At 31.7% G+C, this 72,089-nt stretch overlaps 2 protein-coding genes across 5 annotated transcripts; one reads left to right on the top strand and one right to left on the bottom strand.

The window, feature by feature from the left end:
* Positions 1-34,427: 34,427 nt before the first annotated feature.
* LOC134695472 (retinoic acid receptor beta-like) lies at positions 34,428-62,449 on the bottom strand. Of its 4 annotated transcripts, none has more exons than XM_063556742.1 (9): positions 62,336-62,449; positions 51,801-51,938; positions 51,246-51,418; positions 47,135-47,291; positions 41,260-41,468; positions 40,299-40,469; positions 39,304-39,508; positions 37,899-38,057; positions 34,428-37,105 (listed from the first exon to the last, which is right to left on the bottom strand). In XM_063556742.1, exons 1-9 carry the CDS (start codon positions 62,424-62,426, stop codon positions 37,005-37,007), a joined length of 1,404 nt encoding a protein of 467 aa, XP_063412812.1. In that variant the 5' UTR covers positions 62,427-62,449; the 3' UTR covers positions 34,428-37,004. The 4 variants fall into 4 exon arrangements, with proteins under 4 accessions (XP_063412812.1, XP_063412811.1, XP_063412814.1 ...); XM_063556741.1 differs by lacking the exon at positions 62,336-62,449 and adding an exon at positions 57,522-58,266 and having other exon boundaries at positions 34,429-37,105; XM_063556744.1 differs by lacking the exon at positions 62,336-62,449 and adding an exon at positions 55,256-55,347 and having other exon boundaries at positions 34,430-37,105.
* Positions 62,450-64,744: 2,295 nt separating this feature from the next.
* On the top strand, positions 64,745-70,060 carry LOC134695064 (uncharacterized). Its single transcript, XM_063556239.1, has 2 exons — positions 64,745-66,566; positions 69,559-70,060. The coding sequence occupies exon 1, from the start codon at positions 64,883-64,885 to the stop codon at positions 66,557-66,559; it is 1,677 nt and encodes a 558-aa protein (XP_063412309.1). The 5' UTR covers positions 64,745-64,882; the 3' UTR covers positions 66,560-66,566; positions 69,559-70,060.
* Positions 70,061-72,089: the final 2,029 nt, after the last annotated feature.

Raw genomic sequence — 72,089 nt, 5'->3', positions numbered from 1 at the left:
TCGTCATTTTAAGGCTTTTATAGCTGACTAAACTATACGAGCTTTGTGCATTTGTGACGGCTGTATGGTGCCCTATAGGCTAAATGTCAATCCTGCAACATCTTTTCTCTTATATATTAAGAGAACGTATTTTATTTTTCGGACCTCAATGACATACAGGTGGGATAATTTCTTTTTTAAAACTTACCAGAATTCGTTATCAAATAGAATTAAATCACCTACGAGAGATAGCAGCTGCAATGTTTTCCTAAGTTCTTCATAACATGAACCTGTCAAATTCTCACAACTATCCAGCACAAACATCTTTAAAAAGAATACAAATTTATAATCCCCATTCTTATTCTCAATGTTACTTGTTATTTTGTTATGTACTGTTGCTTGCAATTAATTTTGTCTAATGTATCGTTGTTTGGAATTATTCAGAGATGAACTACCTTTTCAACTCGTATTTGTACTCATAATACACACTAAACCTTCTGACAGACATAAAAGTACAAAATCCATCTTTATATATTCTATAATTTCTGTTTGATATATTTTTAGGATGTCCTCAAATTCATTGATCCACACTTCACTGACTTCTTACATTTCATATTCCATCGAACTTGAAATGAAGAATAAAACCGAAACTGCAAAGTCGTGTTCCTATCTTGATAGTTTCTTTGATATCAAAATAAATGAATCACTTCAACAAAAATCTGTGAGTTTTGTTTTTCAATTGTCAATTCTAGAAATAGATAATTTGCTCTATGGTGTGGTGTTTACATATCTAAACAGTTCATTATGCTCGTATATGTTCCCACTATACGGACTTCACTAGAGTGGATTTGCTCTTGAAAAAAACTACCCCTAAACTAATGATTAAGAATGACTGAAACTGACACTTTTAGTTGACCGCATGTTTGTTATTCAACTCACTAGCCGTATACTTTTCCAAGGGATGAAATTGAATGTATCCTTTCGAATCATTTACGGACATCATTACGAGTTAGGTGACCCTTTTGCAATATGTGTTTCAGATATAACGACGGTTATGTTTCAACTGTGGTAACCAAGATCTCGTCCTCTTTTCTCTGAATTTCATATAACCGAAATAGTATCATACAAACATGGTCAACAAGGAGTAAAACAAAAACAGCAAATGGCCACCAATGGATCTTCCATACAGGGAAAACAATGTGCACCCGGAGGCGGATTGCAGTTGGCTCCTAGACAGAAATGTGGGGTAGGTGCCAAATGCTTCGAGGCAACACATGTTTAGTGAGATATCCACCCTCCTCCTATACCGCAAGTCCATGTATTGTTTAGTTTTGTTGAACACTATTTCAGGACACGTGAGAAGGTGAATATTGTCAATAGTTATGAAAAGTTCTCATTACTCTGGTGTAACAACAGTGATAATCATTACAATTAGAAAGGAGCTACCATTGAATTTGTACAGTGGAAAAGGGAAAGGGGGAGATAGAATGTATTTAGAACTTTTTTTTATCTTAGCCTTACATAAAAATCAATTGGTAGGTCCCTAAGAAATTAGCTTTCTTTGGATAATTCTAGGTAGGTTTCTGATAAATTATTAGGAAAATAAACACAAAAGTTTGACTTATTGTCAAACATATGGGGAATTAACAAATGATCAGTGATAAATCCCCATAACTCTGGCATTACTGAACTTAAATTCAACATCGAAAGTTAACTTGGTGAAGCTTTTTAAAATGATGTACATCAATTTCATGAGAATTTGATTAACTTTGCTAACTTTGAAGCTATAACTTTGCTGAGCATGATCACCAAAATGTTTATTCCATTTTTCTAAGCGAGTGTGTTAAAAAATAAACTCAATAAAACTATCAAAATTGAAAATTTGTATTTGTGTTCGATGCGTGTTTCGTCTACAAAAGACTCATCAGTGACTCTCAATTACAAAAAAAGTTGAAAAGTCCCAATAAAGAAAAAGTTGAAAAGCATTGAGGACCAAAAATTAAAATTTTGTAAAATACACCTAAGGCAACATATTCTAGGAAGCTTGCAAAAATGTAATTTTTTATAAACAATCAATTTATAATCAGGACCACATCAATGATAATTCATGTCAACACAAAAACGCGCCACAATTTCTGCTTTCTAGTGTACTTGTCTATGCTATATACTAATTCACAAAGAATAAACGGTCTCACTTAACCTTTAGGATAAGTCCATTTCAATAAATGCAAATAACACTGGATTAATGCGTAATTCAAAAGTCAAAAGCTAGAGGTTTAGGGCTTCAAAACACGGATGGGTCAACTACACATTATGAAATCAAATACTTCAGTTTTAATTACAACAATTTTTATCCTGACATTATTGCAGAACAGAAAACAATAAATGAATTAGTGATATCTTTTTTATATTCTTTTGTGAACATGAAGATAAATCCTTCACTAACAATCTATGTCTGAACGTCTATATTTAAACAAGCATACATGGAAAACAACATTCAAACCTTTAATTGCGGTGGATAAAAACCCGCAAGTTTTATACGTGTGTATGTAAAACAAATTTCTCTGTAGAGGGGTCTGATAACATTTTCAAAAAGACCAAAAAATAGGAAAAGTGTATTTTAACAAAATGCATTTAACTAACAGGTCGAACAACTGATGTTCTCAAACCCTGCTGAATGCACTTGACGATTGCCAAATAAATTGACCACGAGATGTAACATGGATCCTTGTTATTAATTTAATACCAAACAGAAACTTGACAATAAATTTGCGGAGACGTAAACATGAGATGCAAAACATTTGTACACCATTTCCGGATTATGTCAAATAATGTCTCTTCAGTGATGTTACGGATCGAAACAGTATTTAGAAGTTCATATAATTTACCTCAATTTATGATAGACTCTTGAATGTCTATAATATATATACACTACTTTATGGAATAAAAATATGCAGACTAAATAACATTTTCCAAAAGACATGAGCGCTTTGAATCGATCTTCAATCGGTCTAAATTAAAACACCGAAAGAGGTGGTTAAGTTTAAATCGATCTAAAGTAAACCGTCTTACTTTAAATGTGAACGCAGAGATCGATTTAAACTAGTACGATTGACCCGAAATTAGTATATGCGCATGTTCAGCGGCAAAACTATATCAGTGGTTCGTTGTTAACCCATATTTCTATGATAGCAGACTTTTTGGTATATATAACAGGAAGAAAACTTACGTAAGGACCTTTTACAATAATTTGCAAAGTGGTTTTTATGAACTCTCGTTTTGAAATGAAATATGTATATAAACTCTCGTTTAAATCAAATATGCGTCGTTTCTTTCTTCTTAATTATAATGTTTCTTTATTTCAAATACCCAAAGACTTTAGGAATTCACTATTTTACAACTAAATCCGATGGCAGTTAAAAATGCGAAAGATAATACATGTATCTTACACTCGAACTACAAAAGAAGCAATTATCGTTATTTTACTAAGTTTAGCCGGAGGACAATTATCTGATCATTTTTGCATAAGATTGGACAATTCTTTATATATTTAATAAGAACCTTTTATTATGTTTTAATTCCCTTACCTTTGAATTAATGTATGATTTGCAAACTGTTGCTCGGACAGTCTTTCTTTCCTAGTTTTCAAACTGTACACTTTGTATAAAATTTGTATATACTGTATACGGTCTTGCGTTTAAAGCAGACACAGTGTCTATTATTGACCAACAGACTTTAATGTAGAACGTACAGAAATGCATGGGGCTATATATACATGCAAGTAAATCAAACTGAAAACATGTTGTCTTCGACGTAGCACAACTTTGCAAATAGTTGTCTTCTTTTCTTATTTGTATTTTTTTTTCACTGAGGAACTGCTATTCATGTTGTGATTTCGTTTCAAAATTAAAGACAACTGCAACAGCACCAGTATCAAAATTTTAAATTGTGATTCAAAAGAAACAGTAATTTCAGCTATTTGTTTCTCGAGTATGTGTATCAGTGTATCAACGCATGAATTTGATAAATTATTTCTATTTATACGCAATGTTTACAATTTTACGGGTAAAACTGTCAGATCGATTGCGTTTTTGTATTGTAGTGTGAACACACTGGTTAAGATTAGTACGATATGTCTCTTATTCTTCGTCCATTTATCCCTTTCTGCATTCATTGTATAAAATAAATCTAATCAACGTGTGGTTCGTGTGATTTCAGTTCATTGTGTAAATTCCTATATTATGATTTCAAATTTTCTTGCTTTCTTCTGAATCTCGTATTGTGACGGCATGAAAAAAAAAGGCCCTGTATGATGACGTCACATTAGAAAAAAAAACAGACCATTTTTTAAGATCATTCGAAAAGAAAGAAAAAGTTTGGAAATCATTAGAGAAACTGATTCCACCACCAGATCCCATGGTATACGATATGTATCCACTCTCGACATTTAAATCATAAATATTTAAAACTCTATGATCATGCAGTTGTAGAACCTATCTACATCTCACCATTCATGAAATAGATGACAGACCACACCCACAAGAGAAATAACATTATAAGATTCATGCGACAAAATGTAAATGGTTTTCATGATAAAGATAAGTGGCATTATCTAACAAGTTCATGTAAGCACTAGGAATCGATTTTCTGTTAGGTTGATATGACAAACATAGTAATTATCGATGAGTATTATAGGCACCATACGGGGTGGCAACATTAACATAATATTATATATATGTTGTGTTATCGGGTATGAAAATGTCTTCATAAGCATTATATAAGAAACATTGACTCGGTGAGATTTATAACAGAAATAATAAGGCGTGTATATTTATTTATTTTCAATGGATAAGGTAACTCATTTCAATAAACATGGTTACTCTATCCGAGGAGTAAATGAATAACAATTAGCCAAAAAAATGCAACAGCAACGATAAAGTGTGTATTAGATGTAGCGTAATGATTGTTTCTCTTCTTTTGTGCTTGGACATATAATGCTCGTAAGTAACATTGACAACATTATTATGTCCTGAGGTATTGATATATCTTAACTTACTCGAAATATGTCAATAAATCAGATAATTTATTTACTGACGTCTATTTATATGTAAGAGAATGATGATCCCTTTCTTCATGGTTAAGTACTAGTGATAGTGAGTACTTATCATGAAGAAAGGGATTATCATTCTCTTACAAACTTAGAATATTGTAAAGTGCTCAAGTCGCAAATGATCTCTTGATTGGTTGTATTCAAGAATTTGTTTCATTGATGCATGACTTCATTTTGCAGTACTTCATTTATGGGCTAGTTTTAATGATGCAAGGACTTTCTTTTAATTTGAGAAATATTAGAAATAATGTGTTATAGACCAGATGTAAGGTGACACAGCAGTACAAAGTATATGTTTCTTGGTTGTGAGTATGTATGCAAATCTTATAATATTTGAGCAAGGAATTATCCTTTTTTGATTAGTTTCAATTAATATATAAATTTCAGTAACAAAAAATTTATTCCTCAGCCAATACTTCAGTCCCGCTTTTTAAAACTATTTTATTATGTCTGGTAAAAATGCTCTAAGTTTTTTTTTATCGGAATATTGGAAATAATCATTCTTTATTATTAAAGTTATTTATGTTCATTATGTGCACACATTAATTGAAGTTATTTATTTTCATTATGTGCATAAATTTTACTGCAGCAGTAAACTTCAACTTATTTTTATTTTTATTTGTTTAACAATACAACCTTTAGTCAAATCCAATCACTGTAATAAATCATTTCAATCTGGTAAATGTGCTTCATGGCAGTTGTATATTATTTATTAAACTCTTCTTTTTAAATTGCAAGTATGTCTGCACAATAGGATAATCCCTTACTAAGAACATGATTTACATTCATTCTTCAAAATAAAGACACACCAACTTTTACAATTTCATTGGTCGAGAGCAATATGCTATATTCTAATAATTCTTTCTGATAGATATAAAGGATATAATGTTTGTGATTTTTTTTTCAATATCACAAAAATAAGAGTGTTGAAATCGTATTATATTATCATACCAAATACGTAGGTGGGATTACTGATATAGTCATGTTCAGTGACTTTCCAAAATGATCAGATTCCACATTAACTGCTTTCAAGTTTAGATTTTCTTTTTACCGCTGACCTACAAATGTGACAACCTCTTTTCAAGGCTTCCTCATAACATTGATAGGCTAAGTCTTTATCACCGGAAATCTCATAGCACACTCCAAGTACTGTTATCGACGCAGATAAACATCTAGGAGAAATTGAATATCTATGTAACACTGTTAGATATAAATCACGTAAAGATTTTTGTCTGTTGCAAATATCACCAAGATGATGATAGCACAGAACATTAAGACAGTGGGACATTACAACAGGTGGTATGGTTAATCCATTCGTTTCTACCTCCATCTGTAGTTCCTCTGGAATTAATGATGAGTTCGCAATGTAGTAGACATAACTTACAGTAGCAATTTTCATCCTGTGATTCAATGTCATTGTAGAATGTATATTTTGTATGCAATAATTTCTGTGTACTTCACACTTGTCATCTTCTTCCGTCATCATATCAGGTGAGCATCTTGATAGAACATAATCCGTATGTCTAAGTGAAACATTAAACTGTCCTGTTACATAATAAAACGATGCGTATAACACCCAACCGGATACAGCATCGGTATTTGTGCCGTTTTGTAAAAGTCTATGATAGCATTTGCGCATGTTATACTTGTTGCCTATTGCGCTTGGTGATGGCAGTAGTTGTGCAACATATTTACTGTTTTCGGCATTATAATGTGAACATACATCTATAATAAATTGAGACGATTCAGACTTTAATAAATATTTAGTACATTCAATCCTGGTTTTCCAACTTGAAACAGAATTCAAAATGTTCAATCTCCTTATTTTGTAAAATAGGAAGTCCAACATAATGGATGGAAATTTACTATTTGCGCTTGCTAAACTGGAATTGCCAGACGAAAATAAACTAGTAATTAATCCATCAATCCCTCCAAATTTAATACTCTCAAGTACACCAAGTAGTATTTTTTTGTTTCTCGGATTGATCTTTCCTATGAACATGTTGTGTTCAGGTATAAAATAGTTCGGACAGTAGCATGTGTTTACCCATGACATTAATTTATCAAGACAGAGAGAAAAGCAATAATACAATTTTGATAGTTGAAAGGTGTCAATATCCAATTTCTCCGATACCCAAAATAAAGCCGTCTTCAGGAAGTATGAACACAATAACTCTTTTACATCACTATTTGTGTTTATGATATATTTTAATGTTAATTTAAGTAGACCGTAACATAAGAATTGAGTAAAATTAAACGAATGTACAAGTATTTTTTCTGCCACAGAGAAAGATATTCTCCATAAGAGTTCATTATCTGATAATGTCTTAGGTCCTATAGGTACTAACAAGCATCCGGTTTTCATGATCATGTCAATAACAAAATTCGTTGGCCATTGACATCGATGACGAGATGCCCATGGAATTGCGTTGTGAGGTAGATATTTACTGCGTACACAGAATGCAATATCTGTCAATTGTTGTTGGTCTGATATACACGGGCCATGCTCACGTGGATTTATAATGGAGTACTCTTGCTTAAGTAAATCTAGAAAGTGTGTTACTGAAAGATAAAATTGTGTACCGGTACATGTACCTAGTGGACAACGGTGGCAATTTTCTCGGGGGGATACCTCATTATCTGCTGCTACCTTTCTGAGTCTGGCAAACCCAGGATGATCAATATCTATTTCCATAGCAAACATACCACTATGTATTGGGTTTTTGGTGTTCCTGACATTCTTTTTTATTTTTATGTTATTAAGTACAAACATAATATCCATGTCACTTCCTGGTAAATCCAGACCTTCTGCCAGACTGCCACTTGATATTTGTGTCCGATTTTTGGAACATGACGAATTGTAGATACTATCGTGTATGATAAATAGTCGTTGTCGCGTTCGTATATCTATTTCCGTACCAATTACTTGTACTAGGCGTTCGTACAAACATCTCTCCCTCGGACTATTTTCGTAACAAAGCAGTTTACCTACAAAAAATATATATAATTAAATATTTATCAAAATACGTACAATGCCGTCCGTACATGGAGAGTAACATGTATCTTCCCGATAAATATAACACGCAATAAGTGTCAATATTGTAAACAGGTGTATCGTTACCATTAATTACTTAAAACCTTTACTAAATTTTTCCATGTATATAAAGATTTGGTTTTGAAGTTTGGTTTTTACGGAAAATGTTGTTAATCGTGGCCGGAAATTTTAAAATGATCCATGTAAACTTATCGGCCCTTTAAATAAACTTATTCTAACAGGTTTCCCATTCAACACTGTAATAAGATCATTGAATATTGTTTTCATTGGTATAAATATTGATTTTGTTATCAGTAAAGTAAAAGCAAACTAAATATTACTAGAGTATGTATTATACATATACACATTCATGGTTCTACAATCTGTTGATACCTGTAACTTGACATTGCACAAGGTCAGTTTTTTCTCTGACTGTTTATGACGTCTTTACACTATATCCATTGGATGTTGGATGTGTACGGATTGATAGTTTAGTCTTAGATGCATGATTTTTTTAATGAGTTGTTAGTTGCTTTGAACTAGCTGTCCGAAAACTGGGAGTACTCTCAGATCTGTTCCTAGTGTCTTTCTGATGTCGTGATGTACAAGTACCCGGTTACGTTCACTTGTATTTTTGTCCATCTGACGAGTTAAGCCTTTTTCAATTATTTTTATAGTTCTTTCTTATGTTGTACTGTTATACCACTGTCCCAGGTTAAGGGGAGTGTTGGGTTCCCGCTTACATGTTTAACCCCGCCATATTATTTATGTATGTGCCTGTCCAAAGTCAGGAGTCTATAATTCAGTGGTTGTCGTTTGTTTATGTGTTACATATTTGTTTTTTATTCATTTTTTTTATAAAAATAAGGCCGTTAGTTTCCTCGTTTGAATTGTTTTACATTGTCATATCGGGGCCTTTTTTAGCTGACTATGCAATATGGGCCATACGCTAACCTACAGTTGTTAATGTCTGTGTCAGTTTTGTCTCTTGTGGACTGTTGTCTCATTGGCAATCATACCACAATCATACCACATTTTTTTTATATGAAAACAAATATGGCCTCTGGCGTACATTATAAGCAAGATACATCATTTTACAACAAATGCAACAATCCTTGTCGTGTTGGCTATTGCGTTCTATTTTCGGCCTAAAATTCAACACTATTGCTTAAATATGTATATATTAAAAACATTTTGTCTTTGTATTTTTAGCTAAATGAATGTCAATAAAAATGAATGAATGAAGTATCTGCAAATTAACTATTCATTAGAAACTGAATAATTGAAAACACCTTTTGTTTACCGTATGCAAATATAGACTTATCTAAACTTTTGCATTATATTTTGTGGTTAAGCGCTGCTGGTAGAACCGATTTCTTATGAGGTTTCTGATCCTCAGTCATCAATTTTCTTGTGAATTATTGTGTGAACTTCTTCGTATATTTCTCGTACATTTCGTTCATCTCTGTTATGAATTTGACTTTGTCTTCATGTCCGTAATGTCGCAAAACAGTGTTAACGTTGTTTCCCGTATTTTTGACGTTGTGTGATAGTGACGTGAGAGAGAGAGATGTGTTGTCAGATGGATCAAGATGGCTGAATGTTTGTACTGTCGGAGTACACTCTGTGTATTTTGTATTTTATGTTACGTCTGTATAATACATGTCATACATGTAATGTGAATAAATCATCAGGACTGATATTTTCTACAAATATGGTGTTTACTTATAAATTATGAACGCTCGGAATTTCACGTTCACAACAATCTCTTTGGTACATTTTTGTCCTTTGTTGTTTCTTTTTTTTTTTGTAATTGTGTTCATCGGTACTCGTTTTTATTTTGGTCATGCTACCCCGTAGTGCTTTCTTCTTTTTTGTAATGATGTTCTCTGCTTGACGTTGTTCTATTTGATGATGGTGTTTTGTGTTTCTGTTTAGCTTGTAAATATACCGTTTCTACATTTTGATTATATGGCAACCCAGTTTACAACTGTCATTGCCTATAATATAAGAAATTGATATGAGAAAGTTATTTAAAATATTTTGGTTTGCCTACACCCTAACTAAATGTAAAAAAGTGGGTAGGCTCTTTCTTTGTTTATTCGACAGAGAGAAATTAAAGCGTCAGAAGGTTTTAGTCTCCATATCTATCTGATTAAAAACAACTTTATCACTATATACCAATAAAACATTTGGAGTAGGCAGCTATATTTTTGGTAGGCAGAGTCAGTGCAAACACATTGTTCGTTTTTATTGCCTTACCCATATTGCAGTCTGTACAGTATTCTAGATATTCATTGGAAGATTTATCAGGAAATCTAAGGTTAAGTATCCACTGTTCCTTGGTTTTCCTTCTTTCTAAACAAGCTTTATACATCCGTTCAAACTGACTGATTGTTAGTCCAAAAACGTCATTTGAGATCACCATTCCTCCCACGTAAGATTGGTAAAGTAATGGTGTAAACTTACGCTTTCCACGGTATGAAAAACGTTTAACACCGTATAATTCCCAGTACGTAGTTTTCTTCATGCCAAATAAATTTTCATCCTCAGAATTGTCTTGGTTTCTTGAGTGTCCGTTCATGATGTCTACAAGAAAGATACGATTTCATAGATTCATTTATAGATTAAATAATTGTATTCAAGTATTTCAAAGTTTTCAATATATGTTCCATATCTAAAATCATATACCGATTTTCAGGTAGCATACAGGCTGTTAGATATAAAATTGGGTTTTTACATAACTATCATTGCATTTATAGTAATACATTTTACATGATTGCGTATCTAGTATGTATTAAAAGAGGGACTAAAGATACCAGAGGGACAGCCTAACTAGTAATTTGAAAATAAACTGACAACGTCTGGCTAAAAATGAAAGGGGTGATCTCCGGAAGGGTAAGCAGATCCGGATCTACATGTGGCACCCGTCGTGTTGCTTATGTAATAACAAATCCGGTTAATAGGCTAAATAATTCGGTAAGACACATTTATGAAAGGGAAGGGGATTGTATTTACGACGTAAGGAACATATCCGATATCATTTGTGAAACGGATATTCCATAACGGTCAACCAACTCGTGATGGCGTCCGTAAAATTTACGAAAGGGTGGTTTCAACTTCACAATTTGGAACTCTTGGTTTAATAGCTTTATTAACGTGTCATTGTTTTAGTTTACAACGTTGTGTCCATTCATTCTGTTCATTATACGTGTGTACGTGTTATGATTTGAGGCACTATTGTACGGGTATAAGGAAAGGCTAACCATTTCAGTTTCTTTATTATGATTATACATGGCATGTTATTTTCAACAATGAACAGACCTCCATTTTCAAAATGTCAAACAATTCAAACGAAAGAAAAGTTTGTACAACCAATAGGTTGATGTCGCTGATAGCGTACATTTTGTCTCCAAAGGTATCACTATCCACGTAGTAAGCATTATTGTGCTGACATGATTGTCATTTACTGTTATAAAGTGTTGAATTGATTCAATCTCAATCTAAACGTTATTTTTTACAAATCTAATTCAATTTCTATCTGTAATACCACCCTTTTCGGTGAAAATATTTTACTTACAATGTGGAATTATGAATTTTTTGAACCTCAAATTATCCACATATATTCATAGTTGCCAATATTACAGAGTTGATGTGATGTCAATTTGATTGCCTATCTTACATAAAACATCAAACGTATCTTATATTACAAATATGCTAATAAAAGAGCACGTGACATTCTTAATGCTAACAAAAATTGACAAACAAACAGAGAGCACATGGCATTCTTATTGCTAATGAAAAAGGACAAACAAACAGAGAGCACGTGGCATTCTTAATGCTAATGAAAAAGGAATAACAATATAGAGCACATGGCATTCTCAAGTGGATATTATGTTTTACATAGCCTATACATATATACAACTAACATTCAAAAAGCATACAACTGTTGAGAAACCAACGTTATATGCATCGTAAAAATGACATCAGATACATGATTGACACCTTAACTAAAAGACTCAAGTATTCATATTTTATCAATGTGAAGACAGTTTACATATGTCTTTACCTTGACCTTGTGAAACATTATGTAAAGTTGTAACTGGAATATATCTATGAGTTCTGATATCTTTTACTACAATGAAATAAAGTTTTACATTACCTTAAATGGAGATACATTTACAGCTCAACCTCTGCTCACACACCAACTCGATGATTATACACTGCGTCAGGAAGATGAAAATGACAGAAAAAATACTTCTTCCACGAAATCTATAAAACTTGTTTTGGTGTATAATTTAACAAAGAGATGGACAGATGTTTATCATAAGTGATTTGCACTTGTTTCAATGTACAGAAAGGAAATCAAATAAAATTTAAAAAAAAAACAATTGTTCATAGAACAATTGAAGGTCTTTCCCCTCATAAAGATCTGTTCTGATATGAAAATATTAAAATTCGGTTTAAAATGTCATTTCTAGTGTCAAATAATAGCTTATTGTAGACTGATTCCGAAAATGTATGTTTTTTTTATAGAATTAATTTTAAATAATGGAGATAATTTGTTACATCCGGTTTGAAAAATGTTACTTCCGGTATTTTTAAAATGTTTACTTGACACTGATTCCAAAAATATATGGTTCTATATACTTTTATATTAAACAAGTACAAACAATAGCTACTACTGGTTTCACACAAGGTCACTTCCGGTTGGCTTCCAAGGTCAAATGGCTTGCAACCTTATGCAAAAAATCACATGGCTTTATTATGTATATATATGTGGGAATTTGCAAAAACTAGATCATCAAATTTACCTATGACCTTGAGCTCAATTTTACAGTAATGAATTAAGGACCTCAAATCAAAAGATCCTAGGTCTTAATTATATATGGTTAATGAGTTATATCTACATACGAGTATTTTAAAATTCAAGAGGGGAGAAAACTCTAAATTTGTTTTGTTTTGTTTTGGAAAATGTTAACGTTAGTATTCTTACGACCGATAAAAGACTTTGGGACGTCATTTTGGCTGTATTATAATTGGATCGTTTAATCTAATGCCTCGTGTAGAGATGATTTTGGCATGCTCTTATAGTATGACGAACCCTTGGAACAACACTTTAAGTCGGCCGGAGAGTTGGCTTCTTACAGAAAAAAATATCTGTTCATTTTCTGGTAATCCAAATTTCCAACATTTTCATCCCGAACGTCGTTTATTTCTCGTCCTGAACATGCAGAAAATGTTTAGCACTAGATGTAAATCATACATCTATCAATTTGATTGTGGTATTAGTTTCCATAATTGGAATGTATCTGTCGTCATCCGTTTAATTTTCTTGTGAGAGTTGCAGTTTAAGTTATAATGTGACTGCATGATTCATTTTCTTGTGATTAACAATTATACTTAACTTTGAATACTACAGTATATTCTTTCAAGCTATTGTAAGTTCCGGACAAGCGTCATGCTGAAAAACATTAAGATTGTACACACGTGTTTGCTCAGAATAATTTGGCAAGGAATATAGAGAATCCGCTATAAAGTTTGTTTATGGTGGTGTTAAACAGCGTGATTTTGTCAGTTTTTTGTAAACATAAATGTTTCTTGCAACACGTGCTTTTATGTAATACAGGGTATAGGTTGCACATTGTAAATACAGCTGTTTTTCAAAACACGCCTCTTTTAAGGAGATCTTGAATATTTATAGAAAATTAACTTTGTTTACAAACTGGCTCCCAGTTATGCTCTCTGTGTTCCATCTCACAGAGACATAACTTGGGAATGTTACCAGTAAATAAACATGTGCATATTGTTTACATTGAAATCTGTGGTAACCTTCCATTCGAGGTAGGGGTAGTTAAGAAAATTAGTGTTAGATTAAACTCTGAGAAGTTCAGAACATATAAACGTTGAAAATATGCCGCACAGCCCTATATTTTGACCTTTGAAAAAAATTGTGATGCATATGAACTTTCAATTCTAGGATTAGATTTTGTTTCAAAACCTCATAGTAAAAGTGGTATAGTTTTAGCCCTAAAAGCTTTGGGAAATTCCATTTTCAATATTTACATAAATGCAACCTATAACATGTATAAACAGATGTCAGACGAAACGGTCTGCTTTGACAGACTCTTTGAAAATAGAAAAAACTACAACACATGCTGCATTGAATCAAACAACATAACTAAAGTAACGTCCGGTATTAAATCATGTTTAACTGCACAGAAAAACAAACTCCAACCACGAACAGATAACGGGAATGTTTGACTTCAGTGCTATACAGTTGGGTGCAGACTAAGCATTATATCAAAGACGTGCTGAAAAAGTTAACGCGGGGTTTACTCACGCGCACTTCATGTATACGGCGCGTTAACTCCAAAATTTTAGTAGACATAAACAGTAAACGAGCGTTTACTTGTACGTTTATCTCCCAGTTAACGCAAAAAAACGGTGCGTCTTTTAATATTTTGTCAAAAATTTAGGAAAGTTTACTACTGCTCGAATGTAGTAAACGCACATTAACACAGATTGGCATCGTATTTTGGATACAATGACCTATATTTTCACATATATGTTTAACTACACATTTTCGACCAATATAGAAATTACATGATGTAAAACGTATTAAATTAATTGCAAATTGAAAACTGTACATAAGTAACAAAGAAATCTTTTGGAAGCTTAAAACCTTTTTATTTATATTTGTGTTAGCAAATATGAATTTTAAAACGATAACATGGTCCGAAAACTAAATTTTCAAATTCATGATATTTTTTTTTTTGAGTTTGAACAAGGTACATATAGAGTTACAGTAATGACAGGACGACTGAATTTTAAAATTACAAAATTTGTTGTCGCATCCAAAAAAGGTCTCAATATGTTGTTAATTGATCATACAACTGCATTACAATTCTGTTCTTCTCTAAAAACAAATCTTCACAAATTGAGAGCTTAACAGTTAAGATTATTAATACTTATGTCGATAACAATATAAAAAATATTCGTGATTTGGTCTAATGATTTTATACCCAAAAATTGATTGTTAGAAATAAAGCTGAGAAGTTAGAGTCTAAAATTGCAAATCTGTTGTCACATATGAAAAAGTGCCAATATTTCATTGTAAGAAAATATAATACAAGTAGTATAGACATGATAGAGATCTGATTTTTTTTTGTACTTAAGGATGAACAGTTTTACACACAAATAATGGTATCAGTACTGGCCTGATAATTGAAGTATTTATATACCTCAGGAAGGATTTTTATATATAAAAATGAAGAAACTTAAGTTTTGCATAATTTGTTGTCGCACAAAAAAGGCCAAAAGTTTTCCTTGTGTTTGAATATTATACAACAGCATCAAAATTATGATCTCTTGGTCCATAAAGATAAATATTTGTACACAAACTGAGAGCGATATAAGTCTACAGTTAATAATATGTATTCCATGACTATATCAATAGTTGGTACATGTTTAACAAATTTCAGTGGTTAGCATCAGAACACACATACCAAGTACATACAGTAACTGTAACTAGTCACAAATATCAATGTCTAGCCATATCTAAGCTTAAAATGTCATGATTGAATAACATGAATTTAAACCATTGGCAGTGTGCCTTAAAATAAACTCGAGAAAGGAAACATTCACTGATACAATGTATGCTTTTTAAAAACACGAATCAACATGAACACAAACAGCTGTACATACATTTCATAATCTGTAAACATGCAAACTACTACCTTCATTTGTTTACATGTTGGTATTGTTTGTTTTCTCACAGGTATATCTTTGATTTTTAGGCAGTCCAACCAAACTTACTTTGAATTGTTAAAAAAACCTGGCTTGCAGAGTAATTGTGCGGTAAAATTATCAAAGGTATCGGGATTATAATTCAAAACACCAGACGCGCGTTTCGTCTACAAAAGACTCATCAATGACGCTCAGATCATAATAAAGCCAAACAAGTAAAAAGTTGAAGAGCACTGAGGACTCAAAATTCCAAAAAGTTGTGCTGAATGTGGCTGAGGTAATCAATATCTGGGATAAGAACATCCTCAGTTTTTCGAAAATTCAATGTTTTGTAACAGGCAATTTATCAAAATGACCATGTAGTTGATATTCATGTCAACACCGAAGTGTTGACGAATGGACGGGTGATACTGAAACGTCCACCAGCAGTGGTATCAACCCAGTGGTGTAAATAGTCATCAAAGGTACCAGATTTTAATTTATTACGCCAGACGCCAACAATTTACTATTTATTCAAGGTTGAGGATTTAAAGAAGAACATATTTCATTTTATTCAAATAAAAAAAATGAATCTGGAGCTTCATCAACTATGTAAAGCACATGACAACAATTTACCATTTATTCAAGGTTGAGGATTTAAAGAAGAACAAATTTCATTTTATTCAAATAAAAAATAATAATCTGGAGCTTCATCAACTATGTATAGCACATGAGAAGTGTTAATGACAAAGAATCCAGAAAAAAATCACTGAAAAGACTTAACAATAACCTCATAGAAATATCTAAATTGGTAACAGAGTGTTTTCTGTTAATTGCTGGAAACAATAATAAAAAGATACAAAAAATTGTATCCAGCAAAGGCAATTTGTTTTTCCACAGAATTCCACAGGTAAGTGCAATGCAAGTCACCAGACCATAAACTAGTATTTTGGTGTTCATGGGTCTAACTCACACAGGTAAATGTATATAATTCTTATATCATTTACATATCTGTAAATACTTGAATTGGATTGGTCAAGTATAATTTTTCTCTTGGTTTACACTTCGATAAACCATGTTTCCGAAACTACTTTTGTAATCTATTCATGCGCGATACACATTCTTGCAGGGATACTGGGATTTTCAGCAAGTTGAGATTATAAAATAATTGCATATGTTGTTTCTATTCTAATGCATATATAACCAAAAACAAAGAAATAAAATAAATGCACTAAAGCTTCGAAAATGTAAAAAAAAATCAAATTGTAAATAAAATTCAGGGAAATTTCACGAATGATTTGTCGAATTTACGTCATGGCAAAACACGACGTCATACGATTGAAAACTTTCAGACGGAAGATTATTTCGTTACTTGTATGCTTCAAATTCGGATAGTATCTAATTAAAATGAAGTTTATGAGGTAGGTGCTAGTTCATTTTAGATTCTGCTGCATTTATCGAACATTTATTTTTTTAGAAAGTCAAGATGGCGGCGTACTCCTTAGTTACGACATGTCTTTGTGCTTCTGATGGTACATATAGTAGCCTTCAAAGTAATAATGTAAACTAATAATTGCGTATGTTTGGCTGAAGAATTATAAGGATTAAACACATTTTTTCTAGAGGTTATTGATGTGTAAACCAGGTCTCTAACTCACAAACTTCACATAAGAGTCCTTCGGACTTTTATTCAGTTTGTGAGTTAACCGCCCCGGTTTACACATCAATAACCTTTAGAAAAAATTTGTTTAATCCTATAATAAACATGTTAATTTATGCGTATAATTAAACAATTAAACTCTCCTTGGTAAGAGTCGAGACCCAGGTCTATTTTTGTTTCAATAGTCCCTTTCAACAACAAACATCGTCCTCTTTGACATAGAAATTAACAAAAACAGAAAAAAATAATTTACAGAAATACTGAACTAAAAAAAAAATAATTCCCTAATCAAATGGCAAAACAAAACCTCAAACACATCAAACAAATGGATAACAAGTTTCATATTCCTTACTTGGTACAGACATTTTCTTATGTAGAAAATGGTGGATTAAACCTGGTTATATCGCCAGTTTAATGTCTCACTTGTATGACAGTCGTATCAAGTTCCATTATATTGAAAACGATATGTGAACAAGACAAACAGACATGATACTAGTAGGTAACAATTTCAAAAAAATTAAGGGTTCATCAGTCAACATTGTGTTAAAAACTTAATCACTTTTAAACAAAAAAATATGTAACAAATAAGCATAAAATGGCATAAAGACAAGCATATCAGTAAATATTAAAGACAGGAAAACACAAATTTACCATGGTACAATAACAATGACGGGATGTATAGGTACAAAAATATGTCATATACGTATCAAAGAAAGATAAAAAGGCATACAAATAAAGCACATTAGCAAAAATGAAAGACAAGAAGACAAGAACAATAACTCAATGACTGGATGTACAAGTACCGATCCCCGTCAAATGGATTACTAATAAATCAAAAGGAAGAAAAAACACAAAAATGCGTTATATCGTCACATTTGACTTTCGGAAAAAGTATATATATGAATTAAGAACAAAGTGATTTTTCTAAATTATTATTTTGTAAACTTTGTTTCAATTTCCTTTCAGGTTAATTTATTCAAGTAGTTCACACTTAAGATAAGTATCTTGTCTTCTCTTTGTGTAAAAATAAACAATGACTGATAAGATCTGTCACGTATTTTGAAATTCGTTTACCAGGCTTCAAATTTTAAAAATATTAGTAATTTCAAATAATTCAAAAAGTCATGTGTTTTGTTAGATGTATTTCTATTTGTGTCCATTTGTTGAGTTCATCCATTTTCAACTGATTATCATAGTTCGGTATTATATTGTACTGTTTCATCACTGTCTCAGGTTAATGGGTCAGTTGGGATTCTGCTTATATGATTTACCCCGCACCTTCTGTATGTACGTGTCTGAACAAGGTCAGGAGCCTTGAATTTTTTTACGTTCGTCATTTTGAGGCCTTTATGGCTGACTATGCGGTATGAGCTTTGTGCATTTGTGACGGCTGTATGGTGCCCTATAGGCTCAATGTCAATCCTACAACATCCTTTCTCGTATATATTAAGAGAGTGTATTTTTTTCGAACCCCAATGACTTACAGGTGGGATCATTTCTTTTTTTAAAACTTACCAGACTATAGAATTCGTTATCGAATAGAATCAAATCACCTACGAGAGATACCAGCTGCAATGTTTTCCTAAGTTCTTCATAACATCAACCTGTCAAATTCTCACAACTATCCAGCACAAACATCTTTAAAAACAATACAACTTTATATTCCCCATCTTTATTTTACAGGTTTTTGGTTATGTACTTATGTGGCTTGCAATTAATTTTGTCTAATGTATCGTTGATTGGAATTATTGAGAGATGAACTACCGCTTTACAACTCGCTTTTGTACTAATAATAAGTAGAACACACAATTAACCTTCTGAAAGACATAAAAGAACAAAAAACATATTATATCTTCCATGATTTCTGGTCGAGATATTTTTAGGATGTCCAAAAATTCATTAATCCACACTTCACTGATTTCTTACATTTCATATTCCATCGAACTTGAGATGAAGAATAAAACTGAAATTGCAAAGTCGTGTTCCTATCTTGATAGTTTCTTTGATATCAACAAAAATTAGTCACTTCAACAAAAATTTATGAGTTTTGTTTTTCAATTGTCAACTTCTCAATTTTAGAAACAGATTATTTGCTCAATGGTGTGGTGTTTACATATCTCAATAGCTTCATTATGCTCGTATATGTTCACACTATACGGACTTCATTAGAGTGGATTTGCTCTTGAAAAAACTACCCACAAACTAATGATTAAGAATGACTCTGAATTTTATATAACCGAAATAGAATTATACAAACATGGGCAACAAGGAGTAAAACATAAACAGCCAAAGGCCACCAATGGATCTTCAATACAGAGTGAACAATGTACACCGGAGGCGGATTTCAGTTGGCTCCTAGACAGAAATGTGAGGCAGATGCAAAAATGCATCGAGGCAACACATGTTAAGTGAGATCTCAACCCTCCTGCTATACCGCAAGTCAATGTATTGTTTAGTTTTGTTGAACACTATTTCAGGACACGTGAGTATGTGAAAATTGTCAATAGTTAGAAAAAAGTCTCATTACTCTGGTGTTACAACAGTGATAATCATTACAATTAGAAAGGAGATACCATTGGATGTGTACATGGGAAAAGGGAAAGGGGGAGATTGAATGTATTTAGAACTTTTTTCCTCTAAGCCTCTCATAAAAATCAATTGGTAGGTCCCTAAGAAATTAGCTTTCTTTAGGTAAAGGTTTCTGATTAATTACTAGGAAAATAAATCACAAAAATTTGACTGATTGTCCAACAGTTGGGAAATTTTCAAATGATCACTGCTGAAGCCCAATAACTTTGACATTACTGAACTGAAACACAACATCGAAAGTAATCTTACGGTTTGAAATGATGTACATCAATTTCGTGAGAATTGGAATAACTTTGCTAACTTTGAAGCTATAATTTTGCTGAATGTGATCACCAAACTGTCTATTCCATATTTCTAAGCGATTGTGTTAAAAAATAAACTCAACAAAGAGGAAACTTGTATTTGTGCCAGATGCACGGTTCGACTACAAAAGACTAATCAGTGACTCAATTACAAAAAGTTTAAAATCCCAAATAAAGAAGAAGTTGAATAGCACTGAGAACCAACAACTAGAAATTTGTAAAATACAGCTAAGGTAATCTATTTTTTTGGGAAGAAAAAGTAAGTATTTCAAAAAAGTTTTATAAACATTATTTTATTATCATGACCATATCAATGATAACTCATGTCAACACAAAAATGCGCCACAATTTATTTATTCTAGTGTACTTTTCTATGCTCTATGTATACTGATGCGCAAAGAATAAACGGGCACACTTAGCCTTAAGAATAAGTCCATTTCAATTAACGCAAATAACACTTTGTATAATCATAATTCATAAGTCGAAAGCTAGGGGTTTATGGCTTCAAAACACGGCCGGATCAAATCAAAGACTTAAGGATGTTTTCTTGTCATGTTTTGGAATTTTTGTCATAATTTCGGAATCTTCTGGTTTTATCCATTTGAATGCCTTAAAAAATGTTGCTCATTGATCCCCAATTTTCTTTTTATAAAAATAAAAGTCTTATAAAATCTAATTTATTTTTCAATAGTTTTTGAGAGAACTTTCCCTTGTCAATAATAAGGCTATGAAAAATCAAAAGAGAAAATGTTCCCGCCAAATTTTCAATACCTTATATATATCTGGAGAACAAGCGCATTGACCACTATATTTTTTTTGTTTTTGTTTATTCCTTAATTAATCATCTATCAATATATACTAGTGTTTTGAAAAGCTATTTATTTCAAAACTCAGTAGCGAACTTCCTTAACACTTTTGTATTTGCTGTTTCTCTGATAGACACGCGGTATAACGGAGGAAGAGCAAAGCCTGGTCTGCTCGGGATTTATGTGTCCGGGTATGGTGACATATTTTTAAGCGGACTGTTATCTTGTGAACTGGCGCAGTATATAATTCCGACTCAGCGTGTCGGTAAAGTATTAAGAACGTTTACTATTGATGTTATATTTACAGGTTCTCGTCCTGGATATTCATATGTAAGTGCCACTTGGTGTAAAGCTGACATTCATCATCTATTTTATATTGAATGCATTAATATATTGGCCTGTTATGTATGGAACATTGTCTATTTAACGACTTTTGATAGTAATCACACTCAAAAAACTATGCGGGTAGAATCTCTTAACAATATGCTATTTAATACGATTTCGAAGTTCACAATACCTTATCAATGAGTAAAGTTCAGAGACCCTATCGATACAATACGTAGAGAAACGTTTGCAATTGTTCTACCTTGATGTCTGATAAATGACTTTCTGCCGTTAAATTAACTGCATTTCGATCCTGTCATCATTGAGATAAATCTATTAACTATACATTATGAAACCAGATACTTCAATATTAATTACAACAATTCCGGACATTTATCATGATATAATTACAGAACAGAAAACAATAAATGAATTAGTGATATCTTTTCTTATATTCTTTTGAGAACATGTAGATATATCATTCACTAGCAATCTATGTCTAAACGTCTAAATATAAACAAGTCTAAATTGAAAACAACGTTCAAACCTATGATTGCTTTGGATACAAACCGCAAGTTTTATAATAATAATTTTATTTGCAAAAATACACCCATATGGGTCAAGCAAACACAAATACAACATTTAATACAGACAGTGAAGAATTACAAATATAAACATAAAAAAAACATAGTTATAAATGGTAATTAATGTAGCCTTTGATGGACATGGACCTCATTTTCGCAATTCTAATGATTGCTTTATAAAGTCACCAATTTCTGTCAAAAGCTCAGATTTAGGATTTAAAAGTTGTTTTAGCTTTAAAAGTGGTTGATAATTTGTAAAATCAGGATTTAAATTATAAATCTTTAAAAATAAGCAATCTCTTAAAGTTGAGTTTAGTTTGCAGTATAGTAAAAAATGGTATTCATCATCAATTTTATTACAAAGTTTACATAACCTTTGATCTCTGGGTACATTTTTATATCTTCCAATTTCAACTTCTAGGTTATGGTCACTAACCCTTAATTTAGAAATTAATTGTCTGGTTTTAAAATTTGATTCTTTTAGTAAATAATTTTCAATTTTTATCTCAGTTTTTATTTGACCATATAGAAATAATTTCGAACTGTCTGTTATAGAAGAAAGTTTATTCAAGACTTTTTTTGTATAAAATTCATGTGATACCTGTTTAAACTTCATCTTTAAGGAATATTTAATTTTATTGTATGGTTTATCACAAGTTTCAAAATCTTTAGCATTTAATCCAGTCTCTTTAAAAATATTTAGAGCAAATGTATACCAACTATGAAAACCATCATTATGCAGGGACTTATTTAATTCATAGGCTTCTTTTAACAGAGGATTAATATCATGGGTATGAAATCTACAGAAATATAGCATAACTTGTGGTTTAATAAATGAAGCCATAGAAAATCTGCCCAGTTCTGTTTTGGCTGAAATATTACATGCAGTTTTCCTAAGTCCTAGGACAGATTTACAGTATTTATTATGAATCATTTCATAGCAAAATTTATCTTCTAACGACAAAGTATCACAAACAGAACCATGTTGTTCTGAACGTTTCAAAGATTTAAACATGGATAAGTAATCTTCCATAAACCATACCTCACTATTATATAATAAAACAGGTCTTATTAAGACATCAAAAAGTTTGCATGATAAATTAACAGGGATGGATTGAAAGTTAGAAAATCTACTTTTTAAAGCAAATAGGACCTTCAATCCCTTTTTTGATAGTTCTTGGATAGCATTTTTAAAATTACCCTTATAGTTAATAATGTTTCCTAAAAAATTGTATTCTTTAGTTTCATTTAATTGGATGTTTTTATAGCATACCACAGGGGTGGGAGAAAATTTATTCTGAAACGTAATAACTTTAGTTTTTTTAGTATTAACTGTTAATTGCCAGTCATAGCAGTACTTCTCTAGTTTATTTATTGCATTCTGCAGTCCTATATGTGAACTTGACATTATTACCAAATCGTCTGCAAAACTTAAGCTGGACAATTCAGATTTTTGAAGGACTAAAGGTTTACAAGTATTGTCAAAAATCTGATGTATATCATTAATAAAACAATTAAAAATAGTAGGGCTTAAACTATCCCCTTGCTTAACACCTCTTTCCAATATGAAGGATTTAGAGATTTTATTATCAATTTTAATAGAGGATTCTGTTAAGTTATACATATCACTAATTACCTCATAAATTTTTTTCCCTAGCCCATTTTTTATGAGTTTGTATCGTAACCCATTATGCCACAAAGTGTCAAATGCTCTGCGTAAATCAACAAAGCAGGCAAATATCTTTTCTTTCTTTTTATTTACATATTTTGAAATTAAAGATTTTAATATAAACAAACTATCTGTGGTTCTATGATTGACTCTAAATCCAAACTGTTGATTTGCAAAAATGTTTTCATAATGTAATGTTAGTCTATTATTTAATGCAGAGCTAAAGAGTTTTGCAATACAATTTTGGAGAGATATACCCCTATAATTATTAAGATCAGTACAGTCTCCAGATTTAAAGATTAATATAGTGTATGACTTTCTCCATTGAATCGGATATTTACCTGTTTCTAAAATTAAATTAAAAAGTTTAGTTATGGATTTACATGTAACATAACTGCTATATTTAATGACTTCATTTGCAATTCTATCTGGTCCTGCACTTTTCCCCATTTTTAATTTGTTTATACACTTTTTAACTTCTGTTATAGTAAAAGGTGCATCTGTCAATACATTTTCCTTTAAAATATTTTTATAATCTTTAACATATGCATCTATTTTATCCATAAAAGGTACATTTATATTTTCAGGTTTCCCCTGGGACTGAAAATGTTGACTTACATTTCCCATATTAATAAGTTTACTTAAGTTTGAAGAACTACTATCATCATTTTTAAGTGAATTTAAATGCTGCCAGTACTGTTTTGGATCAGTTTCTTTCCAATTTAAAAGTTTATCATAAATATTTTTCTTAAATAGATATTTCTTCCTTTTTATCACCTTTTTAAGATTCTTACATTGATAAAAAAAATTATGACGTAGCTGCAAATCAAATGGTTTAGAACGCATTTTATTGCCTAAATCAACCACTGTTTTTTTCAAATCGTTAACTTCATTGTCTGACCATGATTTCTTCTTTTTTATTTTTACTTTTTTGTGTCTTATTATTTTACAGGACGTTTTTGCCAAATTATCAAAAATATTTGTTAGTTGTTCTGAGGCTTTATTGATGCCATTGCTGTTTTCATCAAAAATATTATTTTCAAAAGAGACTATCTTATGTAATACATCACAATCACTAATAGTGTCGATTAATTTGTCTTTAGAAATAGCTTCCCATTTGTATGTACACTGTAAAGGTATAAAATTAGGAGAATCTTCCTCAAAATCAGGAGTAATATTACAATATATATGAACAGAAATCTGTGAGTGATCTGATAAATATGTGGCACTATCAACTTGAAAAAAATTAATAGAAGTTAAGAGGTCCATGTCCGCCAAAGCATAATCAACAACACTTGATCCATATGACTTATGGCAAGTGAAATTCCCCAAAATATCACCTACAAAGCGACCATTTAACACACGGAGCTGGGAAGCAATGCAGAGGTCTATGAGACCTTGACCTTGAGTATTAAAAATGTTATCTCGTGTATTTCTGAGAATAGTACAATCTTCACTATAATCATCAGGCAGCACATTTTGCAGAGAGTCAAGAGACAGACTTTCATTATCAATAAAATCTATCTTTTCTCCAATTCGAGCATTTAAATCACCAAGAATTAAAATATTAGATGTCTTTGGAATATTAGATATTTCATTTTCTAGATTCAAGAAATCATCATCATAATAATTGGAGCTAACAGGAGGAATATAGCATGCACAAATGTAAACATCTTTATTCAAACCAAAAAAGGCTTTATTTAATTTGAACCATAATCTGTTTTCTGATGAAGAAATGTGTGGCATTTCAGTTATGCCTTTCTTATATTTTGATTGATTATAAAACAATAATGCCGCCACTAAATCTCTTTGATCGCCTTTTTTTCTTTCGGCATCTCTGAAAAGTGCTAAATTCAGGAATATCTAAATTAGAGTCTGAACCCTTCCATGTCTCAAGAAGTATATTTATATCATGTTTTAAATATGAGTTAAAAGTTTCATCACTGCATTTGCTCCCCAGCCCCTGAACATTCCAAGATGAGATAGTAAGGTTACTTATCATAATTAATAACAAATTCAAAAACTGGCACAGACATGACTATATATATTCCAATAGTGTTCAAAGTAAATATAACATGTATAATGTGTATAAAACAATTTGTTTTTTTTCTTTCTTTTTCATTTGTTATGTTGATATATTCATGTGCAAATGAATATCTATACATGGCATTTAAATGAAACAACAATATTAAAAAAGAAGAAATGAAAAAATTAAATGTTCATTGGTCTTTTCAAATATTTAAGAAGAATGAACAATGGGGCAAAGAGGAATAACTCCAATTTTTTTTTAATTTTTTTTTTTTTTTTTTTTTAATACATTTCACTGAGTTTGAATGTAAGAAATGATGGTTCATTAAAGGAATTAAAATTAAATATTAAAGTCATTTCAAAGCATTTTGAAGTTGAAATATGTTTATATCTATAACTTTAAAATGTACATATTCAAAAACTTTTCATGATCATGATGCAAACAGTATACATATCACTTATACAGTTTATTGTACAATTGATGTTAACATAATAAATGCACTGTCCTTTTGAAATGTACAATGCATAATTGTCTGATTTCCCATATTACACATACCTCCCCTCACAATGATATATATATATATATATATATTACGATATAGTTTTGAAAAGTTCATCAAGCTGCATTTTTCTCAATATTTCAAAAGAAAATAGTTTTATCTTTTAAATATACCAGTAAACTTTGAAAAAAAATAAAAAAATATTCTTAACAAAAACATATTAGTATCTCTTCCTGAGATTATTTTCATACATAATTTTAAATGTCAAAAAAGAAAATATAAAGCAATTACTGTCATAGTGTATCTATTATTTATATGAACTTCAGAAGCCTTGCAAAGCTAATCGAAGAAGCTTCATATTAATGTCACTATTTCTGCAATCCTTGTAGTCGTCTTGGTATTCATTATCATATCTCAGTCTTGCAACGGTATGATTTGTCGGAGTGTGTTGGTATCTATTCTGAACTGCACGGTTTTGATTTTGTTGGTTGTAGTTTCGTCTCTGTCCATTATCTCTCTTGGCATAGCTAAATGGATCTTGATTTCGGGCATGAAATTTGTTTGTTTGGTTCTCATCACTTTTTACATCCAACAGAGGATTGACAATTTGCTTTAAATTTCTCACATACTGAGATGTGCCACCCTCATGATTGAGGTGAATTCCATCACTAAAATGAATTTGAGATATGTTTTGATGTGTTACATATTTTGCGTCATATCTGTCGCATATTTCAGCTAGATGTAGATTACACTGAATTCTTTTCCTCTCATATTCATTTCTTGATTGTATGTTGAGATAGTACCTTGGTAAAAGTTCGTTAATGATGATATTGCAGCCTGGAATTTTATTTTTTGTAGTTTTTATGAGTTCTTCAATATCTGCAGCCACTTTATTAGGGTTACTTTCTTCAAGATCATTAGATCCTACCTGGAAAGCAACTATTTTAGCCTTTATAGTCTCAGATTCAATCAACTTCTGTGCACCAAAGGTTGTTTTATCCCTCAATGTTGTTATTCTTGTTTTTTTGAACCTGTATATCAGTTTTGGTTGCAAGTCTTTCACTAGGGATGTACCAATTAACCAAAAATGATTACCACCAAATTGCTCAATTAACTCCTCATCTTCAGCACTTTTTTGTGATCTTTGATCTGTCTGTTCCACATTTGAGTTATGCTCATCATATGAAGTTTGCCTTGTTTTAAAGTTATTTTCATTTGAGGTTTGAGATTTATCTCTTTGTAGGCTTCTTGTATTGTGAAGGGGCATTTCATTATCACTTTTTATCTGTTTGCATATAGTTTCAACAGTTTTCATTTGTTCTTGAATATACCTTTGTTTATCTGCACTATTTCCTAAGTTCTCTTTCATTTTTTCACACATTTCCCCTACTGAATTTACTTTCTCTACCACATGATTAGTTACAGTAGTAAGGTTGTCAATTTTTTCAGTGTTGTATGTTGGTTCCTTATTCTGTTTTAGTGTTTCAATTGTGGTCTTCATGTCCCTGACATTCTTCTCTAAACTTTCTATCTTTTTATTGTACATCATATGACAGTTGGCTAGTTTACTTTCAATACTGTCATGAATATTCTGCTCAAAACTTTCTAGCTTTTTGGTATACATCATATGGCAGTCAGCTAGTTTATTTTCAATACTTTGTATAGCTTTTACTACTATGTCACAACTCACACATTGATCCGGTTGCTTACCAACTTTATTGTCTGATGTTTGTTTTCCCTCCAACTGATGGTTGGGGTCATTAACTAGATCATCTTTATTATTTACCTGTGTATTTTCACTGTCATTCAAGAACGATTGTTTAACTAATGTTTCATCATTGTCAACAGATTTTGTTGGTGTTTCACTACATGAATCATTCATATCCTTGTCAATATCTGAGAATTTTGGTAATGTTAGTTTTTTTATTTCAGTGTCAATAGTTGTCCTGGGATTAGCTCCCTTTATACATTTCTCAATTAAACTTTTAATTCTTCCGAACTCGTAGTTTATCCACTCTTGACATGTGTTACCTTGAACAAGGCATTTCATGGTTGTATAATATAGTGTAATTACTATCACCTTTTTAGTATTATGACATACTTTAATTACAGTCTTAAAAATATCGGAGTGGGGAAGTTTTTCTATGAATGGTTTCTCCTCGTCCTTTAAGTTTAGCACATTCTTTTTCTTGTCACTATCCTCCCATTCAATATTCATATTAGAGTCATGACCCAAGTCAATAAAATATCTGAAAAGTAGTGTTCTTCTCCAATATAGAACTGATTGTTTATTTAAATCAAAAGTAACTTGTTTTGAGTCACGTGTTTTGGTGATGACAGGAGAAAGAGCCATTTTTCATATAATATGTGTTTCAATTAGTATAATATTATGTTCCTTCAATACTTTTATACGTGTGTATGTAAAACCAATTTCTTTGTAGGGTGGTCTAATTAACATTTTCCAAAAGACCAAAAAATAGGAAAATTATATTTTAACAAAATGCATTTAACTAACAGGTCGAACAACTGATGTTCTCAAACCCTGCTGAATGCAATTGACGATTGCCAAATAAATTGACCACGAGATGTGACATGGATCCTGGTTATTAATTTAATATCAAACAGAAACTGGACAATAAACTTGTGGAGACGCAAACATGAGATGCAAAACTTTGGTACACCATGTCCGGATTATGACAATTAATGACTCTTCAGTGATGTTACGGATCGAAACAGCATTTGGAAGTTCATATAATTTACCTCAATTTATGATGTCTATAATATATACACTACTTTATGGAATAGAAATATGCAGACTTACACCCCGTACACACTAGAAAATGTATATCGCTTTAAACTAGATCGGTTCAATTTAGATGATTTATGGGCTAATATGAACGCTTTGAATCTGTTGAATCGTTCTTCAAACCTATGATTGCAAAAGATAAAAAAAATCGCAATTTTTATACGTGTGTACATGTACAACAAATTTCTTTGTAGAGGGGTCTAAAAATCATTTTCCGAAAGACGCGAGCGCTTTGAATCGATCTTCAATCGGTCTAAATTAAAACACCGAAAGCAAATAAGCAAATATTTTTTTTAAATTTCAATGACAAAATCAGACTTTACAGCTTCAAGTTCTCTATTCCACAACTTTGTTTTTACACCGTCACTTTTAAAATACAATTTAAGAGAATGGTCTGTATCATATAACCTCCTTGTTCATATTTACAAAATCAACAGATAATTAAGTCTTTCCACTTTTCTGTGGAAAGACTTATTGTTTTTCTTCTGATTATTATTAATTTTTTTTTCCGCCAAATTTTGTTCTTGCGATAAATGTTTGTTTCGCAATATGTCGCTTAGATATTTCTCATATTGTATCGTATAGTTTAAGCGCTTTTAAATTTCACCCTGCTAAGACGAACCATTTTCTTTGTAAGAGTTATCTCCCTATTCACTGTTAATCATCTGTGTGCATCTCCTTCGTAACAAAAAAAGATATCGACAAAATTCTTTTTACAAATTGTTCGTTACATCCTCAGTAATTTTTGGCTAATTTGGATCGAAGCGATTCGATGAAATTTTATAGGAGTTATCTACCTTTACAGAATAATTTTGTCGGTATGTTTTTTTAACTCATAAACAGTTAAGCGTATTACCCCGGAATGTTTTTATTTGAGTTCCCTAGGTCCTAACTTAGAAAATGAGGTCAAGGTCAAAGGTCAAGGTCAAGTTCTCAATTGTGACTTTTGCTTGTTTTTGCATTTTCTCTGACACTTTGAGAGATACATATAAAAGAACAAGTGCAAAATGTCAGCTTTATTGTAATGAAGATATGCTACATTTAGTCTTATACAATGAAATGGCATCTTATAGGAGTTGATGCCCCTGTAATGCCTTGATATGAGGTTATTTGATTATAACTTCAATTAAGTTCATTATAAAGACATTTGACTTTATACAAAAGGTTAAGTGACAAATGACCTTGAAAAATGGCTACCGGAAGTGACCTCGAGAAAACCGGAAGTAGCTTTTTTTGCAATTTTTTCACATAAAAGTACTCAGAATCCATATATTTTCTCATATAGATACATGAACAGATTACTGAAGACTAAAAATGACTTCCAACAAACCGGAAGTGGCCAATTATCTCCCATTCTACATACAAAAGTATATAGAAACTATATATTTTTGGAATCATTGTGAAAGAAGCTATCATATGAGACCGGATGTGACATTCATTTCACCGAAAGTAACATATTATCTCCCTTATATCACTCAAAAAGATAATTAAACCATTATTTATCGCATCAGTATGAAGAAACCACCTTCTTATCCAAATTTCTTTGGTGTGGAAAGACTTTCAATTGTTCTCTGAACAATTGATTTTTAATTTATTATTGGTATCTGTTTCGGAAATTTCTTCTAAAATCAAGGATCATTAACCTTTATTTCGCTGACCTAGAGTTCAAGTTTTAAGGTCATTTGTCAACGAATTAGTACTTTTTCAGAAGAGAAAATTCACACTATTTATCTCGCCTTGAAATGTCCATAATTCTTGTACATGCGTTCTGATACAATGTAAACAAACCCACCAGCACAGAATCAGGACCCACCAGCACCCGTCAGGACCGAATCACCAGCACAGAACGTTCCCTCGCAGGACAACCATACCCACCGTGAGAAAGTAACAACTATAAGTCACCGAACGGCCTTCAATAATTAGCAAAGCCCATACCGCATAGTCCGCTATAAAAGGCCCCGAAATGACAATGTTAAACAACTCAAACGAGAAAACTAACGGCCTTATTTGTATAAAAAAAACCCAACAAAAACAAATATAAACACACAACAAACGACAACCACTGAATAACAGGCTCGTGATACCTTATTTTTAAAAACATCATTTGTATTTCTCATTCGGACTTGTTTTTAAATGATCGGAAATGTGGAAAAGTTTTTTTTCTTGACATTATGAAAAAGACTGGCAATCCTAATTACATCTACTTTTTCACGTTTTTTTTTTTTAATTATTAATCATTTTAGTCAATACCTCAATATTTCTTGAGTGCCAGCTGATTTGTAACAATTTGGACATAAAAGTCTTTCCAAAGTAACATGGTTTTATTCTTGAAACCAACCTAATTGACATTATTGAGGAGTGATTCTTTTGCACAGAAATGGTGAGCAACTTAACAGGTGCCACAGGCATGCGAAGCAGGATGCTCTTTCAAAAGGTATCCTTGCAAAACAAGTGAGATCACCTGCCATTTATGGTGATGTTTCTGTAACTCAGGTTTTCGTTTTCTATGTTGTGTTTTGAATAGGATGGTTGTCTTTTGGTCGTTTTTTGCCATGGTGTTATTGTTTTGTTTTTGTGTTGTCATTGAGATAGGTGCTGCTTTCTTGCCATTTAATAGTATAATAAACCCAAAAGGCAACATTAAAACATTTAAACTATGCAAATAATTTTCCCTGAACTAGTACACAATTTAGTTTAAGGACCAATCAAAGCCCGCCTGCAGATGCATGATTTTCTCTTGGTGTTGAAGACCCATTGGTGGCTTTGAACTGTTTTCTGCTCTAGTTCTGGTTGTTGTCTCTTTGAAAAAGTCTCCCTTTTCCCTCCTTAACTTTATTAGATTTAATGAACCAGGACCAAGATACAAAAGTTAACAGAACCCAATAATCTCCATAGAAATGAACAAAATGCTAATGCTTGTAAAACTGCTGCCAAATACAATTGACTTTCACAAACTTCAACTTGTAAACAGTGTAAAAGTTTTGAAGTCAATGACCCTTGATAGGGGTGAGCTAAAATAATCTTGAATTCTTATACTATCATTGACTTAACATTAGTGGCTCTTAAATGCTGATCGAATCACAAACTTTAACATGTAAACTAGGCAAACCATTGACCATGACTGAGGAGGTGGGGCCAAATGATCTCCAGGGAAATGAGATGTGCCAATGCTTATGCATCTGCATACCAAACTTCCACCATCAGAAAAAGCATACCCAATTTTAGAATCCAACAAGGCGAGGCAAATATATATTGGTAACATTCCTATTTTTATAACAACAACTCTTACAAGAAGTATTTTGCATTTTTGGATTCATGGTGAATTTGAAGAGATTCATGCAAAAAGTTATGCAAGGTACATTGCACATGTCATGTCTTTCCTCATCTACTGAATGTCATCTTTTGACAGTTTTGATGTACATGACTTGTAGGTGGTTTTTAACTATGTTATCATTTTTGCCTTGCTAGATTTCTTTACCTTTTCTAGGTTTTCAAGATATAACAAGTGAAACTGCGAGCTACTGCTCACTGATGATACCCCCACTGCATGTGGATAATATTAATAGTGTAAAAATATGCAAGTGTTCGGTAAACAGGAAGTTGTCGAGTGATGAATCTGAAAACGCATCACACGGTAAAGCTGACTTATATTAATCCTGAAACCAAATTTCAGAAATCCTTTTATTGTAGTTCCTGAGAAAAATGTGACGTAAATTTTGAATGATGAATCTGAAAACGCATCACATTGTATGGCTGACATATATAAATGTTTATACCAAATTACAGAAAGGGTGGATGTGTAGTTCCTGAGAAAAATGTGACGAAAGTTTCATGGGACGGACTGACTGACAGACGGACTGACAGTAAAACAGTATACCCCCCTTTTTTGAAAGCAGGGGTATAAATAGACAAAAACTGCATTTTACCTCAATGTTCTGTTTTTAGTCATGTCCTACATGCTGATTTGCAGACAGTATCATTGCACACATTTTCTGAACTAGATACTTGAATGATGATTGACACAAAGTTTGGTTCCAAATAGCATAACTATTTCAGAGAAAACCTGTTTGTAAAAGTTAATGGACTACAATGAGAGTGCCAAGTGATGAAAACTGATCAGTGCCTGTGAATAACCTTATCTTTTGTTAGGTGATTGCAGTGGTATATAAGGTCCATAAAATAAAGGATTATAGCTTATTTCACATGGTATGATGGCCAATGATAACTATCCACTTTAGATCAAACAATATTAATTTTAGAAATCATATTTGAATGACTTTTAGTGTCTTGTATTTTTGTGTAGTGTACTGTTTTTTTCTCATTGAAGAATGATGATGGGATCGTTGACTGCAAATAGCCATATCTTTTGTGATGTGATATATAGAAATAGATAATTTCAATAATAATATGCAGGCCTCAAATCAATGTCCTTTCTGCTAATCTATGTCCTTTGTTGAAGGCCATATATGTATCTTTAGTTGCTTTGATACAGATGTCATTTTGTCTCAAATTGTTTGTTACTTATATTTCGTATTTGTTATCAAGATGTAATGGGTAAAGGGAAGTAACACTAATAACTACAGAAAAATTAAACAGGAGATCAACAAAAGCAAACAATTTGAAAATGTTGTAGTTTTAAATTTACAATTAAATGTAAATCTAACAATAATTACACATGCATGTAAAATTTTAAAGCACACACATGGAGAACACATCTCAACTAAGCATTGAATTATGGGAAATTACTCAAAAACAAAAATCCTATACTTATAAGACAAGCATAAATTGCACATGGCAAAAAAAAAACTGGAAAAAGATTAAAGAAAATGACACAGATTTTTATGCCGTTTCTTTGTTAACGGACATAGATTTGCAAATGACATCACATTCAAAAACAAATTTGAAAGAAGTACACAGATGCCGTTTCTTTGTTAACGGACATAGATTTGCAAATGACGTCACAATCAAAAACAAATTTGAAAGAAGTAAACAGATATAAGGCCGTTTCTTTGTTAACGGACATAGATTTGCAAATGACGTCACAATCCAAAACAAATTTGAAATAAGTACACAGATGCCATTTCTTTGTTAACGGACATAGATTTGCAAATGACGTCACAATCAAAAACAAATTTGAAAGAAGTTCACAGATATAAGGCCGTTTCTTTGTTAACGGACATAGATTAGCAATTGACATCACGATGGGGCACAGATTTGAGAAACAGACACAGATTTGGGGCCGAACACAAATCTGAGATTTGCATGTATAGAGAGGTAATATAAATAAATTCAATAATATAGGATTATAGTTTATTCCATGAGGTAGTTGTAGACTTAATATATAATATATATACACAACCAACAGACATAAATAAAACTAGCTCATACAATAGAGTATTTAAAACCATCATATATTCTATAAATTCATTCTGGAAAATATAAATGAATGCATTGTAAGAATTTCACAGATTGCCCCAGTATATTAGAGATAACAATATTCTTAAAAGATTCAATGATCAAATGCTATCTTTTTTTCTTTTATGAACTTGCCTTGGATTCAAACTGATCTATATTATTCACAAGTATGTAAAAGTTCTAGAAATTTATTTATCAAGCATACACATTAAATTAATTTTGTGTTCATCTTGCAACAAAAATGTTTTCTTTTTCAAAATGGTGTTATATGTTGTAAATGCAATAAATAAGATTAATAGATATGACTTAAATTGAAGAAAACATTTATCTGAAAGGAAGACTTTCAAAGCATAATTTGAAATACTTAAATAAGCTCTTACAAAGATCCTTAAACAGTTTTCAATGCTATGTGATAATATAAGTAATGTTTTTGTTGTAAGGTAGAGTGTAATAGATACTATCAACATGCAGACTAAACAAGAATGCTCCAAAAATTGTGATTGCGCAAAACAGACAACTGGAAATAAGAAATTTTTGATGTTTTTATTAAACATAAAAATGCAAAATTTTGACATTTTTTCCCTTTTATAGGATGTATTTATCGAAGCTTTAAAGTTAATAATAAATATTTTAAAACTTTTTGTAGTTATTAAACTTTTCACATGCACTGAAATACTAAATAAGTGTGTACACATTTCTTTTCAAAACTAATTGTAGCTATTTTAAAAGGAGGTTCCATTCTGTAATAAAATAAAGTCATAAAAAATACATCCAAACCAAATGTCACCACAAGACAAAAGTCTCAATATCACCAACTAAACTGTCACATTTTAATACTTTTAGTACATAGTTCTTATATCAACAACTCCAACTTTCACATTTAAAACTTTTAGTACATAGTTGACAGCACAAAAAAAATCACACATTAGAGCTAAATAAATTTACTGTAAAGATAGTACTTTGAATTTAAGTAAAAAATATACACATTATAACTAATTTTTCTGAGTGTGTAGATAGTTCCCTGAAATTAAGTAAGAAAAAATTTGCTACGAAACACCACTTTTTGTCAATATTTTCTGTTATTGTTGAAAAAATTAACCACATTTCACATAAGACGTTTTTAAATGTTTGAAAAAAACAGTCTTTAATGGCACATTAGTCAAAAAAACATATCAAAGGGGTACCATACAGATTTTTTTTAACATTTACTATTGAAAAATATACGTTTTAATTGTACATATTTTCATCTTCTTGAAATTGAGTCACAAAATTACAAACATATATCAGATAAAAAGGAAGATTTTGTTGCAGAAAATAGCAGTCATATTCAATAGGAAGCTTAACATTAACTTAACTGTTATAAAAACATTGTGTTGACATAGAATACATTATCTCCCTTTGTTGGTAAAATTCAATCTTAATAAATCAATCAAATAAAACTTGTTCTCTAAATATCATAAATATCACAGATATTCCTTAGATTTGCACATAAAACAATCAATAGACACAAGATTATTAAATACAGTGATTGAACCTGTCTCTTTCTACAAGTACAAATTCTTATTAGACCATTTTTATTTATTTCGTGGGTACCCATTTTTGTGGATTGAGGAATAATATATTTTTGTGGACACATGATTTCATGGTTTAAACATTCTCGATACTGGCCTATAGAAATGGGGATTTCCTTGAACATTTTAATCCATGTTTAACCTTTGTCCACAAAATCATAAAAAAATGAAAGCCAAAAAAAAATGTTTTGAATGGAAAACAAAAATTTTAATTTCACTAAAAGTTCCAGTATTTAATTGTAAATTATTTTTAATATTGTACCTTTTCAATTCTGCAAAAAAAATATAAGTAAAAACAAAAATTCCTAATTTCAAAATCTGAATACAGCAATGTCTGTGATATGAAAAATAAACCTGAGATTTTCATAGATAACTTTTCAAATTACTTATGAGTGAGCACATATTTTGTAAATCTGACAAATAGTTTATTCTTTTTTTTTATCTTTAAAAAAAATCATATATGAATATGGTTCATATTTTACACATGAAAAATCATTTGCATCCAAATGCTATCATACACAGTCAATATGAATGTATAATAATGATTGTAATAGTAATCTGGGATAAATAATCTCTCTGCAACGAGGAAGTAAAAAGCTGGAGATTTTTTCCCTTCCTGAAACAGATTCAAATGTTACGATTCTAATGTCGGGAAGAATCTGTCATTCAAATAATTACGATGACAACAATCGTCAATTCTTCCTAAGTCATCAATTCACAGATGTAAAACATAATCTGTGAACATAATTTTCACTTTGCTCAGATATACCATGAAGTAAACGAAAAATCCATCTCACGATTTTTACCAATATCTGTTACAATAAATCCAACAACTGAAAGATTACCCAGAATTCCTTGGAAGATACGCTCTAACACAAAACAGCAGAATTTTGATTACGTCATGGTATACAAACATTTTCAGTTCTATCTAACATTTCTATTATTAATGGCGGAAGTTCATCAGGCATTTCCAGACGTAAATGTAATACTCTTTCAGCACCTGTAAAAAGAAGACAGAAATATCATATATGGTAAAGATACAAAATCATTCCATTTTTCTTAAAAGGTAAAAAGTATAATCACAAAAATACTGAACTCAGAAAGTCCCTAATCACATTGCAAAATCAAACGGCAAAACACATCAAAAGCGAATGGAAAACTGTCCTATTCCTGAATTGGTACAAGCATTTTCAAATGTAGAAAATGGTGGATTGAACCTGGTTTTATAGCGTGAACTAAACAGATGAAAGTTATTGCCAAGTGGCCATAAGAGGTTTCTGAATACAAATGTACAAAAAAGTATGTCATAATAACTTGATTTCTCTTTAAAATCTTTTATAAATGTTAATTTAAAAACCCTAATCCATTCCTTTTATAATATGTGCCCATTATGCATTAGGAATAATATTGCATGCATCAGAATGTATTCACTTCTCAATTTTATCTTGGCACTTGTCACATTGAGATACATCCAAAAATTTCTAATCATACATTTATTATATCAAATTATCTCCCTTTGTTCTTTGACGTCAAGGATTTTCAAATTGGATTTGAAATGTATACAGGACCTTGGATAACTGATCATGAAGACCTATTTATTTTGGAGGGTACCAATTTTCATAGAATGAAGAAAAATTACAATTTCATATTTTTGATATATATGGTTTTACCAAAGTCTGCTTTAAAAGCCTTTTGAAAATTTATACATCATTAATCATTTTACTTCCAAAACCTATACCCACAAAATAAAAAAAAAAGAGGTAGACAGAAGATCATCTAGAAGTTATACCAACCTTTCACACTTATAGACCTGAGATCAGTTAATTTCATTATCATTTTAGCAAACACATGAGGTGATTCTTTCCGCCGTTGTCGGATATAATGTTTTAATGCTTCTAATATAGGTTCTTGTAAATGTTCTATTTTGAGTGGATCTTCTAAACCTGAGCGATCTGAAATGAAGACAAACAAATGATTATTAAATAAAGATTTTTTTTGTATTAGTTGCTTTTGGCATTTGAACTGGCTTTCGGTAATTGAGTACTCTCAAATTGGTCCTTTTTGTTTATTGTAATTTTTGTAATCTTTGTGTCAATCTGATGAGACACCCCTTTTTCAACTGATTTTCATAGTTTGTTTTTTTGGTGTCCTATTGTCCTAATTCAGGAGCCTGTAATTCAATGGTTTTGATTTGTTGCTGGTAATCATATTTGCTTTTCACTTGTTTTGTTCTTTAATCAGGTCATTTGTCTTTTCGAGGAGTTTAATAGCTTGCTATACAATAAAGGTTTTGTTCAATGTTGAAGGCTGTACATTTTTTACAAATTTAAATTTTGTCAGTTGGTCTCTGGTGGAGAATTGTCTCATTGACAATCATACCACATCTTCTTAATATCTAAATATTTAATTTTAAAATCTAGGTAAAAGGAATTGAAGAAAATTCATATGGTCAACCAATTACCCATAAGGCACTACATTCTTTGACAGCAATTTGACAAGAAAGTAATAAGGTTTAATTTTATCCATTACATTTTCTTAATCAAAGTGCTTGTAAGCACTAAAAGGTAAAAATTGCCTTAATTTATCAGTGAGAAGTAAAATTTTAAAAAAATTGCAAGGTCTATATATAGCATTGGCTGTAGTTGATTCAACTTATTCTTGACAATGGGAGATAACTCCAATTTTTAAAGATGACTTTATAGATGACTTCATTTAGAATTTTAGAAGAAATATTAGACTCCTGCTTTCTTGCAAAAGTAATTTAATTTTCTTGACAGGGGTCACATCGTTTAATGACTTGAATATCTGAGTATATATTTAGGTTTATAAATTTCTGTAAATTTTCAGGGATAGGATGTATAGAATGTTATGATCAATGCACTATGTTTTGTGTATCAAAAAGGTAGCAATAAGGGACAACATCAAAAGTTCAATGTAGGATAAAAAACTTATTTCACATAGTTTTTTTCTCTCTCCTCCCCCCCCCCTCATCTTAACTTAATTTGATAAAAATTGATTTACCAATAAGGATATATGTAAAAATCAATATTTAAGATATACAAAACTTGTAGAATTTTAACCCCCCACCCCTAAACTATTTGATTTAAGTTTTTTATCCTACATCGATCTTTTGATGTCGTCCCTAAGCCTTGGAAGATTAAGATATCTGTACATTCTTTACCCCAGAAATAAACTCACCATTACTAACTAAACACACAGCAGATAGAGCTGCATATTCTAAACTATCCGTTTCCATGGATTTAAGGGAAGATGCAAATGTAAATATAGTGTCAGTGAGCGAACCGAATCCGCCATTACGTAACTGTTGACGATCTAATGTTATTCCATCATTAAAACACAAAACATCCTTGTCAACATCATATCTAGAACTAAGACGTAAAATCTGTAAAAAAGAACAAATAGTTTATAAGTAATATGATCTAATGCTATTCCATCATTACACACGGATGTGTACACTTCATTTTATATGTTCAGTGGACCGTGAAATTGGGGTATATAAACTCTTAATTTGGCATTAAATTAGATAGAACTAGCATAGGGGACATGTGAACTATTTTTCAAGTTGACTGGACTTCAACTTCATCAAAAGCTACCTTGACCAAAAACTTTAAACTGAAGCAGGACAGACAAACAGATGAACAGACGCACAGACCAGAAAACATAATGCCCCTCTACTATCATAGGTGGGGCATAAAAACAAACTATCTTTGTCAACATCATATCAATAACTAAGCCATAACATCCACTAAAGTCAACTATTATTTTATAAGTAATGTCATGTAAAAGAATTAGATACCTAGATGAGACACAGCTATGTGTGGAAGACTGTAATTTGACTAACAATTGCTTACTTTTACAAATTGTGAATTGGATGGAGAGTTCTCATACCACATCTTCTTATATCTACTACTTGATAGTTGTTGGATCATGCCCAACAACAAATATATCATCTATATTTGTCTTTTTGGGATTATCTTATCAAAAGGTCAAACAGTATCAAGCATGTCAATAGATAAATTTATTACACCTCATGTCAAAATACAGGATTTTGATTGGTTAATACAAGGGAAAAGACATTGTCAACCTTAGCTTTGCTACAGACAAATGTTTTCTCAAGGTAACAATCTGCTCTTTCTCCCTCTCAGCTATGTGTTATTTATATAATATTTTACCATGATTTCCAAACATGCTGCCTTAAGTAACGTGATTTGATCTGAGGTAGATAACGTTGCAAAACCTGGTATCCTTTTTGCGAATTCTACGATTTTTATAATTCCTTTTGAAGACAGCTCGGTTACTTTTTCCCATAACATAATCTTTTCTATCTTCCCTTTCTCTTCTCCCTAAAAAATAAATTATCTGTATCATATGATGTTTGAATAAAAGATAACATAGGATTATATATAATTAGCAGGAGCCTATTAAATATTGTTTACAGATACTTGACATCAATCATCAAATACAACATGCATATTCTATATCTAATGGACTTGGGACAGTAGAACATGCTACAGTTAATAACCTACCACAAACAATCAACACTAAAACTTCCCTTTTCACAATCCCAAATTCATCATTTTTATCTGGTGTTAGATGTGGAGTAGTATCTGCTTATCTTTCAGGAGTACCTTTTTTGTTGGCTTTAAGTATTGCTCAATGTTTAGTTTTGAACGCTGTGCTTTGAAAACTTATTTTATGTCGTATTACTTGTTGTCCTTGTCTTTTTGATATTTATTTAACCTGTTCTGGTCTTAAGATAAAGCGATGAGTCCTGGGGTTGAAGTCATAAAACTTTGCTCAGTGCTCGGAGCACAAAAATCATGCTCGAAACATGAAATCCAGCAATTTCATTGGTTGATTTTCGAGTCTGAGTACAAAAATCATGCTCGAAAGTTTTATGACCATGAGGCCAGGTCTTTTCTAATAACAATGTGTCATGGTCTTTTTCAATAATAAGTGTCATGGCCTTTTTCAATAATAAGTGTCATGGCCTCTTTGATTTCAATACATCCATGCTCTTTTTTAACAGCAATAATGTGGTCTACGGTTTTGAAAGTTACAAAATTGGTAAACCTACGCATAATAATTTATGTACAATAATTCTTTTAAAACAAATTTTCAAGTAAAAATTACTTCTTTGTCTTCAGCTTTTTCAGCATCCACACCATTTGTCTTGATTACTGGTACCCTAGACAATGAAGTCTCTGACTGTTTATGGAATGTGTCATTATGGGCATCCAGTATCTCTTGTAACATGAGCTGTTCATCATCCGTCAGCTCTTCAGACTGGGTAAATTCTTCTGGTCGCTTCACTTTCTTTTTATTCCTGTCATTTCTTACAGCTGTTGATAAAAAATATTATTTAAATGACCATATATTAATATCTGTATTCTAAAATAGAAAATTCAATTTTAAAATATTGTGATGCAATGATGTTATCATGGTAATAGTTATTCATTACATGTGTCTTTTGAATACTGTGGATTCATTTATTTTTCTTTAGTATCAATTTTCGTGGATTCAGCAAACATCGCATCTTTATGGACATTACATTTTGTGTTTTTTCCAAAGTCTGCATACAAGCCTGTAGAACAATTTGCATTTCATTGAAAATTATGATTTGTGGTTCACCTTTATCCACAAAATCCACCAAAATTGATATCCCACCAATAATAATGAATCCACAGTACTGTTGTTTGTCTTTTTGTTGTTTTCTTTCTGTTTTGCTAAATGTGGCTATATCAGTTTATTTTCGGCTAAAGAGTTTAACCACAGAGGTGCCATTCATGCTATAAAGCAGCTTTAAGTACCAAGTCAGGAGCTTGTAATTCATTTGTTTATGTTGGTTGTTGTCTGTTAAATCTGTTCATCAATTATTGTTTTGTCATGACTAAACTGTAAAACATGCAGCTTTTTTTGTTTGGAATATTTTACATTGTATATGTCATGTTGATGTCCTTAATAGCCACCTTTACAGCATGGGTTTTGCTTGTTGTCGAAAGAATGTACAGCTAATTAATCAGGTGGAAAGGAGACTCATTGGCAATCATGCCACATCTCCTTTTCTAATACTATGTAGCCATTAACTCTTTGTGTATTGCATTGAATTTTTTTTTCGAAATACAAAGGATGTTCTACCCCATGAAACAATTATCTTAGCTGTATTCAGAAAAGCTTTAGGAGTTTTAGGTCAACAATGCTCTTCATTTTTTAATTTATTTGGCATTTTTACCTTTTTTGATTTGAGCATCACTGATGAGTCTTTTGTAGAAGAAAAGCAGGTCTGGCTTTCAAATTTTTAATCCTGGTATCAATAGTGAGTTTATTTACATATTATAGATTACAGATTTTTGCTAGTTGTTGAAGCCTGTATGGTGTCTCCTGAGAAAAGGAGTCTCACATCTTATATTACGGTATGTAGAAATAAACTTATTCCGGTATTGCATGGGTGTAACACCCTCATTGTAACCTTGACCTTTTTTACCATGTTTCTATCAGCTGTTAGTAAATGGCAATCACAAGATGTTAATTGTTGACACACACAATAAATACTAAATTAGCACATTAGGATATCTTTGTAAAGGTGACAATATCAGTGCTTTTAAACACAGGTTTACTTCAGAATATATGGAGGATAGTATTTGGCTTTTTTCAATATACATGTAACATCCATATAAAACCTTAAACACCAAAACCATCCGAACAGCTCTGTTAATATCTAAGGATAATATTTGTTGAGGATTGATACGGTGAAATATTGAAAAAGCCATGTCATATATATATACAATTTGTATATCATATATGTACCAAGAATGTCCATAGTACATGGATACAAAACTCACGCTATAATATTCATGTTCATGATCAGTGGACAGTGAAATTGGGGTCAAAACTAGTTCAATGTAGTTGAAATAGGAATCATCATATCATAGGGTACATGTGTACTAAGTTTAAAGTTGATTTGATTTCAACTTCCTCAAAATCTACCTTGACCGAAAACTTGAACTTGAAGGGACAGAAGATTGAAAGAAGGAAAAAGAAAGACGAACTAACGCACAGACCTAAAACATATTGTACTTGGTGGGTGATAAAAAATGTTTTTAACATAACATGATGTAACAAAGATTAGGGATTTTATATCATATAGCTTGATACGACCGCAGAGGTCGAAATAAAATCTAAATACATGTTAGATTCAGCATATCAAACAACCCCAAGAATTCAATTTTTGATAAAATCAAATAAAGTTCAATTTTGGACTCTTAAGAACTCAATGTGGACCAATATGATAAAGGGGCCCAAATACATGTATCAAAAATCTAAATACATGGTTAGATTCAGCAAATCAAAGAAATCCTTATATATATATATTCAATTTTTGTTGAAATCAAACCTAGTTTAATTTTGGACCCTGATTTGGACCAACTTGAAAACTGGGCCCATAATAAAAAATCTAAGTACATGTACATAGACCTATTCTTTGTCTTCAATCTGTCGATACCTGTAACTTGGCATTGCACAAGGTCATGTTTTTCTCTAGCTGTTTATGATGTTTTACACTAAATCCATTGGAATTTGGATGTTGGATGTGTACAGATTGATTGTTACTGTTAGTCTTAGATGCATGATTTTTTTATTAGTTGTTTGTGGCTTTGAACTAGCTGTCAGATAACTGTGAGTACTCTCAGATCTGTTCATTGTGTCTTTTTGTGTCGGGATGTACAAGTACCCAGCCATGTCCACTTGTATTTTTGTCCATCTGAAGAGTTTAGCCTTTTTCAACAGATTTTTATAGCTTGTTCTTATGTTTTACTGTTATACCACTGTCCCAGGTTAGGGGTAGGGTTGAAATCCCACTAACATGTTTAACCCTACCACATTATCTATGTATGTGCCTGTCCCAAGTCAGAAGCCTGTAGTTCAGTTGTTGTCTTTTGTTCATGTGTTACATATTTGTTTTTCGTTCATTTTTTTATATAAATAAGGCCGTTAGTTTTCTCGATTGAATTGTTTTACATTGTCTTATTGGAGCCTTTTATAGCTGACTATGCAAAATGGGCTTTGCTCATTGTTGAAGGCTCTACGGTGACCTATAGTTGTTAATGTCTGTGTCATTTTTGTCTCTTGTGGACAGTTGTCTCATTGGCAATCATACCACATGTTCTTTGTTATACATGTTTAAATTTAGCATATATATCAAAGAACCCCAAGAATTCAATTTTTGTTAAAAATCAAACTAAGTTTAATTTGGACCCTTTAGACAGGTCTTAATGTAGACCAATTTAAAAACAGGACAAATTTTAAGAAGCTAAATACCCAGTTAAATTTGGCATATCAAAAGCCCCAATAATTTAATTTTTGATATTCATTCAAACAAAGTTTTATTTAGGACCCTTATTCCTAAACTGTTGGGACCAAAAATCCCAAAATCAATCCCAACCTTCCTTTTGGGGTCATAAATCTTGTGTTGAAATTTCATAGATTTCTATTACCTATTATAAAAGTTATTGTGCAAAAACAAAGAAAAATGCTTATTTGTGCCCCTTATTCCCAAACTGTTGATAAGAAAAACCTCAAAATCAATCCCAACTTTCATTCAGTGGTTCCTTGTCTTCGGAAGACGCTGACGACGACGTGATACCAATATACAACCAAATTTTTGCAGTCGTATAAACAGGGTTAATACAGGGTGCGATATTGAAAAAGTCATATCATATAATTGTATCTTAGGATGAATTTTTTCACAGGAAATAATGTTATATAGGGATTAACATTAATTAGGTGACGTCATACAGATAAGAGGTTGGATAATGCATTTGAAACCATGCCTGTTGACAGGGTTTCCCCTGGGTAAATAATTTTTTTCGCCACCTCTTTAGCCAAAACAATATATTTTTCGCCACTTCATTATTTTTTTCGCAAAATACTGTAAACCAACTTATTTTCGCGAGTTTCGCGAGTAGAAAAATAACGCGAATATAAATCGTCGCGAATATGTCAATCTTTCATCTTTCCTTAATAAACTTCTCATCAAGGAAATCAGATAATCGCGAAATTAAATAGCCGCGAATTGGTCAAGAAATGGTAAAACGCGAAATAAAGTATCCGCAAAAATAAGTTGGTTTACAGTATATTTTTCTAATAAAATTTTATTCCCCCCCCCCTTTCCGCTAAACAAGAAGCGATTTTTACAACAAAACGAAGAATCTTATCACATGGAATTGATCCCTCGTGTAAGGTGTAGTCATTACATTGAAGGGTTACTCTCATGACAACCACTTGAATATATTTCTTCATAATGACAGTATTCTTTTCTAGACCATCGTAAATAAGTAAAACGATATGCTTGAAACACGTGTGTTACTGAAACGACTTTGAAGTACTCACTCAATGATCTATATGAAAGTTAAATGATAAAAGTTTTAAATCAGCGACCTTTCTAGCTTTTGAACATTTTTCATCATAACAACAATTTTCTTTTCAAAAGAAGGAGAGGAAGCGTAAACTTTGCTTCAAACACGTGCGTCGCAAAGCGATAAATAAATCCCTTTTATGACATGCGAAAGAAGCCATTTAACCATATCATACAATCAACACCTTTATTAATTAGTCCTTTGATGTCGATAGCTATAAATGCAATCAGCTGATTATTGATTTTCTGTCAAATCTTAACGAGTTCAAGGTGAATTCCGAGTATTGTCTGATCGGTAAACATGGTAAAGTCAGAGAAACCCGAAAAAGGTAAATAAACAAAATGTCTGAAAATACATCGTCATTTATATTTCTTTCGCCAAATTCTTTTGCCAATGACGAATTTTAATCGCCACAATTATTATTTTTTCGCAAATTGAGAAAATGGCGACTGCCAGCGGAAACCCTGCCTGTTGATATTATCATAGACGACTGTAGAAGCCCCTACTTTGATCTATAGTTGTCTCATTGGCACTCATACCACATCTTCTTATATCTATTTTAAAAAAGCTTGTTATTTTGAAACATAGTAGCGATCATCCTCAAACAGATTTCACTTAAAAAAAAATGACCTCACTTATCTATAATGATTCATTATTTGAACTGTGTATATATCTTGATACAGAAAGAGATTCCCCACAGCCAAACATCATAAGTCAATGAACTATAAGATTTACCAATGCTATAGTACAACTGCATACCATATATATATATACCGGTATACATATCATTGACTTATCATTAGTGGTTCACCTTTAATTGGCCTTATCACAAACTCATCTGAACTATGATAAATGAGTTGGACAGCTATAGACTTTGTAAGATGTAACACCACTAAAAAGAGACCAGTCAAAAACGTACATATATATACACGTTAATAAAATTTAGCAATAAAGATATTGTGGTCATATCTGAAATTTTTCCTTTGTTACCCTTTTAGATAAAATAGATAAAAATTAGAATTTTTTTGTATCCTCATTCTCTGAGTGGACTTAGTGCGCTTTCCATCATGAAACTTTACTCAGTGCTTCATGTACAAATTGTGCTTGAAACACCAAATCTTGTTTTTTGATTGGTCGAATTTTAAATATGAGTCTGATTATAATGATGTTTATAACTGCACGGCCAGGACTACAGAAACTATAAGCAGGGAGGTTTCAGCTTCCCAGAAATTTGACAGCCGATCTACTACTTTGTTAAATTTAGAATTTCAGCTTGTTAGATGCTAAATATTATTTACACCATTTAAAATGTGTAAACTTAAGAATTTGGATGGGCTATCAATAAATTTATTAGTAGTCCAGATCACTTTAAAGGGCAATGGGCTGATGTATCTCTGCTTTTTTTCATTCCTATATAAGTAGTCAAGGACATGTTAAAGATGGATGGGCTATTGTGCCCATGCTAATTTTCATTCCTATATGAGTGGTCCACGACAAGTTCAAGAGGCAAGTGTTTTCTTATTGTAAACCTGTGAGTAAATAAAACTGGCACCTGTCACCTGTACAAACCCCTTTCTACCTGTGTATCAATTCACCTCGTTCTTCCATACCTTCTTTCGACATCCCTGTGGCAAAACATTTTTGTAGTCGACAATACTGGCACCTATTTCTTGTCACTTTATTAATTACACAGTTTTTGTCTTTATGGCAGGTATATTGCATATTTTTCTGAACACTTCTTCTAAAAAAGCCCTAAAAATATATAAAGATAGTTGATCATGTTATGGAGTATTTTAATGCTTCAAAAATTAAAAAAGCCAAACATCTTCATGTTGAAGTATTCAAAATAGCCTTAAACAAGAATGTGTTCTTAGTACACTGATGCCCCAGTCGCACTATCATTTCAAATATTTAAAATAAATCTTAAACAAGAATATGTTCATAGTACATGAATGCCCTGTTTGCATTATAATTGTCCATGTTCAGTCATATCAGTGGACCCTGAAAAGGGGACAAACTCTAACTTGGCATAAAAATTAGAAAGGTCATATCACAGAGAAACATTTGTTCTAAGTTTTAAGTTGATTGGACTTCAACTTCATCAGAAACTACGTTGACCAAAAACTTAGAGCAGAATTGACAGACAGATGAAGGGAAAAACAAAACTAAAAACATAATGCAAATAAAAGGGACATAAAAAAACCCATACAACAAAAAAGAACTAACAGATATCAATCTTTGGCCCGTTTTTTAAATTTGTAGCACCTTATAGATTTATAACAAGGACATATGAATATTGTCAATCTTCAAAGTTCTCAGGAACAAAACTATAAAAGGGAAGATGCTTACTGACAATGCATGTATTGTTACAGAACTGCATACCAAATATAGAAATATTATAAAATGACTAAACCAGAAAGCTAAAGGTGTAAACAATATGAATCCACGCCTGAAAACACGCATTCAGTGTTAATTGTTCCAGGTTACTAAAGGACTGGTGATAACGAACAGCTAATTTATATATTGTTATACAATGTTTTAAGGGCCTTAATGTCATGTAAATTAAAAATTCCCATTGCCAGTACATGTACTCAAATGTTAAAGGCCTAAATGTCATGTAAATTAAAAAAAAAAAAACCAAGTACATGTACTCAATCTGGATCAAATCAAAGATTTCTTTAAAAAAAAGTCATTTATTTTCATTGTTACAAATTTTCGTGGATTGGGTAAATCTTGCATTTTTGTTGAAGTTTAATTTCCTGGTTTCGCAAAAATGTATGCATCCAACACATGGGAATATTTGTAAGTCCTTAAACATTCAAATTCATGGCACAGGTATCCAAAAAAATGCATGAATCATCATAAGACTATATAGCTAATATGAAGCCACAGTATATATCTTGTAACTTTTGTCAGTGTTTGATAAAAAATAATTGTTTCAGTGAAAGATTTTTATTAACAAGCCTCAACCTTCTGAACTATTAAATCTGTACATATTTACAACATATATGTACACATATCTAGAAATTATATCCCTGGTAACACGTGCACCTAGGCTAGTTGACTAGATGGTGAAAAATATTGAAAATTCACAAGAAAAATAAGAGTTTATACACTGATAAATAAATAAAAAGATAAAATTGAGAATGCAATACTTGTGTAGTTGGATGGCTATCTCTTAAATTTTAAATGATATTTTCGACTAAACAAGTCATTATCAAGTTACAGGAAAGTATTAACAAAATGGTTTTTAAATTTGCACATACCTGGTACATGCATGACATGTCATCACCTGGCCTACTGACCATTATGTAAAATTCAATCAAATGAAAACCATTGATAAATTAAACAAATCTCAGGTCACAAAACGTGTGACCAATTGTGGTCAATTTCCCAGAAAATATGAGACCATGTAAAACATGTAATAATATATACGGCTATTGAAACATGTTTATTTATTCTAGTTATGGTAAATATTTGGTCATTGAACTGATCATCAATGGCCTTGTGCCTTGTGTCTACCATGTCTACAAGAAAGAACCCTTTGGGCAGTTCATGTATTTCATTATGGCTGCTTTTTTTTGGCATTTTGTAGGGATCTCACAAGATGAAATATTACAAGTTCTATGAGTAGGACATAGAGTTTCCTCAGAACCTTAATCTACCCCTTCTTTGAAAATAAAAGAGAAGACAAAAAGAGTGTTCAGCCTCCTGCTGAAAAAAGAATTGGTAGGTTGCAAAACCTTTTTTAATTATTTTTTTTTCAATTGTTTGAGCAGCAATTCCAAATAGAGCCTTATTCAGTTCAAAAATTGAATCAAACATTGAATTTACCTACAATGTATATATTTCATGTCAGCACTCAGCCGTTTTTTATTTTATTTTTGTCAGTCAAATATGCTTTTATTTAGTTTTACACAATACTTGTTGACGATTTTCAGCATTTGGCTAGCAGTCGAAACCAAAAAAACAACACAAAGCTGTAAGGAATAGAACCAGAAAAATTATTATCTGTCCAATTTTCAGCAAAAAACCAATAGGGTCGGCTCTAAAAAATTATGATGGTTCTAGATCTTGGTACCTTAATGACACATGTGTTTTTCCCCTAACTATTGATGCGTTATTTTCATCAATCCTCTAATACATGTGTATATCAAAACATTTTACTGTGTAGTATCTAAATCTGATTAATTGTGTTTCACATCAATTTGAAAACTCCCAGCTATATGAAACATGTAACAGCCAGTTTTTGTTGTCAAGGAAGCTGGAGTCCTGCAAAGAGCCACTGACCTTTTCTAACTCATTCAATTAAGGTGGTACCCAACACTTTCACTAAAATAAATTTGGCTCGTTTAATTTTCATAAAATTTTGACAAAGTATTTACTTTAACCCTTTAACAAAAAGATAAAAATTTCAAAGTTTTTGAACCAACCGTTTTGTCAGAAATATTACACTGTATATAGTAGTTCGACAAACACCAATTTGATCATTGAGAAGCTTATTATTCCCTTTACAACACAATGTAATTAAAACGTTTAGCTGATTTTACAGAGTTATCTCCCTGTAGGTTTAGGTACCACCTTAAGAACAGAATCAGTATTGAATGTTGACATGGCCATTGTAATTGCATTTTTAGTAAGAGACCTAAACTCCAAGAATGAAAGTGAAATTGGCTCTGGGAAATTTCCCCTACATAAGTTCCATAGGTCAAATCAGGTATATGTAAAAACTTGGAAAACTAGACTTTTATGAACTCCAATGGCTCCAGGATACCTAGTCATATGGTTCAAGGGATGTCACATCTTTTCTATAGAGTCTATAAGATATTTGTGTAAACACAACAGGTTAATAACCCCTATACATGCTATAACAGCCACAAGCACGTCATAAATTAAACAGTGGTATCAATATGTATGTGTATATACATGTGTGAATATAAACTAGTGTACAGGTATTTTTGTAGGATGAAAAGTGATGGGTCTCTCCATACAACTCATGACAGTTTTTAGTTGAGGAGAAATGACAAGAACATTCAGAAATTGTTAGTGTTTTTATCAATGAAATAATTGCTAATTGAGATAGTTGTAAAAATAATACGTCTCATTTGAAAATTTGAAAGCATTGTTTGTATACAGGATTTTTTGAAATTACAATTATTGATCTTGCATGTGTGTCCATTTTCAAACAATCGCTATAATAAGGGCACAAAAACATTTCAAATTTACAGCAGCATGGATTCATTTATTCTAGTGCATGGAAATCTTTTATTTTCTTTGATAATTGATTCCATGGTTTTAGCAGTCTACAAACCTTTTGAACATGTGAGGTTAACCTGCTTGAACATTTCTACATCATACATGCATGTGTACCCATGAATTGCACAAAAATTGGTATTCCACGTACAATCAATATGGTATTTGGATTGAATAAGTCATTTTTTTATAAGTTCGCTGTACAAATGAGCAATTAATATTCATACGTAATAGTAAAACTGCTATAAAGGTCACCTGGTGTTTTTTTAGAGAAAATCTGTTTTTTCAAGTCACTCTATGTTTTGCCTGTTATCAGTTTTCTGTTTGTGCTATACTTTTTAACTTTAAACCTTAATGCATAGGTCAAAATTCTGAAAAAAGTGTGTACGGCCAGTTTTCTTTTGTCTCCTATCAAATTTATACAAATATTCTGTACATTGTATGTATACCCACCTTGCATCCTTCACAGGAACTAACTCCATAATGATAGCCTGATGACTTATCACAGCATACCACACATGGCTTGTAGATTCTAGGTGGGGGTGGGGGTGAGGGGGACATGCTTGGGTCGGACATGGTCGCTGGACTCTGCATCTCATACATTCCCTGAGAGTCAAACATTGGACCTGAAATTAGACTTCACATTGAGACAACACCACATTTATTTATGCATTGTCCTTTGTAAATTTTAAATATAAAAGCTGTGGAAGCAGGAAACTTTAGCATTTTTCTTCAAATTACACAATTCATGCATGCAAATGCCAAAAATAATTATACATATATATATATACCGCACTTTTCAATTGTAACCAATTTGGTACACATATTTTTTTTAAATCTATTTGATTAAATTTGAGATCAAATTTGAATTTAACAAATGATCCTAACTTCATTTTAACCAGCATTGGCCATAGGGCTTCTGGTTCATATTGAAAACTGACCACTGAATCTATACCATATGAATGTTCTTGAATACATATTATGTTTTCTAGTGTTTTTGGTACTCACTTTTGAGTTGCTGGTTGCTAGGCAACATATAACCAGACTTTTGAGCAAATAAATAATGTTCATAAGCTGAGTGAGATCCGACATAGCTGCCATTCTGAGGTTCTAAGCTGTACGGTGAGTGATCTGCATTGATGGGTGCTGAAATTGAAAAGTATAAAAGTTCAATATAAACTAAGGTTATGATGTAGTATGGCTGCCAGTGAAACAACTATTCAAGAGACTCCAATTCACATACACCAAGTTTTTACACAGAGTTGGGAGTATGAGATTTCATCCTCTCTGTGTGTACAGTAGATGTCAACATCTACATGTATAGGTCACCATATAAACTTCAACAATAAGATAAATCCATAAAATATACCAATCCACAAAAGAGATCTACATGTAGACCTGAAAAAATTTTAACGACTCAAATGATATCTTTACTAGGGAAATCACATCATGCACGTTTAATTAATTTTCATTCATGTTTTTTAAATCAGTGTCATTTCTAAATAAAGTTACCATATAATTTATGAATAGATAATTATCATATATACTTGTTATGTACCTGTATGTATTAATGTTTTTATTATTTGTATCATTCAAGGTTAAAAAATTGAGGGCAAATTCTTTAGGTCAATGATCTGAACACCCAATTAACCACCGTAAATATAAACTGCACTGTACCAATACAAATTCATACTTTTGTTGTTGCATGGTTGACAAAAGATGAAGAATTAATCAATATATAAATACCATTATTTGGTTATAAAGTTTCAAAAATAGTTAAATTATTCAAGCATTTAAAAAAAGTTATTTTAATATCATTGATAAATGTCTGGTAAATATTATCTTGACGATATTAATAGTGTAGAAAGGTCATGTGTAATATTACTATGGGGTCATAAAAATATATGTGGAAATTAACATACATTTTGTACTCAACTTAATGTACATGTCGAGTGTACCAACTTTATAGTGTACTTCGTGGTTATAATTTTACCACAAATAAAAATGTTCGAAGTAGATTTTTCAGCAGTTTTTTATGCAAAATTTCACAAAATTATATTTCAAAAAAAATATCTGAAAAATTCTATCTATTAATATATGGCTATAGCATCTTTTGAAAATATTTTAAAAATTTGTTCCATTATACATGTAGTCTATATATATATTTATTTATTCATTATTCATAGCTTCCCTCAGGAGAGCTCTTGGAATACATGTACATGAAGGTGAACACTTCCTACAGATCAGGATTAATTGAGATGTGTCCCTACATGAACTTAACAACCTTAAACATAGTTTTGGGAGTATACTAATGACAATTCCAAGTCTTTTGAGAAAGCCACCAATTTTCTTGGTAAAATAGACAAACCAAATAGATATTTGCAGCTTGATCTCGTGATTAAAGTTTGAGTTTACTTTGTCCTTACAATGTCTCCAAAGTGGCCTTTCTAGTTTAAACTCCTGTTTTTATACCAGATATTGCTTAGAACTCTCTGTGCTGCCTTTTAAGACAATGTGTATAATACCTCAACTGATTGAAGGAAATTAATGACTGGTTTCGTAAAGTCTGCATCAGTTCCAACTTTATAGTCAAAATGGACAAGAAGAGACTACAGAGCAAAAAGGAGATTAAAATAATTGACAACTAAAAAAGTTGGAAAAGGAGGGTCATTTTAACTTTTAGGTTTCTCTTACAAGTTGCAGCATGAAATGTTAGAATCAATAGTCACCACTCAATATGTTTGTACTGGTAATTCCCCTTAAATCCAAAGGACCCCACAAGAGCTGCGAGAATACAGGGAATCACCAATGAGATTAATGTAGATATGTTACTATCGTATTTACAACAATATTTACAAGGACAATCCCAACCTCTAAGGTAGTACTAGGACACAAGGAAGACTGTTATTAAGTTACAGGTTGAAGTACTCAGAGAGAAAAACTGTGACACTCAACAGGATCTTCAGGTCAAAGCAAATGCAACCATGGACCTCAGCACTGTAGCCATTGTTCTTAATCACTAGACCAAGAACCCACACTTCCTCATCATACATGTAGCTTATTATGGTAAATGCTAAAAATGTTCCAATATTTCTTACAACAATTTTGAGATAAAAACGGCTTATACCTCAATTTGTGTGTTTAATTTTTTCTGAAATGGTGAATAATACTTGAATTAAAGTATAATCTGGGAACAGTATATCTAATGGGAAGTGAATCTGATAGGCCCTTCAGTATAAAATTGATGAAATCTCGTACTCCCCAAGACTTCTGAGATTTATAGATTTTGGTAGCGTCTGACTGAAAAAATATTGGAACTGCTCAATAAATTAACCACATAACTTTAAGCATAAATAAATACAAGTTTTATCATAAAGCAAATATATTTTGTCATATAAAATTACAAAAATAAGTTTGATTTATTTAATGTAAAGTGATTTATAATTGTTTGGAAATTTGAGAATCATCGCGGCGATTCATCGCAGCAATCACCGCCATTTTTTTATTATCCTTTTTACATTCTGTATCATTATGTGATGAAATGAATGCAATTTTAACAAATTTGAAGTGACAGAATACAAGATGTATACTCTTGCACCACTATAAAACTAGTTTGAATAACATTTTATTGATATTATCAGAAATTATAGAATAATAGCAAGTCAGTATTTACACATGTCCGGTTCCGTATTAAATCTTTAATACCTATGACCCAACGATAAAATCGACTACAATTAGTTGGTGTCCAGTCCTGTTAATATATACGTTCCTGGTATAATCCACTAATTAATAAACGTATTTACACTTTTGGTATTTAGCTGTATCTTGCCTCCAAATGACCTTACATCACCTCCAAATAACCTTTTGACGTCAAGCAACAATCACTTTTTAGTTGTGACGTCATATGTTTTGAATTATGAAGTCAAAGTTTACGGGAACCTGTGTGATGTTATGTAATGGTGGACAAATTTGCATACAAGTGTAAATACGTCTATGGTTATGCCTGACCTGTTAATGAGCAGGAATCATCCTCTGCCTTAGTCCAAATAATTATGACTCTTGAAAGGATATCTAAATTTTTTTCTTTGATGCCTAACATCAACTGTTAAGTTTAATAACCTTTCAAGCAGTCATAATAATTAGGCCTACCTCTGCCTGAGTGTATCTGATATATTTGATTTTTTTCTTAAATTCGTACTTTCTATCAATTTTACGATTAGAATGTTATAATTTAAATAACCTTAACAGTAAAAAACAAATGAAAAAAACAATATACAGTTAAAGGATCTTTGGGTATTGTTTTCACTATCAAAATAAAATTCGCGAAAATTGTAAACATCAGAAGAGATTTCCAAAATGTCATTTATCGACATCATCTATACATCAAAATGAAGATTATTTCAACAGAAACGAAGACTAAAATAATTTGATAACAATCCTTCATAGCCTCCGTGGATTCTTACAGTTTTCTTTCGACTTCTCTTCATGCTTTTCCATGTTTTTTTGCGTCCAGAAAGTATCACAACCATCACTTCGTGTCGGCCATTGTTTATCTCGGAACAGTAACAGGGGAGGTAATTTGATAAATCTATGGAAATCAAAGCTCTGAAAGTACTATTGGATTACCTTAACGTAACTATCTACATATATATAAATAGACACACTGCACTATTCCATTGGGATCATAAAAATTACTCTTAAGTTGACCATATGAAACCATATTATAATTTTAAACTTGTTTTAATTTTGGATAATTAAAAGTAAAAGCAGCAAGGAACTGCTTATAGGACTAGATATTTACTTAAAAACTAATAATTTTAACAATACATTTAACAAAATCACAACTTTATTTTTTTTATATATAACTATCTATCAAGAACAATTCTAATGTTCTTTTTCCTGTCAAAATAATTATGTTTAGCACTTTATATTGCACAACCTCATCATCTTATTGATTTAGAAAATTCTATTACAACATTGCAACACTTTCCTTGGTTAAATATTATGATGATTACTCATTAAAATATTTACACAAATTTGCAGATTTTTAACCTCAAGAAAACATTGCTTTTGGGTTACTGTTTCATTGATGAAAAATGTACCCACTCTTTTATAAATCATATCTATTTGATTTTCCCTTAATTCAAAATAGGTGTTATAAAACACTGAAAACTAAAAATTAGATGGGGAATTAAATTAATAAAATATATGTATCAGAACAAAATTATCCACTAAAAATATGTTCTTATAGATGTTTATTTTTATGTTTAATTTAATTTTATTTCCTTGATATAAATATACCAGGGTAATAAAGGTTGCAATTTCTACAGAATTCATGTTTGAAACAAGCCATGCAAAAAGTGCAATTCCAACATGTAGTTACTAGTATAAGGCGCATCTAGTAAAGAAAAAGGTAATATGAAAAATTTGACCCTTTCATTTCTTTAACAACGTATACTTTTACAGGCTACAGAGATATAACTTAGGGAATATCGGTTGAACCCCCCCTTTTTTTAATTTTTTTTTTAATTTTTTTTTATAAAGTTATTGCATTTGAATGGGGACATGTGGTTTGAACCAGCATCCCCCTTTATCCTGGATTAAAACCACCCTTTTCAAAATGGCAAAAATGTAGTTCGAACCCTGGGAATCACCCACAACCATCAGATTCACTTTTAACATTTTTCTTGAGGTTAAAGATGTGTAAATTTGGTTGCTGACTCAAAGTTTATACATCAATAACGTAAGAAAAAAAGGTTTATTTTTATTTTTTACATATAAAGTTTAGATTTTTTTTTTTAATTTCAACTTTCTAATGGAACCCAAGTGTTCCATTTATGTCTATCACCAGGCATGATTATGTACCATTTAAATTGATATAAAATTTACAAAGGTTAGGATAATAATTCAATAATATGATTCACCGAAGTGTAAAGCAAAAAAATTAATTGGAACATTGTAACCAATCACATTCAAGTATTTGTAGATTATGTCAATCATATCAGAACTCAACTATTGTTTAATTATCTTAAAAAGATATTTTTAATTCAATCACCTTTGTTGGTGAAAGTTACGACTGTAAGTTTTAAACATTGGTTTACAAAGAAAAAAGATTGTCCATAGTACACATTGGCAGATCCAGGGGGAGGGTTCTGGGGGTTTGAACCCCCCTTCTTTTGGATGATAAATGCATTTGAATGGGAAAATATAGTTGGGAACCCCCTTTGTCCTGGGTTGGGACCCCCCCCTTATTAAAATGTCTGAATCCTCCCCTGGTACACGGATGCTTGGCATGTAATCACACTATCTTGGGACCCCCCACCCCCTTATTAAAATGACTGAATCCACCCCTGGTACACGGATGCTTGGCATATACTCACAATATTGATCATATTCTACGTTCAAAGGACCATTAAATTGGGGGTCAAACTCAAAAAATTTGTCATTAGAATTAGAAAGATCATATCATAGGGAACATGTGTACTAAGTTTCAGTTTTGACAAAATCTACCTTAAATTTATTTGATATGGTTTCATGGTTGAAATGCATTCAATTCACTGGGGTTCATTTAAATCGTTGAAGAGCATAATTCATGCAGCTTTAAAAAAAAAAAAAGATCAACATGAAATACCATCTTAATTTCCTTTTAGTACATGCACATGGCCTCACCCCAAACCTCACATTAAACAGTTTCTTTAGTTTGTTTGGAATTCAACTCTTTTTTCTTACTTGTATAATCCTCAAATGGGAAACTGCTGATACACGATTCTAATGTCTGTTGGGAACACTGTGAATGTTCGGCTGTCAAAAACAAATCATCAAACTCCATAATGATGCAGGACTAATTTATTGAAACTTTTTTAAACTATCTTTGCTATATTTTTTGTGCAACTGACATTCAGCTTGCCTTCACATTTGAATCATATTGTGCAATATCCACAATAAAATCCAAGCACTTTGAATAATTACATAGAAATATTTGTAATCCGACAACTGAAGAAAAATTTGACATTTATTATTTTCCAAAGTTTCATGGCATTTTCCTCAAACTCATTAATCAAGATATCAAAATTCCAGATCACTATTTTTTCAACTAAATTTCAAAATTAATAAATTTTTTTAAACAATTATTTTTTCATAGGCACACTTGTCACTTTCCTTGGATGTCAGCTGTGATAGAAACATATGTTATATTTTACACATAAGTAAAAACAAATTCCAATTTTTGAAATGATGAATATAGGTGGGTTTTTTTTTGCAAATATCGTCACAAAAAATTAACATAGAATTCTGGCATCTAATCTCTTCCTGTATTCTAATTTTAATCCAAATGAAATTGAATATATATCGAAAAACTGCACTGCACAATTAAAAGTCCCAAAAAATTAACTTTATGAAAAACCACAGTAGAAAACACTTTTTATTTTTTGTACTCTCATACTGGTCAGTTACTAGGTAGAAGTCAGAGTGACCTATACTAGTATACAGAAATATATATATATATATTTATGACTGTTATGCACTATGGTTTATAGTGGGGGAGGGGAATTTACTAATTTCAAATAGAATATTGACTTATTCAGACAATTAAATTAAAATAATATACTACATTCAATAACTGAATTCTCGAAATTTAATTAAAATATTTTATTATCATTTAGATGACCAAATAATACAATGAATATTTTATTTTTATAAATACCCCTTACTCTGTCCCCATACAAAAATGACCATAAGTAATTTATGCCCTTTAGGTATAATGTAACATTTAGAATTATTACACAAATCAAAGTAATTGGCAGAAATTGAGTGGTCACGCTTGACTAATATTATAAGTTGTTTCCCTTTATTGCTGTGTGAAAATACATGTAAATATGACAAATAATATTACATGTATTTATGCAATACTTAAGCCTTATAGTCAATACACAATTCTATATATAGTAAATTATGAACATGATTTTAAACTTGTCTAGGTCTGGGTCCTAAAACATGTTATATATCTTGACGTCCAGTCTGGGTTGAAAAATAATTATATAATTAGACCTTAAATTTGGATTATTATTCCAGACAAACTTTTTTTTTGGCGACAAGTCGAAAACAATTTTTTTTTTCAATTTTAGCATTACATATAGTGGCAGCTGAGGGTGAAACAAACATTTTTTTTTCTCAAGGTCAATAATAAATTAAATTATTTTGTTCTCCCCTTTTTAAAAAAAAAAACATAGCCCGGGCCCTCCCCCTCTAGAAAATCAAATGGTTGCTGCCTCAAAGGTTCAATTCTGAAATCCTTAACTCAAAACTCCAAAATAATTTATCTCATTTTCAGATTATATCTAAAAGCATGCAGACCTCACCAACACGTACAGACATACTATTTCAAATTCTACAATGCCATCATATAAACATAGTAAACATGAACCTTTCCGTTATTTTATTTGTTATTTATTATGCACTAGTATTAAAATATGAAAAACAATTCTCTCATCGGTGTCGAAAATGACACAAATTTCTCTCATTTGTGTCAAACATGACACAAATATCCCATGTACTCCAATCTTTTTGATTCAGGCTAAACAATCAATCACTGAGAAAACATTAAACTTCTGTTTGCAGGTTATCCTAAATTGTGCCAATCAGTTCCGACTTCAATCCTACTAAATAATTTTCCAGGAACAACTTTTACATCAATCAAATGTAGAGGTGATAGATTTCATTAAAAACATCAAATTCTAGGATATTGACATCAATTTCCAATGAAACATCATTTCTTTTACACAATAATTTGATTTTCTTGGGAAATTGTTCATTCAATTGGTTTTAAACTATTACATGCACCAGAACTGTAAAGTATAAAATTTTACACTAGCAAATTCAATTTCCTTTGATGGCTATAAATCAATAAGGATTTTATTTTATATAACTCTGCTCAAGGACAATTGTTTTCTTCAATTCTACATATCACCATTGCATAAAGAAGGGTCTCGATGGAGGTGTTCTTCTTTTCTGTATTTCTTTGGTAAATTTCTCTATCTCACATTTTTTAGCAATGATTTTTCACTTTTTTATATTTTATAGATATAGGAAGATGTGGTATGTCATTACCAATGAGACAACTCTCAATCCAAGTTACAATTTATAAAAGTAAATCATTAAAGGTCAAGGTACGGCCTTCAACATGGAGCTTTGGCTCACATCGAACAGCTAGCTATAATTTAGGGCCCAAAAAATTACTAGTGTAAAACCATTCAAATGAAAAACGAGAAACACTTATAAACTTCAGAGTTCGCAAAATCTTTTTCCCCTGGTGGTCCTTGAAGAAAATCTGTTGGTCCTCACTATTAATCTATTGAAGAATACTAAAACTGTGTCAGTCCTATGCAAAATTTTGGTGGTGAAATCCTGAGGACTGACACTTTTCACGAACTCTGGAACTGCATAAACAGGCAACAACTACTGACTACATCAGATTCCTGGCTTTGTCCATTATTCAATAATCTATATATCTAAGCTCCCTTTTTTTTCCTATTTATTATAGTCTTTTAATTGATCATGTTGGTTTCTCTCTTGTTTTTAATTTAAGGAGTTCTATATTTCTGTATTTGTTGAGCTCAGTTTTCTTTATTCTTTTCTTTTTCCTGATTATTCTCTTTTCTTTATATTCTTAGCAATGAACAAATTCTCTATTTCAAATTGTTTTGATCATTATTCTCTATTCTCTATTTTTAAGGTCATTTTTTCTCTTGCCCTTCATTTTTTTTAATCTTTTTTCTGTTTCTCTGTTTACCCCCTCCCCGCTCATAAAGTCATTTTTAATTCAAAGGAGTCCATTATCTAGATGACATTTGCTAAAGAGGATTTATTTCTGTTTGTTAATTTTGAAATGGATTATTAAGGCAATTGAAGAAAAAAAAAGTCTTCAAATATTCATATTATCAAGATTAATTTGACTGATACCACATTGAAAATAAATACATACAACATAAGATAATCATTTTTTTGAAAAGGATGGAAGCATTCTTAAATTTCTAAATTTAAGAAATAATTCTTTTATGTTCTATAAATATATAACAAAAATGTGTCCATAGTACATGGATGCCCTCATTTTATCTATTCAGTTGATCGTGAAATTGGGGTCAAAACTCTAATTAGGCATTAAAATTAGAAAGATCATATTAAAAGAAACATGATGTACTAAGTTTCAAGTTAATTGGACTTAAACTTCATAAAAAAACTACCTTGACCAAAAACTTTAACCTGAAGCGGGACAGAGGAATGAATGAACGGACAGACGATTGGATGACCAAGCAAACAGACCCACAGAACAGAAAACATAATGCCCTTCTACTATCGTAGGTGGGGCATAAAAGGATGTGATGATTGCCAATGAGACAACACCGTATGGCCTTCAACAATGAGCAAAACCCATAATGTTCATCTTAAGTATTATAAACATTGTATTTGTAGTTGCACTGTGCAGGAATTTTATTGCATAGTTTAATTTAACAAGTTAACTATTTTCATATATGTACAAGATTTGTAATCAGCAAGTAATCATATGAATGTAATCTTAAAGTAATCTAACAGTAATCATGATTACACCTGTTTTTTGCAATGTAATCGATTACATTACAATTACTTGTAATCAGAAATGGCATGATTACTGATTACAAAGGATTAATTTACACTGCAAAATCTAATCGATTACAGCTGATTACGATTACTGATTACGATTACCCGATGCCTGTTAACAACATATATTGTGTAGATAGACAAATTCAGAGTTTGACAGATGTAAAAAATCATTAACAAAAACACTGGACTCCAAGGTGAATTCCAAAAACAGGGAATTCCATAAAACATTACAAAATCAAATGTTAGGTGATATCAACCAATAGAATGAATTAAAAACAACTGTCATATTTCTGTCTTGATAAAAGGCATTTCCAAAGTAAATTGTGGAGTTAACTTAGTTTTATACTTTAAGTTAAAAGATCGAGGTTTTACCTCTCATGATCATGGCTGAAGCAGGGTCAGTTCATGGGTTCATATTTTGATCTTGGACAATACTTACCATGACTAAAGCTCAGGGTCTGCTCATGGGTCATATTTTGATCTTGGACCAATACTTACCATGACTTAAGCTCAGGATGGGAAGCAGGGTCTACTTACGGGTCATATTTTGATCTTGGCTCATATATACCATGACTTAAGCTGAGGGTCTGAAGCAGGGTCTACTCATGGGTCGTATATTTATCCTGACCCATAATTACAATAACTTAAGCTCAGGGTCTGACGCAGGGTTTACTCATGGGTCATACTTGAACTTGGCCCATACTTACTTTGACTTAAGCTCAGAGTCTGAAGCAGGGTCTGCTCATGGGTCATTATATTTTGATCCTGTCAAATGCTTACTATGACTTAAGCTCAGGGTCTGAAGCAAGGTTTGCTCATGGGTCGTATTTTAAACCTGGCCCATACTTATCATGATTTAAAATTAGGGTCTGCTTATGCATCATATTTTGATCCTGCCCCATACTTACCATGACCTAAGCTGAGGGTCTGAAGCAGGGCCTGCTCATGGGTCATATTTTGATCCTGACCCATACTGTGATTCATGTTTAACACTAACATTCAACTAGATGAGTGGGCTGTCACCATATTACTGCAAAATAAAATAAAAATCTGTGTTAAAACATAATCAATTTAAAATTTATATGCAAGACCCTAATGGGTAGTGAAGGTCCCTTAAAATTGCCATCATTATCTGTTTAATCGTTTTAATTTTTCCATGATTGGACCTTCTATAGCTTTCTATACCTAATGGGTTTGCAACTTTTGCTCCTTGTTGAAGGTTGTATAGTGCCCTATATAAGTTATTTAAATTTTTATCTTCTTGTCTCTGACATTGGCAATCATACCACATTTTATATGTGTATACATATATACTCTTGTAACCATTTTTACATGCCCTGTTGGTGCTATCACATTTTTTATGTTCAGGGAACTGCAAATCTGGGTAAAACCCCTAATTTGGCACATTTTTTAAAATTCAAATCATAATTAACATGTATATGTGTGCTTCCTTGTAAGTCAATCTGACCACAACCTCTTGACCAAAAACTTAAGGGTGATATGGCACATATTGACCTCAAGGATTAACAAGCACTGATAAGTTCATATTAGCTTTGAACAGTCAAAGGGCCATGTATACAGTATGGATTTTTCTCATGGTTAAAGGCCTTACAGTTGCCTAGAATTGCATACATCAACTTCATTTCAACTTTGGTGGATATTTGTCTCATTTGTAATCATACCACATCCCCTCATGTTTTTTTTTTTTTTTATCAAATGTGATCTAGTTAAACTGTTGTTGTTTTTTTTGTGCTCATTTTGCAGCCCTTGTAATCTTTAGATTGTATTAGTCACGTATGAAACCATTTTGATGCCTCATAAACTTCTATCATCTGTTACATCTATAAAGAGGCATTTTAACATCAGTAATAACATAAATAGTAACTAAAAGCTGGATACTATTATACTGTAAATTCAGAAATTATTGCATGCATCTATTATTGTGATTTGGTCATCTTAGACTTTAATGCTATTTTATTTTTTGCAATATCCAGAAAAAATTCTGTTTGATTCACATAAAAAGTTCAAAAATGTGAGTTTTAATTATTGCGATTAAAGCCCTGTCACATTTTTTCGCCATAATAAAAACATCTAAATTATTTCTGAATTTACAGCATTTGAAAATTTCTTAATCCGAGATTAATTTAGAAATAATTTATTATCCAAATAACTGCAATAATACATCAATATAATATAGAATTACTTACGCTTTTATATGTCATATTACCGAATACTAATATAATAATATGTATAACTAATATTACTATATGTCTGAGTTTGTAATTAATCAGACCATGCAAGGATATATTTAATCCTCTTAAGCCAAAACTGTAAACGGCATTCCGTTTTTAAGTCTATGATCTTAAAATAGCAGTTATTTTTTAATCAATATCATTTTTTTTGTAATACCACAAGCAGCAGTAAATAGCTCTATTGTATGAAAATATGCCTGAACATTTCAAATTGCAATAAACTCAACACTAGAATAACAGAAATAATCCTGTCTATAAATTATCCTTCCACAATATTTTTACCTTTGGATATAATCTTCTTATTTTTGTCAATCTTTATTAGTAATCTGCAAATGAAAAATATAAAACTGTTTACAATTTTACTTCTTATAAATCTTAAAAAAAAACACTAATAAAAACAAAAAAATAATTGTATTGTTATAAGTGTGAACAAACCTATACATAAATGTTCAATTTTTCAACAAACTTATTTTCATGTTAGTATTAAAATCAAATGTGGTATGCTTGCCAATGAGACCTCCACCAAGACTGCATATTCAGATATCAAAGGCCCCAAAATAACAAATGTAAAACAATTTAGAGCAGGAAACTTTAAGACAGATTTATGTAAAAAAAAGAATGAAAGAACACAAAAGTGATATACATCAACAAATGACAACCACTGATAATTTATACTATTTCAATATGTGTATATATATCCTGAAAACTTTTCAACATTTAAACTGATATTTAAATGTCTTGGTAAATTTTCTGATAATTGTCAGCTAAATGTCATCTTGAATTCAAATACCAACCAAATTGCACCAGAACAAGCAGGGACCAAGACTTTTGTTTCCTTAATAAAAGATGAAATACCCTTATTTGGACATTTTTCTAGAGAGGGAAGAACAACATCTGCCTCTTTACTATAGAAGAAAATAAAACACCCTCATAATCAATTTTATATGAATTTGGTTAAATATACTTACCATGAGTTACTATTATAAATATAGAATACGTTCCGCGTTTTAGTATGTTCCCAATCGCAAAAACATCGAGGAGACCGAGATCTTTAAACATCCGGTATGTTATGAAATCTACTCACTCGATTCAAGGTAAGATCAGTTTTATTTTTTGCGTTCAATTGAACGGATGTTCTCATCGTAATTTAATATATATTAGTATAACTCTTCAAAGTTTATATTTACATCGTTTTTCAACGATATGGACGGGTCTTCATTGTACGAAGACACGCAGGATAGTATTACTATGGAACCTGTTTCACCAATGTTGGTAAGGATAAGCAAAGAGTCCGTGAAAACAACAGGTAAAAAGAAAAGATTGTCAAAATCGGAAAAATTGCAGTCCGAATATGACAAGAAGCTCCAAAGTATGGAGGAGAGCTTTAATGGCAAGTTGGACAAACTTTTTGGTTTGTTAGTCACCAACAATCAGAATAGAGAACAATTGCTCAGATCTGATTGTGTGAATGTTGGTAATCTTCCGCCTGGGGAGAATAGACCATTAAATTCACTTGAAAGAAATATTGGTAATCTTCCATCTGGGGAGAATAGACCATATATTTCACTAGAACCAAACTTGGACCAAAATCTGGGGTCGCCAAGAGTTTCTAGAAACCAAGATTTTGATAATAGATCAGAAATATCCATACATGTACAACAAACTGAAAGGCATGATTTAGATATGAGATCAGAATATGATAGTGGGTCTGGAGGTAGTCCAGTTAGACAACCCGATGATGATTGTATTCTACAAAATGACACTGTAAATAATAATCGTAAATGTGAACGATTTATTAAACATGTTGTAAACTCAAATGAAGGTTTTTCATTAAATGACAATATTGAGTCTGATCAAGGACAGGCAGTCAATAAGAATGTTAACTTTTTAGCAAAAATATTTAAGGAAGATATTGCTAAAGAAAAATCTAGTCTTGGATTAGTATTAGACCAGACACAGGTAGACATTTTAGAAAGTTCTTGGCGTTCAAAACACCCAGAAAGAATTTCTGCCTATAAAGAGGAATACAAGAGTGTTTTCCCTATTCATGATAGTTCAGTTGAGTTTTTGCAAGTTCCAAAATTAGATGACTTACTTGAACCCATGTTAAGACAGACACACGGTGAAAAAGCAGTTAAATCTTGGGACAATCACAGGCAACTGCATACACAACCTCTAAGACAGATAGAGAAATTGGGTTTTCAAGGGCAACTCAGTGCAAGAATGAACATAATTTCTGTTCTTTATATGCAACAAGCTCTAGGTTCACTTGTACAAACTCTTGAGAGTGATGACTTCGAGAAAGATAAAGTTTGTCAAACTGTAAAAGATGTTTTTGCCATGTCTACTAAAACACTTGACCAAGCAGGCCGTACAGGTGCCTTTTTACATTTGGTCCGTAGGCAAGCTTCCGCTCAAGATTCAGGGTTAACAGGCTTGAAAGATATGAGCAATAAATGCCAATATTTGCCACTCACAAATGATGGGGTATTTGGTAAAGGTCTAGAAATAGCGTTAGAAAAACGCAAAGAGCAAAAAGACCAACTCTCTGATCTGTTACCAGAGTTCAACAGAAAGAGAAAACTTGAAAACTATGCTCGTGAGAAGGGAAACATTAAGGTTTCCAGATCTAGTTCATCAGGTGGGCAAAACATTAAGAACAATAATTATAATGTGAAATCAAATTCTAATGCAACTAGTACATTTCCCAACTATAGGAAACCTGCACAGAATTTTCAGAAAGACAAGTCAGCATCAGCACCTAGACAGAGTGGACAAGATGCAAACAAGACCGGCTTCAAGTCTGGCTTCAAGTCTGGCAAGAGTGCTACACAGTCCTCATGGGGTTCTTTTCGGAACCCCAAGGGAAGAGATAGCTGACTCAGAAGTAAGTTTTTTAATATGTCCAGAGATACCTGTAGGAGGTCGATTACAAAAATTTCTTCAAAATTGGGAGAAAATAACATCAGATCAGTGGGTTCTCTCAATTGTAAAAGAGGGATACAAACTAGAATTTTTTCAAAAACCTCTTTGGACAGGGATAAAACAGACTTTTGTACAAAAAGACCATTTAGGTATTTTTATGCAAGAAATAAATGCTTTATTGGAAAAAGACGCCATAGAAAAGGTGCATTTTCCACATTATGTAACAGGTTTTTACAGCACATTATTTCTAGTCCCAAAGAAAAACGGGAAGTTGAGAATGGTGACAAATCTAAAACCTCTAAACAGTTATCTCAAGAAAATCCATTTCAAAATGGACACTATGCCAAAAGTAATAAATTTAGTGAAACCAAACGATTGGGCCATATCTCTCGATCTATCGGATGCATATTTTCACGTCCCAATTTTTCAAGGTCACAGACAGTACATGAGGTTCTGTGTTCAAAACCAATGTTATCAATGGAAAGCAATGTGTTTTGGTCCAACGTGTGCACCACGAATTTTCACAAAAATTGTATCAGTGGTGGCAGCATATCTCAGAGCTCAAAATGTGAGAATGGTGGTATATTTAGACGATTGGATGATAATCAATCAGGACAAAATTCAATTATTAAAAGATCGAGAGAAATGTCTCAATCTGATAGTTTCACTAGGTTTCATAATAAACAGAGAGAAATCAAGTTTAATTCCAAGTCAATCAGTGACTTACCTAGGGGGAGTTTTTCATCTACAAAAGGGAATAGTAGTCCCTACATTAGAGAGAATTCAAAACTTGCAAATGTTAATTCAGAACATGCAGAATGTGAAGACAATAGCCTTCGATTTTCTTCGCATTCTGGGTGTGATGGCATCATGTATAGAGTTGATTCCAAATGCACGTCTACACATGAGACCAATACAATTACATCTTTTAAGTTTTTGGAATCCAATTTGCAGAGATATGACATTGGAAGTTCCATTTACTCAACATCTAAAATTCCATCTATTATGGTGGACAAATTCAGTGAACACGCTGAAAGGCCGATCTTTAGTATCTCCAATATCCACTGTAACAGTCACAACAGATGCTTCCAAAAGCGGTTTTGGGGGTTATGTTGGGAATCAAATATTCCAAGGGGAATGGAGTCCACAACAGAAAGAGTGGCATATAAATTGCTTAGAAATGAAAGCAGTTTATTTGACAATGAAACATTTCATAAGTCTGTTAGCGAACAAGTGTGTTCTCATCAGAAGCGACAATACAAGTGTTGTCCAATATATAAATCGCCAGGGAGGGACAAAATCAACCAGTCTTTGTCTTTTAACTTGGGAGTTATGGCAGATGGCCATTCAGAACAAGATAGTTTTGAAGGCAGCACATATAATGGGCAAGAAAAATGTGTTGGCAGATCAATTAAGTCGAGTAAAAATACGCCAAACAGAATGGACATTGAACAAGACAATTGTCAATCAAATATTTCATCTTTGGGGTTCCCCAGTGATAGATCTATTTGCGTCATGGGAGAACAGACAGACAGAGGTTTTCTGTACTTGGATTCCTCATCCCAATGCACTAGCTTTGGATGCATTAACAATTCCATGGGAGAACATGTTTGCTTATGTGTTTCCTCCAATTTGTCTGATTCCGAAGATATTAAGATATATGAGGCAGTTCCACTGTCAGATTATCTTAATAGCACCTCAATGGCCACGGAGACACTGGTATCCAGAAATTCTACAGTTATTGATAGCTCCTCCTATCAGACTTCCACAATGGGAAAAGTTATTGACACAACCCAAAACCCAAATTTGCCATCCAAATCCTCAAATGTTGAATTTAGCAGCATGGCTCCTCTCGACAGAAACTTCAAAGCAGAAGGATTTTCTGAATCAGCTAGAAACTTGCTCAATGCATCTTGGCGAAAGGGTACTCGAAAAGACTATATTACAAAATTCGAAAAGTACAATAGCTGGTGTAGTGGGAAACAAATTGATCCCTATACAGCTACTTTAAATCAGGTTGCTGATTTTCTGGCTTATCTGTTTGAATTAGGTCTACAGTACAGAACAATATCTGGGTATCGCTCTATGTTATCAGCAGTGTTACCACCAATTGATAATTATCAGGTTGGTCAACATCCTTATATTTCAAGACTGATAAAAGGAGTTTTTCATTCTAGACCTCCCAAGGTTAATTTATTGCCTGAATGGGATTTAGAGATGGTTCTTAATGCCTTACAGAATGAACCTTTTGAACCTTTATCTGATGCATCTTTAAAGTTTGTTACATTTAAAACAGTGTTTCTCATTGCTATAACAACTTTTAGAAGATGCAGTGATATACAAAGTCTAAGAATTGATAAAGAGTCTATGAGGGTTCAGGACAAAGGTATAACTTTCATTAGACATGGTCTGTCAAAACAAGATAGACAAAGTCATTTTGGGGCCAAAATTAATGTACCTCATTTCAAAGAAAGAGAGTTTTTAGATCCAAAAAGGTCAATTACTATTTATTTGGATAAAACCAAGGAAATAAGACAGAAGTTAGATGCAACTGACAAAGTCAAGTTATTTTTAGCAATGAAAGAACCTCATAAACCAGTAACAGCAGTGACAATTTCTAGTTGGATTGTCCAAACAATCAGGTCTGCTTACTCAAATGACAAATTAAAAGTTAAAGGTCATTCCACAAGAGCAATTGCTCCGAGTTGGGCTCTATATAAGGGAGCTTCTACAAAATCGATTTTAGATGCGGCAGATTGGTCATCTGAATCAACTTTTGTAAGATTCTATTTACGAGATATAGATTCTGACAAAGTATTACAATAGAATTGGTTTTAAAGAAATTATTGTATATAAAGATGAAAATATTTTTCACATAATTTTTATTTAGGAACAAATGTATATAGAGCATGTATACAAGGTTTCACATAATGTTTATTATATAAATTTTTCAGGATGATGACTAGTAGTATCCTGTAAATAGTTTGTTTGTTTTTTGGTGGAAGTTTTTAATGTTTGACAGTATTTTAAAAAGAACTGTTTTTGGTGTTTTCGGAGGAATGTTTTTGATTCATATCCAAGAAATTTATCCTCCACCTGCAAAGAACTGCTTGTTAATCAGTGAGTATTCTATATTTATAATAGTAACTCATGGTAAGTATATTTAACCAAATTCATATAAAATGGTAATTTTTGAAATCTCAAGAAGAGATTTTATATGAATTTATAGGGTTAAATATACTTACCAGGAACCACCGCCACCCCAAATAAATTTCTTTTTGGTGTATATTGGTTTGCCAATTAAACGCCAAATAAAACTGATCTTACCTTGAATCGAGTGAGTAGATTTCATAACATACCGGATGTTTAAAGATCTCGGTCTCCTCGATGTTTTTGCGATTGGGAACATACTAAAACGCGGAACGTATTCTATATTTATAATAGTAACTCATGGTAAGTATATTTAACCCTATAAATTCATATAAAATCTCTTCTTGAGATTTCAAAAATTACCATTTTTACTTCGTTTCAACCTTTGAATTTTTTTATAGTATTTTTTTGTGATTTAAAAAAAAAAATCACCCAGCAATAATTTTAACCAAAAATTTGTATAGCAATTATTAATAAGATCTTACAATACAAATCCTTGCTTTAACAGAGAGAAAATGACATCATACCTGGCCTTTAAGATAGTTGTTTTAACTTAAATATAATCCATGTACGTCATTATGAAATTATATCTCTTTAAGCTAAAAATGTAACTTTACTGTAAAACGTGATAAAAAACTTTGATTGAAAAAGCTAAGCATCTGGCATAATCTTCCCCACAGAGGAGGTCTAAACCATTAGCAGCAGGTATACATTTTTCATGAAGTGTAAAAAAAAACTGTTTTCTATTAGGATATGATTGCTTGTATACCATGACTAATGAAAGTTATCAGATTATGAGAATAGATATAAATGAAGTGCAGACTCAATATCATTTCTCTGATTTATACAAACAAACAGGAAAAATCTCCCATTTCTATTGGGCTGAAAAACAGGCGTTATCTCCCATTTTTTATTAGGCCTGGCAAAACAGGAATTATCTCCCATCTTTATTTGGCCTGACAAGCAAAAGTTATCTCCCATTTTTATTGGACCTGACAAACAAAAGTTATCTCCCATTTTTATTGATCTGACAAACTGGAAATATCTCCCATTTTTATTGGTCTAACAAACAAAAGTTATATCCCATTTTTATTGGTCTGACACACTGGAAATATCTCCCATTTCTATTGGTCTAACAAACAAAAGTTATCTCCCATTTTTATTGGTCTAACAAACAAAAGTTATCTCCCATTTTTATTGATTGGTCTAACAAACTGTAAAAAATCTCCCATTTTTATTGGTCTAACAAACTGGAAAAAATCTCCCATTTTTATTGGTTTAACAAACAAAAGTTATCTCCCATTTTTATTGGTCTAACAAACAAAAGTTATCTCCCATTTTTATTGATTGGTCTAACAAACTGTAAAAAATCTCCCATTTTTATTGGTCTAACAAACTGGAAATATCTCCCATTTCTATTGGTATAACAAACAAAAGTTATCTCCCATTTCTATTGGTCTAACAAACAAAAGTTATCTCCCATTTTTATTGGTCTAACAAACAAAAGTTATCTCCCATTTTTATTGATTGGTCTAACAAACTGTAAATAAAAATCTCCCATTTTTATTGGTCTAACAAACTGGAAATATCTCCCATTTCTATTGGTATAACAAACAAAAGTTATCTCCCATTTCTATTGGTCTAACAAACAAAAGTTATCTCCCATTTTTATTGGTCTAACAAACAAAAGTTATCTCCCATTTTTATTGATTGGTCTAACAAACTGTAAAAAATCTCCCATTTTTATTGGTCTAACAAACTGGAAAAAATCTCCCATTTTTATTGGTATAACAAACAAAAGTTATCTCCCATTTCTATTGGTCTAACAAACTGGAAATATCTCCCATTTCTATTGGTATAACAAACAAAAGTAATCTCCCATTTCTATTGGTCTAACAAACTGGAAATATCTCCCATTTTTATTGGTCTAACAAACAAAAGTTATCTCCTAGTATTATTGGTCTGACAAAAAGAGTTATCTCCCATTTTCATTAGTCTAACAAACAGGAGTTAGCTTCCATGTCTGAATATAATTCATTCTTGTATCTGTACTTAATTGAAAATCAAGATTTTTTGGAATATAAGATTACAAAAAGCATCAAAACTAGAAATTTATCCTGATCAATAGAATTCACTGACTTTAAATAAAAAACAACAACTTTATAGGCTACAAACATTAGTTTCTAAAAAGAAGCTTCAAATTTCATTATATATGTCTTATTGTGCTACATTTTAAAAAGCCTAAAACACATTTAAGTGATCGCTTAATTGATCTTGGAAAAGTTTCAAATGAATTTTGTAGCACATTATTTAATTTGGGACATCTTGGAATATC

The sequence above is a fragment of the Mytilus trossulus genome, chromosome 13 (genome assembly GCF_036588685.1).
Source record: "Mytilus trossulus isolate FHL-02 chromosome 13, PNRI_Mtr1.1.1.hap1, whole genome shotgun sequence".
Lineage (NCBI taxonomy): Eukaryota > Metazoa > Mollusca > Bivalvia > Mytilida > Mytilidae > Mytilus > Mytilus trossulus.
The sequence above is the reverse complement of the archived record's forward strand: the minus strand, read 5'-3'. Positions and strand labels throughout refer to the sequence as shown.

Coding starts and splice junctions, on each gene's coding strand:
- LOC134695472 (XM_063556741.1), bottom strand. CDS start 57,621: ATGGAGTTTGATGATTTGTTTTTGACAGCCGAACATTCACAGTGTTCC. Junction 51,419..51,800: donor TAGCAACCAGCAACTCAAAA/GTGAGTACCAAA, acceptor GTCTAATTTCAG/GTCCAATGTTTGACTCTCAG. Junction 40,470..41,259: donor AAAAAGCTGAAGACAAAGAA/GTAATTTTTACT, acceptor TTTATTTTTTAG/GGAGAAGAGAAAGGGAAGAT.
- LOC134695064 (XM_063556239.1), top strand. CDS start 64,883: ATGGACGGGTCTTCATTGTACGAAGACACGCAGGATAGTATTACTATG.